The 68,735-nt window shown below is 39.6% G+C and overlaps 2 protein-coding genes and 1 long non-coding RNA gene across 4 annotated transcripts in view; 2 read left to right on the top strand and 1 right to left on the bottom strand.

Moving 5' to 3' along the window:
* Positions 1–10,244: 10,244 nt before the first annotated feature.
* On the bottom strand, positions 10,245–31,610 carry LOC120730958. The gene is made up of 3 exons (XR_005695249.1): positions 31,117–31,610; positions 13,431–13,437; positions 10,245–10,255 (listed from the first exon to the last, which is right to left on the bottom strand). It is a non-coding gene; the product is annotated as an uncharacterized LOC120730958 (long non-coding RNA).
* lrrc3 (leucine rich repeat containing 3) lies at positions 18,231–27,081 on the top strand. The gene is made up of 2 exons (XM_040027599.1): positions 18,231–19,330; positions 20,610–27,081. The coding sequence occupies exon 2, from the start codon at positions 20,967–20,969 to the stop codon at positions 21,765–21,767; it is 801 nt and encodes a 266-aa protein (XP_039883533.1). The 5' UTR covers positions 18,231–19,330; positions 20,610–20,966; the 3' UTR covers positions 21,768–27,081.
* Positions 31,611–68,191: 36,581 nt separating the features above from the next.
* Positions 68,192–68,735, top strand: part of LOC120730955 (protein FAM171B-like) — an 11,066-nt gene continuing 10,522 nt past the window's right edge. The window contains exon 1 of one of the 2 annotated variants that reach the window (XM_040027597.1): positions 68,192–68,504. In XM_040027597.1, the coding sequence (XP_039883531.1) occupies positions 68,324–68,504 (181 nt within the window). In that variant the 5' untranslated portion in view covers positions 68,192–68,323. The remainder of the gene's footprint in view (positions 68,505–68,735) is intronic. The other variant, XM_040027594.1, reaches the window with a different exon arrangement.

Below are 68,735 nucleotides of genomic sequence, written 5' to 3'. Positions count from 1 at the left end.
GCACTGAAATAACAGGAAACTATGTTCAGCTGATCAGTGCTCAGGATGGACAAAGAACATGCTGGGCAAAAGTTCACCACCACCAGGACTCACAATCCATAACTCAACAGCCACGCACTGAACAACTGAACCAAAGAACGCCACATGTAGTGCAAAATGTATGTTCAAGTTTGGTGGACGAGACTGTAATACAAAAAGCCTGGACCCTTGATTTAAAAACAAAAACAAAAACACAACAACTCTTGGACTTTCTTGGGTCATTCTGGTGTATTCTGACATAAAACACGCCCGCATCAGTGAATGCAGGAAATATTCACATTCACATTTGATTCCAGTTATGAGCAGATACATACTTGACTGCTGTAAAGACCTGCCTCACTGACAGGATATTAGGTTAAAACGTACTATTTTTAAGCAAACACGTTTTTCCATTTAAATTGTTGGGGGCTCGGTCGTATAGCTGAGATGAAGGACACCCTGGACGGGTGGCCAGTTGATTGAAACTAGCTTATGAGAATGAACTATAACTGTTAGATCCTTTAATGACATGTCGTGAAATGGTGTCATTTAGCCTAATGGGAACATTAGAGACGGTCACCTCTCTTTGCAAGATCATCAAAGTCTGGCGTCATGTCTGTCTCAGCCGTGAGCAGTAAGGAATCCATCAAGGAAAAGGTTTGTTTGGAATCGAGTTAAATCGCAGTGCAGACTTGTTGCAGTTATGTTAATGAATCTCAAGGTGAATAACATTTCAGATTCATTAACATTTCAGACCCTGCATTTCCAACAATCCAGGGTCTGACTTTTTAAAAAAAAGTTGATATTGATGGTTCATCCTGTGGACTAACAACTCTACATGTGACGACACAGCACTGGAAAATCAGTCTGAAGCCAAAATGTTCACTCTTTACTTTTTATGTTTCTTAGAATAAAAAAAACAACAAAAAAAACCCCTGATAGATTAACATGTGAAAAACAGATTTTAAATATTTTTCTTGTCTTACTTTATATGGATTTTTAACATCCATCAATTTTCTGGTACACCCTGGACAGGGTGTCAGTCTATCACAGGGTTAACAGAGAGACAGACAATTCATACTCACGTTCGCACATACGGCCAATTTAAAATCCAACTGTGGGGTTAAAAAATTTAATCCCACTAACTGCATGTCTTTGGCCTGTGTGGGGAAGTTGAAGCACCTGGAGAGAACCCACACATACATGAGAAGAACATGCAAACTCCACACAGGAAGGCCCTTCCAGATGGAGGATCTGAACACAAGAGCTTCTTGCCGTGAGGCAACAGTACTAACCACAAGGTCACTGTTGAATTTTTAAGTTAAAGATGTCAGAATGAGTCAATTCCTTACATGCTGTAGCTCGGGCGGTAGAGCAGGTCATCTACTGATCGGAAGGTTGGTGGTTCAATTCCTGGCTTCCCCTAGTCTGCATGTCAAGTATCCTTGGGCAAGATACTAAACCCCTCCAATGGATGCTCTCCGATGCATCCATCGGAGTGTGTGTGTGTGTGTGTGTGAATGTTACTTAGAAGGCACTTAGAAAAATGTGCTTGTGTGAATGGGTGAATGCACAAGTTGTGTAAGTGCTTTGAGTGCTCAGAAGAGTAGAAAAGCGCTATATGAGAACCAGTCTGTTTACCATTTACATTATTGTAGCTTACTATTGATATAAATTGATAAAATACTCACTTCTAGCATTGTAAGTGATTAAATTTCACTAGATGTACACAGGAAAAAGAAAAGCTCAAGGAGTACCGAGGACTGAGCAAAGAGCTTGAGAAGATGTGGAGGGTGAAGGAAGCAGTGGTCCCAGTGCACTGGCCAGGTTGCTAAATGGCTTCCACTTGTTGCTGACATGTTTGCATGAGAAGGATTTGGGCAAACAGTGCACCATTTATTTGTGTTTTTTGCATCAGAATGTGCAGACTGCATTTCCAGACAGACTTTTGAGAGATATTCTAGACAGTTATAAATAACCACTGTAAATATCAGAAAGTCTGGTTGTTATTGGTGGCATCATTGCTCGGCTTTTTTTGTGTGCACTCAGGAATTTTAGTTTGAGTGTAGTTTGGGCCATAAAACCAGAACAGGAGAATTTTAAGATTTTTTTTTTCATCTCATTCAATGTTTCTTAAAGCAAGAAACACCGTCTGCACTCGTCATATGACTTCGCTGTGATTATTTGAACATGGCGCTGATTTTCATTCAAGTGTGGGCTTCTTTTTTATCTGTTTATAATTAAAAACCACACTAGAATCAATGTCCCTCCCTGCTATATTTAAGGATCTTAAACTGGCAACTCTGCTGGCACAGTTCTTAGTGCCAGGTGCCGATGCAGCAACAGGCCAGAGATAAGAAGAGATTAGCTCATCTTCTGAGAGGATGCTGAGCGTGTGAGTTATTATTATATTTTTTGCAATGCAAACTACAAAGAAGGGAAGCTCTGGTGCCGTAAATCTATCATGGTTCATTAAGAGAGTGAAAGCAGTTAGCAGCTGATATTAAGAAAATATCAGGGTCAAACTGTGACATGACTCTACAGAGAATTTCTTTTATCCTCTTTTTTTTTTCCTCTGGCATTTTCCTTCTGTCTCTTAAAAGACACTCGGCTCTCCCAGTCTCAGAACAAATTGCAAGGCATGCTGGGAAGGAAATGAATCCACCCTTGGGTTTAGATTAGTTCTTTGCAGAAGTTTTGGGATTTGTGTTTCATAAAACTGTGAGAATGGAAACCAATTAGGTAATTTACCTCATGAATCATTCATGGTCTTAAAATTAGCTGTAGGGTCACAAACATCTGTTTAAAGAGATTTTCTGCAGTGCAAAGGTGACGACACTGAGCCCTCAAACTAATTATCTTTATTTTAACCACAACAACCTATATTCTCACAGCAGTGTTAAAATCCTGTGAAGTAATTAGTAAAAATGTCAAATATTTATTAGATATAGGATTCTGAACAAATTCAAATAATGGCTTGTAAAGTAAAAGGTTAAATGAGGCCAGACTTTCATGTCATATCTGTGTGGCAGAAAGGTAACAAGTGACGCTCACCCACGGTGTTCAGTCTCAGTGAGGTAGTTTATTTGGCACAAGTGATTTGCAGTCATGAAACTTCTATTCTATGTTCAAAGACACTGAAATAACCTTGACATCCATGTGGGAGCCACTTTGAATGGCGACACTGTCATCCCACGCAAGTGGAGCGACTGACAGACCGGGCATCTTGGTGCCTGCGTCAGTCCGAGCGTCTGTTACTCAGTTATTATTTATTATATATGTATTTTTTTTAAATATATTTTTAGCGAGACTGCTATCTGACGACATGGAACTGTATGGAACTGTAACTTTCCTAAGAAATAAACAGAAATGTCTATAATCACGAGCAGTCTTTGTACCTTCAAAAGCAAAAGATTTGACTCTGATGGGTATTTTTTTAAAGGCTTTAAAAGAAAACTCTTTCACTGGCACAAAAACAGTTATTTGCGGATTTTTTTTTAAAAATTTGCTTGGATTCCTGCAGCTTCTGCCACAGTAGTTTGTAGTCTTTCTGCACAATTTTGAAACACATTGGAATTGGAGCATGGACAGATACATAAAAATATATATTTTTTAAACAAAAACCAAAAAAAAACCAACAACCCCAAGGTAACTAGAGATTTTTGTCACTTGCAACAAAGTAACAGGAGATGCTTAACAATGTACTTACATTCCCGTGTTTAAAAAGTTGTTTAAATTCCTCTGAACAGAATTTGAAAACACACCTGTTACGACTTCATGTCCAAAACAGGGCAAAGTAGGGCAAGAAAGAAACATCAGACATTAAAAGAACTGCCGCAAAGAAGTGAAAATACTCAGCGACCGTGGCAATTAAATGATGCTTGGTTGTATGCAAAAAGTCAAAATCTTACCAAGTATATTTGTCTTATTTCTAGTCAAAATGATCTCGTTACAATTAAAATAATACAAAATCAGCTACAAAGCAACATTCCAGTAAGATATAAGAACTTGTTTCGAGACAGTGAAACTTGAAACTAGAGAAAAACTAGAGAATTTTCTCTTGTTTCATTGGCAGATTTTTTCACTTATTTGAAAAAAAATCTGCCAATGAAACAAGTGAAAATTCTCTAGTAAGCTGCAGCTTCAGTTTCCTGTTCTTGCACAAGTGACAACCAGTGTGGTGTTCTGCAGCTGTAGACAGTCTGTGTCAAGGCTCAATGTGTTGTGCATTAAGAGATGCTCTTCTGGATGCCTTGGTTGTTATGAATTTTTACAGAGTTACTGTTGTCTATCTACCAGACTGGAGTACCCTGACCATTCTCCTCTGACATCAAAGCATTTTAACGCAGAGAACGTGCTGCTCACTCTGTAAGAGTGGAGATGGCTTCAGCAGATCATAGCTTGCTTTCAGAGTAAAAGTTGTAAATCAGTGCTGCGGTCAACGTGTTTCAAAGAGCACGGCTCTTACATTGGAGGCAATGCTTCTCCATTTCTGGTTTGTGTCGCACTTTCAGTTTGTGCTACTGCTCGGCTATTAGTTAGCAAGACAAAAAACTACAGGAAACTGTGGCAGAGTGTGGATAGGCTCAGCTGCAGGGGGAGGGATGGAGCAGTGGGTTTAGGGTGTGGTGTTGGGGGGGGGTTAGTTGGCACTGCTGGTAGTCATACTTCTCCTATTTCAGTAGGACGCCAGGACTGGGAGAGGATGGACAGAGACAGGAGCTGCACTACGCAGTACTGGATGTATGTGGAAGTGTGACAAGGACTGGTCAGGACTGACTGGAAAGCTGCACTGTAAATAAAAGCGCACAAAGCAAAATCTGAACTGCGTGTCTGTTGTACCGGCTCTGTAGACTCTGTGAGCGTTGCACAAACAAAACAATTACTTTTGTACAGCCTCTTCTTTACAACAGATTTCACCAGTAAGAGCCAGCAACCTCCAGGAATCACCACCAACCAGTCTGGAAATATACTTTTCCCTAGTAACCAGCGGTTATGTTACAGGTGTATAACAAGCTGAGTCCTTGTAAGGAACTGGTTCATGCAGAGTTTGCACCAATATGCTATTTGCTCTCATGTAAAGCATCTGCCATTTATATAACATGTGAGTTGTTTCCAGTTTGTTTTCTAAGTTTTGCAAAGTTAAATAATCCTGGTGCTTCTTTAGAAAATACGCTCAAGTTAAAATCTGCTGTAACACCAGTGAAGGACAAACCCAGAGAACTAAAAAAATTTAAAAGTCTAATTTGAAAGGTACAGTAAAGAGTCTGGACATGGAGTTTTGAGATACTTTGTCATACAGAAGCAAGATATCAGCCTCACGGCAATGCAAACAGTTCATAGGATAGCTGTTTTTTTTTTTTTTTAAGGGCAATGGTTAAATATTGCGAATTTTGGCAGCAGAGTTTATAAGGATGCCTTCACTTGTAACAAACCCAAAAGTATCAATTTGAGAAGGAGCATTTTTGCCACTTTGTCCCTTTTCCCACTGCTACTTGAATAAGCCACATCACTGGAAACTTTTTATGTATGCAAAGAAATTCACACAACCAATACAAACATACCAATAGTATCACAGATAGTCCTGGCAATGATGCCAATTTGATGGTGTGTTACATTTGATTTTTCTCTTTTATGCTGAATAAACACTGTTTTTCTTTTGCATATGTGTTTTGAAGCTCTGGACATTTCTCCCTCATCACACTAAGGATACAGTGCAATTACAATAGTTTCTTTACAGCAGTGGTGAATATGCAAGCCTACATGTTTAGTTCATATGAAACATGTTTTTAGAAATACATTTTTATTAACTAGGTTGAGTGACAATTGATCAAATCTGAACATAGCCAAGGCAAAATCTTGTTACCTGACTCTGTACTTACCCACTGCCCTCTGCTGTGGGGAACATTGTCAGATTCAACTCCTGCAGCTTCCTTCAGTGCTGCTACCATTACTGCAATCAAATTACACACTCTTCAGTGATTTTCTCGTACTCTCCATTTTGCAAATTACATCATATTCCTTCATATAATAATGATGATAAACACGCACAGGTAAAGGGAATCAGTGCTTTTAATTACTTAAACACCAGTTCCAGTTGCTTCCAACCAACTGGTACAGATCACATCCCAACCCCTTCTCTTAGTTCAATTCTGCGTCACACTGAAGCTAAAGTGCTGCATTAAAGCAGCAAATTAGTAATTCAGCATACTGGCATTCTAACAAGACTATGCCCCTTTCTTATTTTTTTATTTTAATGACGTCACAAATGCTCGCCCTCTCCTTAAATTGTAGACAGCTGTAAACAGTTTGTCCTTCATTAGACCCTCTGCTTATTTTCAACAGCATTCATCTCCGCTCAAGCTGAAAACTGCTGAAAAACAAGAGTTGAAACTGAGGTCATTTTCTCTGGTCAAAATGGTTTGGTTAAAACTGCAGAAACATTTAGTGAAAAAACAACCCCCCCCCAAAACAAAACAAAAGAAATTCACCATCATTAAAATTGCCCATCATCTCTAAAAGCACCTTGCTTATGTGGGTTTGCTTCAATGAAAAGCTGTATAAATTTCATAACTACCACATGAATATACTCAAAGAGCTGGAGCCAGAGACTTGCAGCAGTTTTAAGAGATTTATATACAGCAACTGGGAATTTAACAACACAAGGAGTGAAAACAAGAAGCAAAGCTGATAATATGGCAGTTTTTATTCCAAAGTTGACTGTATTTTTTTTTAAGGAAATGGTATTAATTGCTTTCTAAGTTAGGATACTGAGAAATTTGGGAATAACTTCAGCCATCCTTTCACTGGAGACAGATAAGAGAGCAAGGTTACACGGGACATGAAATAAGAACTAGTACTCAGCATGGAGTCAATTACAACCACAGCAGCAACAACAATCTGTTAGAGGCTGGAGGCACAAGCTGGTCTTTAAATACTACTTCACAGATGAGGAGATGAGAGAAAGGTGTGGCTGCTGAAGCCTGGGAAAACAGAGGATCCACCAGCAGGTGGGCTGGGAAGGTACGGCCAGCCATCAACTCTACTTGAGCGAAAGACAGCAAAGGGGGGAAAACAGACTGCCTGGCTCATGACAATGTTTCACAATAGTCTACGCAAGAAAAAAAAAAAAAGAAAACATAGCAAGGCTAAATGGGATCCATTCTAACATTTCTGATGTGTGAAAACTAGCAGGTTCATTGGATTGGATCCATTGGATCACCTCTAAAGTTTGGCAGACTATACATAATCCCATAAATGGAAAAGGATGAATTGCTGGCTAAACTTCATTAAATATAAATTTATTTAGCCCATCTGAATTTAGGAAACACGTGAAAAATATATCCAGATGCATGGAAACACATCATTACCTATGTTTCCTAGGTTCAGTGGAATCAGTGGGATCTTACACCTTTGCCTAGGCAACCTAGCGAGGGTTGATCAAGTCTCAATCTGCGTCCCAACAGCTTTTAGCGATAGATCATCTCTCTTGGTCCAAAGCAGCACCGGGAATCTCTCTGCTGCTGCTTTTGTTGCAGTCTTGATGGCTATACTTCTGAGAAGCCCCTCATGCCCAGCAGGATAGGGACTCTGTAGTATCCAGCAGAGCTTCTGCAGTCTACCTCAACAGGATTGATTCTGCTCACCAACCCTGCTAAGCTCATAGTTAGGGCTGGATCAGGTGACCCTGAACCCCCTCTTGCCTCAATAGGCTGCTGGGAGCAACTCAACTACGCATTGAGCATTTCTTCTTATCTCTTTTCACTCTCTGTGTGTACACCACTCTGCATTCATTCATTAGTTATTATCAAACTCCACAGCATGTCTTTTGTCCTGTCTTTGTCCCAACACCTCATGTCAGATGACTCTCCCTCCCTGAGCCTTGTTCTCTTGGAGGTTTCTTCCTGTTAAAAGGGAGTTTTTTCTTCCCATCATCACCAAGTGCTTGCTCACAGGGGGTTGTCTGATTGTTGGGATTTTCTTTGCATTATTGCAGGGGGCTTACCTTACAATATAAAGCACATTTGGCTTTATATAAATAAAACTGAATTGAATTGAATGTTTTCTGGCAATCCTCCAGGCGTCCCTGGTACTTCTTCTTACTTCTTCCGTTTAAAGGTCTCCTCCTCCTGCCAGGGTACAGTCAATTCAGGAAAAATTGTTTTAAGGCCTCTGACAGAATGACAACATCTGATTGATGAGTTGCTTGGTGAGATCGACCATTAGCTGCCAGTCATGTGAGCTGAAGAGCAGGCCTCTATTCTGCTCTATTCTGTTGTTTCAGCTGCTCTCCTGCCTCAGTGAACAAAAGATGCTTTGTGGTAGGGCTGATGTCTGCTTGTTATTAATGAGGTGCTCTCAGCCACCGCCTTTAGCATGGCACTACACCAATAGTGACTATCCCCTTGGGCCTTCGGGCAACTTGTTGACCATGCCCCTCCCAGGACAGAGAGGGCAGGAAGGCTCAACCAGATTTGCTTTTTTATTTTGTCCGATGGGCTGGATCTCTACGCCTGAACGTTTAAGGCATCCTGGTGTCCCTGGAGTCCCACCACTTTACAATGTCATTCTACTTGCACTTGAGCAAGAAGTCTGTCACATGACTTGACAAGATGGTAAAAAAAATCTTGCCTTTGACAGTGAGCAGTGATATAGTGCTAAACTACTCAGTGCTTGTTGAAATTTCCTCCACTGATTGGTAACAATCCCCCAGATTGTATGTAATTAGTTCAGGAGGAGTTGGTGTTATGAGCACCGATTGTACACACTGTAAGGTACTCCAGTTAGTTAACCCTTTAGAGCCGATCGGAGCGGACACGCTCCATTTTGCGTAACTATTTTTAAATCCCGGTAGCACTGCAACCACGTAAGCTAGCGCAAAAATTTTTTTTGCATATGAAACCGGAGGAGTTGTACTTACATCTTATGCCATCAGCTTGTCCTCGGTCACGGTTTCCTTCCACATAAAGCTTTGCAAAAAGTGCATAAAAAGCGCTTGCAGGAACAAAAACATAATATTCCAGAAACACGCTTTGCCGGTCCGATCAGCTGTTTGTAACATTTCCTACGTTGGAATAGATGTCAGCGCGAACTTTTGCATTTCCGCCATTACCTGCCCGAAACCGGAAGTGACGTCATTTTCGCGGAAATGTAGTCTTTTTTACCATCAGGGCCTCAGGGCCTATACTGGTCTTTTTAAAAGTTATCTTTGACTTTATGACTTTCTGTGTCGTTTCTGGGATGCTTAGGACTCATATTGCACTGCTGGAAATAGTTTATTTTGATGCATATGCTGCTTTTTTGCAAATTTGCACTATAATATTTATTTTCGTTTTTCCTGCAGTGTATAAAAATTGGTGTATTTCAAAAATAAAACTATGAAGACACTCAAAATAAATTTCCTGTGGTAGGAAACTATTTTGTGCAACTTTTTTGTATTTACAGTTTTGAGGGATAAGCCTCTTAAATTTCTCTAACTAGAAATATATGTTAAAAAAGCAAAAACGATTTTCAATTTCTTTGTAGTTTATTGCACTTTTTTGCAATTTATGTAATTACTATGCACTTAATGAATACATATTATTAAAATCTGGGCTATAATGGTTGTATTGATGTATAGCAACTTGAAATGCTCCCAAAAATGGCTCCACAGCATGTAAAAATATAATATAAGCTCTGGCGGACTTGGTTCTATGGTAGGTCTTAAAGGGTTAAGCCTGAGCTAGCTCTGGCTGCTTTTACCACCTCTTGCACTCTTTTTGAGTTTGGCACTCTCATGTCAAAGTTGACCTGGCTGGGAAGCTTGAGAAACTAACACATCGATGACACAGGGACAAAGACAAGAAAAGACAAAGACTAGAAAAACACAAACTAAAATAATAGATAGGAAATCCAAGGCTATGATACTAAGAAAGGATGGGACCTATACAGTATACAGTACTGTACATAAAGGGGGAGAAGTACAACAACAAGAGACTATGGCCATCTGTAAAACATGTTGGAGGCTCTGTCATGGTTTTGGGCTACATTTCAGCCAGTGGTGTTGGAGGCCTTGTCAGAATTGATGGAAATATGAGATCAGAAAAGTAGGTTCAGGATGTGATTCACTTTACAAAACCATCTGGGAAGCATCTGATTAGTTGTGGCTTCATTTTACAGCAATTTACGAAAAAGACACTGCCACTAGTGTAAAAGCACAGCTGCTTCTGGATTCAGTTATAGGTTAACCTGTCCATAACTGGGTCTCAATAGTATTAAGGCAGTGTGGGATCACCTTGACAGAGAAAGGAAGGGGGAAAATAGCCATCTTACAAAGAAGAGCTTTGAACGTCCTTCAAGAAGCCTGGAGAAATATTCCTGGAGAACTATTACTTAAAGAAATTACAAGAAAAACTTCAGGGAAAGAGTTCACTTTGTTGAAGAATAAAGGTGGTTATGCCAAATATTGACCTTCAAGTCCATTAGAATTGCACAAACCTTGCTTTTGCACCTATTTTCTTAGAATACGCAGAAATGAGGGGTAGCTGAAGACATTTGTGTAGACTGGAGATGTTGGGGAATTTGAACCAGATGATGTGAGAGTGGGAGTCAGCTGTCTCTAAAACAGAAGGCGAGTGTCATCGAAGGAAATACTGCTGATATGACAGGCGCCGTCAGCATTGTAAATATACACACACAGAGTCCTCTGGCCAAACAATCACCTTTTAAATAGTAATACAAAACCAAACTAACAGGGACAGAGGCTTTTCAGTCAGTGGTACCGAGGCTTTGGAATAATCTAGAACTCGTGCTATGTTTAGGTGATTCTGTGGACGTCGTTCAAAAGCAGGTGAAAACCTTTGTGTTTAAAAAGGCTTTCTATTGAGATTATATTATAACTTTTATAAGATAACCCAAGGATCTTAAATAGACCTTTCATTGTCAAAAACCCTCCTTTGTGGCTGAATTAAAAATAATTCTTCAAAGAATGCACCAATATACCTCCACAGCAATGTGAAAAACACAGTTATCACAAATGCTGATATTTAGAATATTGAATTTTGTTTTTCTATTTTTCTAAAATCTAAAACATTTAAGTGACAGATATGCAAAAGATCTGGCAAATTCCTTTTTTTTCAAAGCACTGTACTAGTTGGAGGCTAGTGAGTGGATTAAATGCCAGATTGCTCATTTTCTCAGTAAGGACATCACAGTCAATGTCTTACTGTTAAAGTTCAGAAACCAAAAACTATTCAAGAATTCAGTTTTGGTTAAAATACAGGCTGTCACAGGGAGAGAGTCGGATATATCCTGGACAGGTCTCTAATTCACTGCAGGGCTAGACTTGTATCTCTATAGTGAAATCCGGACACCTTGTACATACTTGTGCCCTGGGAATGTAAATGGGCTGGACAGTGACCAGGAGTGAAAAGGTTATACATACACAGCCACTGTGACAGCTCCTGCTCATGCTGGAGGTCAGTATGACTATTAAGAAAAATCGTTTTTAAATGTAACTTCAGTGAAATCTTCATAGGACAGAATCCATAGTCCTTATTCTGTGAAATACAATCTATTTTGGTGTTCTCCTGAAGTCAATATATGACTGCAACTGTTTGAGTTAATCAAAGTATGAGGGTATGATTCAAAATCAGCCTTTTTAATTAAATTAATATTTATTGACTGCAGTTTCAAAGGGAACCACTGCAGAAATGGAGCAGTGAATTTTCTAGTGAAAAGATTTTACTTTTGACTCAGACTATTAAAACTTAGGTGTGTAAAGGAAGAAATCTTTAATAGAATGATTATAAAGAGATCAAAATCAGTAAGGTTGGTCTTTATGACAGACGTATGTGAACACGTCTTTGATCTGTTGAATCAAATGTTATTTTAATCTGAGCAAATTGTGATTTCACATTCAGAAAGAGTCAGTTTAAACCCATTCCATGTTTGAGCCTTTCCTCCGTGAGATGTGTAAACTGAACCAAATAGCTTGTCTAAATAAAAGAAACACAATTAAGTAATGAAAGTGAGCGTGAGCCTATTATACTTAAAAGCCTTGCTCTCACACAGAGAGCGCTTTCTCCATACTCTCTATGAGATCTATGAGAGTGAACGATATGCTAGAGTGAACGAAGACACACAACTTTTACCATGAGCACAGATCCCCCCCTGCCCCCCTGTTCTGTCTACGAGGGGCACCCAATCAGAAGAAAGACAAGTCTCACACTCATGTTATCATTGAGAGTCTGCCACACCTCTAAACCTCAATTGTTCACTTTTGTTGCTCTTTTAACTTGAAGACTGTCTGTTCAGCAGGTTGGATGACTTCCATTGAAAGAGGTGATGACAACTTCCCAGTATGTGGGGGAGGACACGTTATAGGAATATACATGGTAGCAATAACATCTGAGAACAGCCCTTCATTGGACTTGAAAAAAGTTGCACCACGGACAAAACTATGAAAATAAGTCAACAAACGTCAATAAAATGCCATCCATCCATCCATTCATCCATTCGCTTCCGCTTATCCTTTTCAGGGTCGCGGGGGGCGCTGGAGCCTATCCCAGCTGTCATAGGGCGAGAGGCGGGGTACATCCTGGACAGGTCGCCAGTCTGTCGCAGGGCTAACACACAGGGACAGACAACCATTCACGCTCACATTCACTCCCGCATTCACACCTAGTGGCAATTTGGATTAACCAATTAACCCATCCCCACTAACTGCATGTCTTTGGACGGTGGAAGCTGGAGTACCTGGAGGGAACCCATGCAAACACGGGGAGAACATGCAAACTCTTATAAAATTATAAAATGCCATCTGATTTATTGAAGTGAGGTTGCACAGGGTAGCATGCATGCTATGATGATCACATGTGGTTATGTAATCCTTTAAGCTATATATCTTTTAAAAATGAGGTGGTAAAAAGGGTGGTGATAAATCATCCCGGTCATTTACTTCTTCCCTTCCATCTGTGCTATTACAAGTCATCATGTCACACACAAACAGCTGTAAATGTATTACAGCAGCTAATCAGACAGTCACACCCCACCTCTTCCTCTGTGGATGCTATTAGCTGCTAATGCTCTGCTCCCTTGGACACTTCAACGGCAAATAAATGTAATTGTGATGAATTGCTTCAAACTAAAGGTTTCACTCATCAGTATCTCGACCCTCCTCAAAAGAGATGAATTTACTTTGTCAAAAGAAATCCAGGGTGACACACTTGGGTAGGCAAGTAGGTGGCAGGAGGCTGAATTGACTGGAAGAAGGTGACGTGGGTAATTTGTTCATCCCGAAGGGCTGGAACATTCATTAAGGGAAAGCTGAACAGGAAGATGAGGGGAAAGGCCCGCTGGTGACAACTGAACCCATGGTTTACACCTGCAAGGTAAATGCTGCCGTACTAACACACACAGATACCAAAACAGACCTCAGCCCTTTATCGTTAGTGTCACAACCAACTGGTCATAGATCAGCAGGCCATCGCTCCTGGCAGAGTTGGATAAATGTGTTTTGTGTTTGGACCTGTTATTGGTTGTTCCAGGGGCAATTACAGGCAAGGACTAGTCAAATTTGTTCTAAGCAGGGTATAATTTAAATGGATGATGATCATTAGCAACACCAGGTTGACAATCATAGGGTAAATATGGATTTATCTCATCTTATTTACAGCATTCCTACCGACGAGCTTCACACACTTGAGCATTTAGGACAAAACATGTTTTGGCAGGAAAACAATCCTGACGTTAGGGGGATTTCTTCTGTTGCTTTAATAATGATGATATATCTATGCAGAGTGGGTGGTGGGGATGGTGGGGGTGTTCATCAAAATGAATAGCTGCCTCCTTGCATCCCCTCCAAACCCTCAGTTTCTCCATCCAAGCCTCTTAAATTGATTGAGGAAGGTTAGCACAAGTCGCTGACGTTGAAACCCCGCTCCTCTCTGCCAGCAAATGCGTGGTGTTTCTCCTGCTCCAGCTGTGCTCCGAATTCTTGACCTTGGCTTCTTTTTAATCTGCCTGCCACAGTCCCTCTATTTTCTGACTCAGTCAGTGTGTGTTTTGGCAGAATGAAACTACCAGTGATCCCTTTTATGACCTTTTATATACTCAGACAAAGCATAAAATCTGTGTGTGGAAGTGTCTGTGTGAGAACTGTCAAGCTCAGCAGATCTGCAGAGATAAAAATGCCCCCTCCAGCTGCTTGTGTTGTCTCCGAGCCATGTTTTTCTATTCACGTTAAGTATTGTTCTGCCTTTTTTCTTCTAATTTAGCATATTTAAAGCTGTTGGAGTGTTCCTTTGTTGGGACTAAATCAGTGATGTTCGTTAGCGGTTGTGTGTGGTGCATAAAGTAGGGGGCAGGTAACGATGATGCTCCGTGACAGTCAGTGGAAGTAAACTTTGAATGTAAGTGGAGCCACCATGCCTCCCAGCATGAGGACTCCAAATTTAGCTCTCCACCAGTGTGTGGGTGTTAAAGCAGTGCCTAGTTTTTAAGGGTTTTAGCCCCTTTAACCTCATGAACCTTTGGTTGTGATGCATCACTTGTTAAAATATAACGTGTGCTCAAAGTCCTGCTCTGCTGCCAGAGAGCTTCTACATTTTCCGTTTGTAAGGGAGCCAATTTAACATAGCTTGAACATCACATGAATCTGGAGAAACTTCATTATACAAGCAGGGAAATTCATTTTGCTCACTGCATGACAATCAGGACTTACCTCGGCTGTGTAGAGCAGATAGGTAAATTTAAAAAATGCACACCTCCTTATCTAAATGCTTGCATTCTCATTCTAACAACATGAGCACCACTACAAAATACAAAGAATGAGAAGAAGGAGATAGCATCTTCTATCAACTATCACCAGCTCAGTCAGCTGATACAGCCATAGCCTCAATCTGCACGATTGCTTGCTGGTTCATTTACATGATCCGTGTCTGATAATTGGGGAAAAGACAGAAATCTCAAATCTGGCTACAAGAGGAAATTTTTTTTTTTAATAGATCTCGTATCTTTACAGGGATCCATGAACCAAACATGCTTAGAAAAAAAAATATGCACATTTATGTATATTCAGTATTTGCATGTACCAGGTTGGTATATATTTAGGGAGTATTGCACATAACTATTCTTTGTCCTGTGTGTATCGTATTAATGGTGCCTGATTTTTTTTGTGGTTCTGTTTTTCTGTTACTTGCTCAGAGGTCAAGGATATTAATCAAATTGGTTATTAAAAGTTTAATTTTTCTAATTAAGAGATTTCTCACAGATGAATGAATTTACAGTGATTGCTAGGAACATTTGAAGGCCAGTACAAATGAACTATTGTAAAGGCAGGCAGATCCTTGTGATGATAAGCCCACAACTTTCAATCTATTATTATTTATTTATTTATTTATTTATTTATTTATTTGCTTTTCCTACCTCGTGGGGGAAAGCATCTGTTAAGAGGCGCTTTTTCTTTTGTGTTGCTCGTGCAATCTAAAGTTTGGCTACTTGGGGAGAGCTTCTGGAGGTTTCAAGGAAAAAGTGTTCAGGAGTCTTCTTTTACTTAAGTATGTACAAAAGTTAAAGGAAAGCTTTCTAAATTCTAAATTGGTTGTGTTGGCTGCAGAGCAGTTTATTTTATTTTTCTTCTTTCTGTAGCTAACACATCAACATTTGCATCATCAAAAAAAAAACCCCAAACCTTCCAACTGGCAAGACAAACACTGAAGTCAAAGTCTGGAGTTCCATAAAAGAGTCTTGTGGGTTGATTCCTGCGTGGGACCATTATTTTGAGACTTGAATTTTCTTTCATTTTAGACTCTTTGTTTTCAGTCAACAATCGGTGATGTTGAGACACTAAAACTATTTTTGATTTTTTAAAAAAATAAGATTTAGCAAAAGATCATATTTTGCGTAAAATAAACCATTGCATGGAAAATCAATGTGCTTAAAGCATGTCCTGCTTTTTCGTGGTTACTTGAGCAAAGATTTACTGATTAGAAATATATTTCACAGAAAAAAATAACCCTGCGAGAGGCAGGTCGTCTGTCGCTCTAACACATAGACACAGACAACCATTCACACTCACACCTATGGGCAGTTAACCTCTCCCCACTAACCGCACGTCTTTGGACTGTGGGAGGAAGCCGGAGTACCTGGAGAGAACCCACACAAACACGGGTCAACATGCAAACTCCACCACAGAATGACCCCGGCCTGATGGTGGAATTGAACTCTGAACCTTCTTTCTGTGCAACAGAGCTAAGCGCACACAAGAAAATACATTTCCTCCCCCAAGACACTGCAAATAAAGTTTAGGTGTAGAGGAATGCCATTTCAGGGGACAAGGCTGGATCTGCATGGACACTTGCTAGCTGTGAATTCTGTGGTAGATTATGTGCTCTATTCAGAGGTACTGCTTTCCACTAGGCAAGCCGGGCAACTGCTTGGGACGTCCGGCCAGTGGGGGTTCCCCAAGGTATCAAAATCAGCAGTGACACTGGAAGAAACCAAAACCCCACTAAAAGGCCACCGCCTGACGCCACCGTATGAATCTGTTTAAACAAACCGATGACACCAATGAAAAGCACTTGGTAAAAATGAAGAAGAGTTATCCTTATGGGAATGAAAAAAGAGAATGGGAAGGTGAAAAAAAGCAAAGCATTGTTAAGTGGAGCAGATAATGATGCTAAATAATTTTAAATATGGTGATGAATACTTTTTGGAGAAGCCCCCTGTGAAATTTTGCTTAGGACACCAGCACACTCTAGAACCGATACTACCTGTACTCACATCCAGGCTCAATTACACTGATTCTATGTTAACACTGATTTTATACCCAATGTCTGACTAATTCAGGGATTTTCCTTCTAACATGCAACTTTTCCAGTTAATTTCTCCAAAATCTCAGTACATATGCATAATGTCGTAATGATATCACTGTTTATCATCCATCCACTTATCAACTTATCCAGTTTAGAGTTTGTTGGGCCTGGAGCAAATTCACATTCACACATAGGGCCAATGTAGAACCACCAAGTAACCTAACAAGCTTGTTTTTGGACTGTGAGAGAAAGTTGGAGTACCCGGAGAGAACCCGCTGTCACTGCTGTCAGAGACACAATAAAAAAAGATCATTTTTTTAGCAAAAATAATCCACTAAAGCTTCACAAAGTGAAAAGAAAGAAAGCTCTCTACACATGCTGAGAGGAACTTCAGAAACTGTTGATAATTCTCTGTGAGCTTCTTACTGAGTTGACAGTTTTCACATTGCACATAATAACCTATTGCTAATACAGAAGTATGGATTAGTGCAGCTTCTACATGTTACTATTTAGTGTTGTTAATTGCCATGAATCTCTTGTAACTCACTGTGAGGTCTTAATGAGACAACCACAGAGGCAATTATCTTGTAAACTGAAAACTTAGAAATTCTCCAAGGAAATCCTGGACTTCTCCGTAGCATCCATATGGTCCCACGTGAGATTGGATTAGTTCAGTACATAAACTCCACATATAGCACAGTTCATTATACCAGCTGCCACAGCATGAGGTCTGAGACTGTGACGGGACTGGGCTCCATGAAAAACTTGCACTTCTTCGTAGCTCAAATGACACCTGGAACATTGGGACAGGCTGACCTACATTTGAATTACATGATGGGGAGTACAATTGGAATTGAAGCGCTTCGTTTGGCTGCCTCTCTGCACATATTTGCAGATTCTTCTCCTTCTTGCCAAGGTTATCTGGAAGATTTACATGGCACTTTGTTTTTTTATAACCTGCACTAAATTGTAACATTCGCACATTTCACGAGCAGCTGTCAAAGACAATTTAAAACTGCTGTGCTATGGAGAAAACACACACACACATATAACGCCCAAGCCTTCATTTTATGTCTGCACGTGTGTTCATCGATCTGTTAAGGTCACATGAGAGCTGATCTTATGACTGATATTGATGCTTGTTAGTTATACACATAAAATTACTAACAAATGCTGAATGTCACACATATGGAAAACAGCCATGATAAAACCGATAGCAAATGTTTAAATGTCTTGTATAAATTATGCTTTAATATAGTTAGGAAGTTGCCCCTTTATGCATTTTTCTCATGCAGCATAACTGTATGAAACAAATGTGAACCATAAGAAAAAAGAGAAACACATTCCACATACTGTAAAAGAGATGCACTGGTGGAAAATTCTTATTTCATTATTTATTTTCCATCTTTGTGTGGTCATAGAAACATTACTAAACGCATAGTTATGAGCTAATATAAGGCAAGTGTTCATATTTACTGTGTGCTGATGCAGAGATGCATGGTGCGTGAGTGAAACAGAAAGTGGGGTCGCATTAAATGCATGAAAAAAAGACAAAACCTGCACACTGTACTTTCTATGCAGTTTGTGAATGAGGAATAAGCCTCCGCCGCTTGAATAAAGCACTTACCAGCGGAGTGTGCAGACCTCAAAGCTGACATCTTGATCCACTGCTGTGCAGCCTAAAATCCCTTGGGGTGTTTGAAATAATCAATACAGCACCTCTCAGTGAGACATGAGCAATCGGCCTCGAGGTGGTGGCGGGGCGGGGGTTACGGGATCAATTTTATGTCTTTGACTAATTATGACTTTAAGAAAAAAAAATCACGGACTTCAACAAGACAAGCACGATTAAAGTGATTGTGATGGCTTAAGTTACCGCAGATAGTGCATCGCCAAAGAACGGTTACTATTGGTGCCATTTTCAGACGGACTGGTTCCTGTTTTTGTTGTGGCTAATTTGCTTAAAGGGGAGACGGGGGAGGCATAGCTGAGGGGAGGTGCAGGCGGGCAGGGAGACAAGGAGGAGGTGGGGGAGCTGGGGAGCGAGCGAGGAGAGCTGCCAACAGAACAGCAGTCCAATCCACGCGCAGCCGGGACTCCTTCTGGCGCCAGGCGCGCGCGGATCACTGAGATTCAGAGCGAGAGAGGGAGAGGCGCGTGACGAGTCGGAGCGGTGTGGCTCCTCGAGACCCTCGCTGGGACACCACCTCCTCCTTCTTCGCAGTGATAGTCAACAAGTGCGGCCGTCGCGTTGCGTTTAATTAGAAGAACCAACATCAGCCGCATCTGGATTCGGCTCGAGATTTGGGAAGTTCCACGCGCACCGCTGAGGAACTTTCTCGCGTTTCCAGCCCCTTCATATACGGACACACTGAAGTAGTACTTTTTAAAAATAATGGACTTTTTCTGTTTGTTTTCAAAGACCTTCTTTCTTTCTAAAGACCCGCACGCGAGTGTTTTGTTGGGTTGCCTTTCTGCCGAGGCTGGGTGGAAAAAAGTGGGTAAAAACCAATTTCCAGGTAAGTACCTTTATAAGTAGTAAACCTGCTATAAAAAAGAACTTATTAGCCTGTATGTCTTTGCTTTTCTGCTGCCCACAGAACCACATCACGATTAAAATCCGCAATATTACCAAACGCTCTCGTGCTGCCTTCCCATAAGCCTCATTAAATTTAAATCTCTCTTCCGTGTTTTCTTGCCGCTGTAGGCACCTAATAATATCCTCAGCTATTAAAGATACATAAATGTTAAATTCCTTTATTCTTGTGCCAGGCTGAAACGCCTTGTTATAAACCTAAATACTTTTACATAATTTTATTACATTCCTGCAAAAATACATTGAAAACCACAGCACAGTGTGTAAATCCTATGGTGTACTATTTTACTTACAAATGCAGGGGTGTCATAACACAGCTGCAGAATGCTTTAGGTGGACAAGACGCCTCATCTTGTCCACACCTCCTGCTGAGCGCAGGCTGATGAGGATATGAGGGGCCCTTTTTTTTTTGTCTTTTTTAGAAATGGTGTGTGTGGCCTTAAGCTATGAGGCGCCTGCCAAAGTGATGGGTGCACAAAAAATGACAAATGAGAAGAAGACACCGCAGCTCCATGGGGCGGATGACCTCGAACACAGCGAGGGGGGCTCATTGTGTGCTCAGTTCAGCCCACCAGAGGGTGCGCAGTCCTAAAGTGATGATCCTCCTGCAGGACAGATGGGAGCAATTTTAGAGCGCACAGCTATATCTACCGTGAGGCTGTGAATGAGTGGCAGCAGTCCTTGAGATGCAAGAGTTCTGCAGAAAAAATGCTTTTCCTGGGTTTTTTTTTTGGTAATATTGTTTGCTTTTCTTTGCTTAGATATTAAATGTAATGTAATTAAGATCGATCTGCACGGTGCTCTCAGAGCAGCGAGTGATTTCATGTAAGGAGATAATATAAGTGATAATGCCAGAGAAAGAAAAAATTGCACTCTTATAAATTGAATGAGAAAATACAGGCGATGACCCACGAGTGTACCTGCTGTTTTATGAGATTTGCTGAAGTGAAATGGAATTTTTTTCTGCTAATAATTGCATTACTCCTTTAGCAAACATTGTGGGCATATCATTTTCTCCGCTCATTTTGGCAAGACAAAGGCAGCTGGCTGTGCACTCAGAAAAGAACTTATTTAGCAGGAATTACTGGCTCTGTTAGTTCTTTGTGTATAAACTCTGTGCACACTTAACGGCTCCTTTTACATAGTAGTAATTCTTTTTTATTATTATGAAGAATAACTTGTTATTTCTTTGCTTTTTTCAGTGCACAACATGGTGAGAGGATTCCAGCGTTGCTTGGTTGGCTCCTAGCTCTCTGAAGCTTTTAACATCCTCACAATAAAACCTGAAAATACAGGTCTCTGCTGGAATATGTTCAGCAAACAGCTCAATTTTTGGATGAGCACCTTCGAAATATATTTCAAAAGGTTATATAAAACTCTTTCAAATCAATTTTAAAGGATTATCTGGAGATAAGCCCAGATGCTTCTGTGAATAAACTGATCATTTTGGTATTTTTTAAGCGCTAATGAAGCTGTGATTATCCTCATTAAATGCTGAGAAACAGGTGACACTATGTTTGCTTTTGCCTGACAGAACTTGCAGGAGGTCACTGCTGAATATGCAGGACTTAGCAGGGCCTGATATGCACAGGAAATCCCTGATCTTCAGCGGCTTTGCCCTCTTATGGGGCTTGCTGTTTGGAATATTTTTCACAAGTGTACCAGTGGTAGCTTGTCCCACAAGCTGTCACTGCGTGGAGAAGAATGGCTTAACCGTGGTCCAGTGTATGTCTCATAACCTGGAGAAGATCCCTGCGGATCTTCCAAGAGATACTGTTATCCTGCTTTTGGCGTCCAACCACATCACCCACATCCCCCATCATGCCTTCAAGGAACTACACTACCTTCAGGAGCTGGATCTGTCTAACAATGAAATAAAGACCGTGGACGCTGGAGCATTTCAGGGTGTTTTTGACAGCCTCCTTGTACTGGATTTATCAAACAATCGCATCAAAAGTGTCCCTAAAGAGGCATTTGCCCGCCTACGAGCAAAAATCAGCCTCTCGAATAACCCGTGGCACTGTGAGTGCACGCTGCAGGAGGTGCTGAGGGAGCTGCAGCTGGACCCGGAGACGGTGAACGAGGTGATGTGCCACACGGCCGTGAAGGAGGAATATGCCGGCAAACCACTAATCCAGGTGCTGGACTCAGGGATCAACTTCTGCAACTTTCACCACAAGACAACTGATGTAGCCATGTTTGTGACCATGTTCGGGTGGTTCACGATGGTGATCGCGTACGTCATCTATTACGTGAGGCACAATCAGGAGGATGCCAGGAGGCACCTGGAGTACCTCAAGTCACTGCCAAGCAGCTCACAGATCAGCAAGGACTTTGACACCATCAGCACGGTTCTCTAACAGGCCTGGTGACTCAGGAGGTGTAGTGTGTGTGTGTGTGTGTGTGTGTGTGTGTGTGTGTGTGTGTGTGTGTGTGTGTGTGTGAGTAAATGTTTGGTTATGTTCAGAATGACTAAAAAGCTGTTGCAACACATCATCATTTATGTTTTCAAGCACATCATAATCATTGGGTGTCTATAATAGAAAATACTGAGCTGCCCATAAATGATGTATTTTACATTATTCCCAAACATTTGCTTTGGTTTTATGTAATATACGTAAATTGTTAAAGCCCCCAACCAAACAAGGCAGCAATGAGAGCACAAAGTGAGCAAAATGCTGCTGAAAGTCACAAATACACAAGGAGTAATAGATCCAGAGTGGAGAGATGAATGATCCTTCCCTGGTGTCGATCCTCCATGTGATTGAATTTGGACTGAGACGAATGAAGAGGACTACAGTGTCTCCCAGTTACTTTGTATCGACTGATTTATGTTCTTTGTGTCACTCTGTCAAGGTGAAGGCTATTTTGTGAGACTCCTGCTAATATATGAACACGATCGAGATGTTAAAATTCAGTTTGTATTGCACACGCATAATGGTGTTCTGACAAACCATACTAATTTGGCAAAACGTCCATAAGTAGTTTATGCACATTTCTACTCTCACAGAGTAATTCCAGCACAAATTTAAGTAGGTATGACAGTTTGCCACTTAACTTTGCCCATCAGAGTATGCTTGTAGCTCATATTCATAAAGCCAGGAGGGTTAGCCACTTCATTTTACCCGTTAAAGTATGCTTGTAGGTCACATTCACAAAGGTAGCATGGTTTGGCACTTAATTTTACCCGTCAGAGTTTGTTATCTAGCGCATATTCACAAAGGTAGGATGGTTCGCCACTTAATTTTAGCTGTTAAAGTATGCTTGTAGGTCACATTCACAAAGGTAGCATGGTTTGGCACTTAATTTCGTGTTGTGCGCATGCACAGAAACAACAGGTAGGATGGTTTGTCAGGTAGGATGGATTCCCAGAACACCGGCCCTGCCTTCAAAAAACCTTTACACATCAAACTGTTGGCCCAGGAAATCTTTTTTTTTTTACTTCATGAAGCATCATGTCATGTTAAAGACTAGGAAAGCCTGCCATGCACTTACAGCTCTGATATGTTTTTTCTGTAGAAGACTTAATCCTTTCTGGTCTAGGTTTAATGTCAAAGAAGGTGAAAGGCTCTGATCCAAGTTCTTTATTATGTAAGGAAGTGAAATAAAAACAAAATTAGCACACTACAGAGCATCATACATCTCAAAATATGAACCTAGTTTCTCCGATCCCAATGACTTTTGGATTTTCACAGGTTGATAACACGTACCTTTTTATATTATAGGCAACATACAGAAAATGCAAAAAGATCTTTACGCACACTCTATGTTGCATCTGTTTGTATTTTAGCTGCCTGGTCTCAGCAGTCCATGATGCGACATAATGCGATTTATTTTGCAGTGTACATGGATACAAATTTTCAGTGGATCTTAATTGGAAGTATGTTTCATTTGTGCACCTCTTAAATTTCCCAGACTATGCTGTAATCAGACTGATCACTAAAGCAACACATAGAAAATTTCTTATTGATAAGCTAATCTCTATTGTATGACTTTCAGTCAGTTATACCTATTGCTATAACACTCCAGATGTCAAACCCATGGTTTCAAAATTGTAGTCCACCGATGTCACAGCAGCCACGTCCATCTTCTATTTACGACCCATGATTTTATCCCAAACGTTGATCTTTTTCAGCCAGTGAATTAAATTCAAAAATAAGAACAAATATACCCAGAACTCTAGTTCTTCACCCATTCAAAATGGACATAATTCAGTTCCTGTTCATTTACATAGTCTTCATAATTTACCTGCGGATTCATTTTACAAACTGCTGCCAGCCTTTTTTGCACATTTACACACAAAATAATTAAAGATTTGTGTACATTAATGTGGATTAATAAATTCAGTTCTTTCATTAACTGACATGAACTGTAATGCTGATGTAAAATGACCTTTCCTAACTTAGTGTTTTGCTCCAAAGGGTTTTATAAGAACAGTAAAGTGGAACTGAATCCTTAATCTGGAATTATTCTCATCTGAAAATACTATGTCATTGTCTTCAGGAAACTATGCAGATAAAGGTGTAACTTACAGAGACCCATTTAATATCTTCAGTTTGTGATTCTTTACAAGAATGTGTCCTTTTGTGCAATCAAGATCAGTGATGGATCACGGGGCAGATATTTGGTCAAATATTCTGATAGCAATGCTTTGCTGCCTTGTCCCTTAAGAATCTTGCCATGGGAACTTCTGTCACTTAAACGCATCTAAAACTAAATAACTGATGATTGGGTTTAGACACAGCGGCTACAGCTAATGAGTACAACATGTCCAGTTGTGTGAATGATAAGGTGATGCCTTATTTCCATTATTAAATTAAGTCTGAAGGATAAGTTTATCATGGATCGGGGACATCAGAGAATTCACTGAAAACTAAATTCCTTTTCTGTCAGTTTGTCATCCTCTTGTGTTGCTTTTATCAATCTTTTATTGAGAGTCTCATGAGTTTTGCTTTTATCTGCTGGCTTCACAGCCTCACGGTAAAGAGGCAGAAACAGCCTGAACAGCATCACCAGAGTATATTCTGTCTGCAGCCAACAAATCCCCCAAACTGCAAAACATTAGGCATGTTCTGAACATGCGATTAGAGCCGTTTTACCTGTTTGTAAAAAGACTTACTGTTTATTCGCACTTTGCAACTCAGAAATTAAATGGTCTGTAGATTATTATTTTTATTTCTTTAGTCCTTACTGGTGATTTAAAAATACTGTCTTCATTCATTTATTTTGCCTATTCATGGTGTTTATTTTTGGTTTTTGCAGAGTTTATTCCACATTTGATTTAATCTGTTTATTACTGTACCAGAAACATCTCCAAACAAATTGCTTCTATTGGGATTAATAAAACTGTTTATACCATATTGTGTTGTACAATACTGGTGGCCCAATGTGCGCAAATCTCAACAATGTGTCTCCTGGATCTGTGTCAGGCAGGTTGATTTGGTCCTGTCAGGTTTGAAATGGAGAACAATGCAAGTAGCGTTACCCTGCAGCCATATCTCCAGACTCTCTGTCCAGATTATAAAAACCCAATTACTGAGCTAAAACACCCACAGTCTAGTCAGAAATCTCCAGATGTTTGTCACTGTGAGGGAGCCTTTCTGCATTCCTGCATTACACAACCTTCCAATTCAAGGTTACACTATTTTGTGATAACCTGACACAGTAGCAGTGGCCTGTATAGAAGGCAGGAATTCACAGCTACAAGGTGTTAAGAATATTTCATGGGGGTTTGACAACACACTCTGACACAAATGTGGTAATGATGCTGAAAATGGCTTTTGCTTGCTAAAAAATATGCATCACTTCCAGTTCAATATTCAAATGTTACACAGGCGTGCTATAATATATGTGCGCAACATACAGAAACTAAGTTGAGCTAAGTATTTAATGACGTCTTAGGTCAGGCAATTAATCAGTGCAGGTAAAAGAAAAAAGCCATCACAAAGTAACTTTAATATACAAATAAATGAATACAGCTTTGAATCGCAATTTTACTGTCTAACTTCAAGGTTTGTATGAATATGTGTGTTGAGTGTTGCAGTTTGTTACTGTCAAGCATCACATATTATCAGTTACCTTACGCCTCAGTCATACAGGCCTTGAAACTGGGTGGTGACCCCCTGGCAACCACTGGCTACTAGGAAAAAATCAATCTGGTGAGATGTTGCTGACAGTTACTAGGTTAGAATGATTGTAAAGAGGAATGCAGTACTGCATCAAAAACCTGTAATCGCAGGAGATGGCCATCATCACACACAGTTGCCATGGGAGACGTTAACATGCCTCCAAACACTTGCCAACTACTCGCTGAGCGTTAGTGAAAATGTGAAAAGTCTGTTGCAACCCAGTGATGGAGACTGTCCTCGGAGTAAATCATGCACCCAGGAGACATGCTGACAAAAAGTATTTCACACAAAGCAACATAGCGATTAGAGATCATAGAAAGTCTTTTCAAAATGCTATGTCTGAAAAGAAGTGCTGGAAATGTGAAGCCGGTGGTGCCGAGATTAAGGATGCTGCTGTTCGAGATATGATTTGAGAGTAAATACAGTATAGTATTACCTAGGTAACCGGTGCCTCCAATTCTTCCAGTGTTGATGCAGCTTAAAACAACACTTTTAGGCTGAAGGCAAACGTTTTCTGTTTTGTGTTAAACTTCTTTGAGTTTAACTCTAGCCTGGTGAGTAGTTGGAGAGTGTTTGCAGACAAGTTGGTCCCTTTCACGCAAACTACGGACAACTTCTGCAATCTGAGTGACCAAAGCAATCACAACGAGGTGATTGGAGGAAGTTTTTGGTGCAGCACCCTCTTAGGAAACTGTTTCACCTAGTGAAAGCCAGCGAACTCCAGCAACCACTTGCCAACCAGTTGGGGAACACTCTACCACTAGTTGCCAGAGGATTGGTAACCAGTCTTGAAGCCAGTGTGGCTAAAGGTTTAATTAGCATGCCTTAGGCTTATGACCTTTTTTGATTGTAGCATACCTGTGTTTGGACACAAACTCAACAGAATTTTTTTTTCTGGTGGTTTACTTTGTTGGTCAGGAGTTGATTGTGTCCAAGTACCTACTCTCTGGGATTTCTACACCATAGCACTGTGCGTTAAGCCCTCTCGCTATCCATCCTCACCACTGCAGAAACAAAAACATCTTCTGTACTTTCCTCATGTAGTGACTCCCCACTCATGCTGTAGTTCAAACAGGTTAAAATAAACACAAAAACACAAGTACTCAACCTACTCCAGGTGAAGATTTGTGTTTAATTTTGCATATTGTCATTCAGTTTTTAAACTATTGTAAGTATCTTTGTTACAAACGTGTCTGTATGTGTAGTTTCGACCTGTCATATAACAATGTTTGTGCTGGCCAATGTGTATAAAACTTTTCTGAACAATTTTCTGAAGGAATGCACATGCCATCTGTGTTGTTATTTTGTAAAATACGTCTCTAGTTAAATCAAAGTGTCGAGGTATCCTTAGGAAATTGTACCTGTCAGTTTTCTTTTCTTCGTCAGTAGAAGAATAAGTCTATGAGCTGTGTATTTCTGTGATGGAAATGAAAGGGCTCCGATAATCATAGAGATTTGTTTCAGTAATTACTGTGTGTTTGTTTTGTTTCTCTAAATTAATGGACACCTTACCAGCATTTCAAAAATAAACATTTCTTTTCAAACATGCTTCAGTGGCCGATTTTTGCTGCTCCCCCAGCAGTGGTGATTTATAAGCTCTGTAGGTAGTTTCTCCCTACACCCTCAGCCTCTTGGCTAGTTCAGGAAGCTTGCAGCTTGCATACATCACAGCATGTCTCGCTACCATCTTGTAAACCTTTGCTGCTATCCTTCTGTCACAAATCCTCATCATCCTAGTGCCGATCCCAAACCTGGATAAATGGGGAAGGTTGCTTCAGGAATCATCCGTAAGTAAGTGTCATATTAGAACACGCACGTTTAATTGAGTATTTTAATTTAAGCTATAGTCTTTTCCTAAACATAATCTGTTTGGTTTTCTTTATATATTAACATATAAATATATATAAATGTTTATTTATATAGAGCCAGTTCACAGCATAACTTACCTCAAGGTGAAGACTACAATATTATTGGAAAAAACTCAACAACCCAATGAGGAAGCACTTGGCAATGGTGGAAGGATGAACTACCTTTTAACAGGAAGCCTGATCCAGCAGAATAAACTTCAGGAGGTGCAGCCACCTGCCTTGACCAGCTTGGGGGTGAAGGGAAAGAAAAGAGAATGAAAGGGAGACAATTTATTGACATGCAGTAGTGTTAGATAAATATGTTGAGTGAACTGAAGGGAGTGGAGAAGAGCAGCAAAACTAAGGAATGGTCACTTGGTGCAGCCCTGACTGTAAGCTTCACAAAAAGGAAAGCTTTAAAACTAATCCTAAAAGAGGTTGTCTGTCTCTGAAATCAACACTGGGAGCTGCTTCCTCAGGAGAGGAGTGTGATCACTGAAGCCTCAGCCTCAGCCTCCCATTCTACTTTTAGATTATAGATTTGGGAGCCTCTCCTAAATCCTATATGGAGACTTTCACTTCTTAAAAACAGACTACTCTTGACAGTTTCACGTCAGGACCCAGGATTGCACTTGCTGATGTGTGGAGGCATCAGTGCCAAAGGAAATCTTGTGTGCAACACCAGTTGTTTGGGAAAAATTAGTGGTATTTGATTTCATGGACTCAATGTGACTGCACCTGTCAACCTATCAATACCCACACTAGTGTTTCATAAGCTTTTTGTTTTGGGTGTGGTGCATGGTTGTCGTGCCAAGGTGGGTTATTAAAAGTTTGCTCTTGATGTTCTGGCAGCTTTCTCTGTAGTTTAGACAGCTCTGTAAATATAGTTGTACCCTTTTTCCTCAATGAGTTCCATATATAAACGAGCTGTATAAAAAAAATGACATTTTTGTCAAGTATCTTTAATTTTAGTCCTTGCTTATGTAAGGACTCACAAGAATTATTCTTGTTTGGACAAAGAGAAGCACACAAATGGAACAGAAAACAGAAAAATATGGAATTTAATTTGCTTTAGTGAGTCATCAGCTGTCAAGGATTTTGACTTACAAGTTTGTTTTGCAAGGATTGTGGTTTGGAGCACAGTGTAGTGATTGTTCAATGCAAAAAGAAAAAAAGAAAAACAACTGATTGTTAATCTTCTCCACAGCTGCTTCTCAAGGAGTGGCCTCTTGTGCTGTGAGTAGAGCAAGCTTTTGACTTGTCCCGCTGGCAGTTTGAGAGTGGAGATCGATAAAAGACACATTACAGAGAGAGACACGTCCCTGCAGTACCACTGTTAAAGGCCAGTCTCTAAAGCTCTGCGACATACTTTACTGTAGCATTTATTTTAATTAGTGCTTCCTGAACCTTCAGCGAGTGACTTTTTTTAAACTGTTGTGCTTTTTTTGGATGAGCACGGCAGCGATCTTTATGTCAAAACTTAATTTGTTAATTAGATGTCCGTGCGGAAGTTACGGAGCCAAAAGTGACCAGTGCAATCTTCCAGTGTTATTTAAACTAACCACAAGACTCCTGGGCCAATGTGCTTTGGACAGACGAGACCATGTTTGGCCGTAATGCAGAGCACGGCATTTGGTGAAAACCCAGTGCAACATATGAGTCTTCTCTCCCCACTATATATTAGTATTTTAGAGCCAAATGCAGAGGTAGGAATAAACAAAGTACAAATACTTTGTTACTATACTTAGATACAATTTTCAAGTATCAGTACTTGATATCGCTACTGTTTCATGACTGACTTATTACTTTAGGTTTAATGAATATGATGCGCATATTTAGTTACTCTGCCTTTGAAGAGGCAAAGAAATTTAAGTCTCATATTGCATTGTATAAACCATGGACGTAGCTTCTTGGTCGGAAAAAATTAAGCCAGCGCATAAGTGTCTAAAAACCTGCATTTTATCTGAAGGCCACTAGATGGCGATAGGTGTTGCAAAAAGATATCTTGTCCTACAGAAATCTATGGAAACCTAGCTTTCTTAGATGACCTTTGTCAACATTTCCTTGCTGAATTCATACTGGGTCATACTGAACATAAAATAAGGGTATTTTGTATACTATCTTTCAAACAGAGAATTATCTGTGTGATGAAGCCTTATGTTTGCTGACCAACGAGCTAGCAATCATCAGTTGTTAGCCAGTGACTGTGAGGTTTCACAGACAGATCTTAACTTCCTTACGTTTTTTTTGCGACTAAGGTGGCAAAAGTGGAAAAGCTAATCGCAAGGCTTGTGAACAGGACTTTAGAAACCAAAGTGTGATGTCATGGTATAAGGTTGGGCGATATGTAAAATTTTTCCAACCGACATTCGTCAGTCCAATAACTGACAATAGGCAATATATTTGTGCAGGTGACTTTTTGATGGGCGGAACAATGTAGTCATGCACTGGACTGATTTGCGTGTTTAGAATTTATATGTTTTGTGTGGAGGGAATATTTTACTTTCTTTTCTTGTTTGTTTCAGTATTAATATACCTACATTTTGGATTATTCATTTATTTATTCATTTGAGATGGGCCAAATTGCACAAAAAACTTAACTTTAGGTCAGAGATTTTTTTTTTAATGTTCGCTGGAAGAGACATTTTGTTTTTAACTTACTTTTCGAGTGTGTAAATAAACACTGGAACGGCCTGTAAACATGGTTATAGTGGAAAAAAGAAGCCAGTTGTGTGTGTAAAAAAATATTTGTATGTGTAAAAAGAATTTGTGTGTACGTAAAAAAAAGATTTGTGTGTGGACTTAGCCAAAAAATACGTGTGAAACTCTGCACCCAAGTTTCAAGTTACAAGTACGAATTTTGACTTCCTTTCATCTGATTGGTCAATGTCATGTCAATCACAAATTTAACTATCCAATCAGAGAATAGATGGGTTTGACTGTCGGAGGGGACACACACACAAATTATTTTTACACACACAAATTCTTTTTACACTTACAAATCCTGATTTACAAGTACAAAATTTTTATGACCACAATTTGAGCCCATACATTTGTTCGCAGCTGGAAGAGGGCGCTGAAAAACAGCCCTATTGTTTTTTCTGTTGACTGCTTCTCTTAGTTTCAACCAACATTATTAGCAAACTTACTAATCGGAAAATAAATAAATTGTTCTTGTTAAAACTCAGCCTATTGTCGATAGTCGATATATTCATCCAGCTGCCCAACCTTATCATGGTACCTACGTCCATCTTTTATACTGTCTGGGGTTAAAGTGGGCCAGAATGGTCTGGAATTGACTTAAAGGAGCAGATGTCCATCAACTGGAATTTCAGTACTTCAGAATGTAGCTAGAGCTACTGAAGAGGAGTGAGGGCAAACAAAGTCTTTTAGCAGGTAATTTTAAATGCAATATCTCAAATACCAAACAAATATCAAACACACAAACTATTCCAGTGCAGTGTATCTGACACTGTGTCTGCTAAGTGAAGGTACAGTCGTAGGGAGAGAAAATAAAGGTTAATGTGCGATTTCACTCTCAGAGATGGACGAAGGTGCAAAAAAAAAAAAAAAAAAAAAAAAAAAAGCGGTGGGAATGGCGGAGTGGCTAATAATATTATTTTTGCCATTATATTAATACAACATGAGGTCAGTTGGCAGAAAACATCCTTCATCCACCAATGTTAGAATAGAATAGCCTCCTATTATCATTGTACATGTATAATTTGTATAACTGGTATTCAATACCTACTGCTCAATCCACTTTGTATTGTCTCTGTCCCGTCTTTGTTTATTGTACATAGATATAGTTAGTAATAGTACCTTTTATCTCTTAAGTTTACCCAAATTTAGCTAGTTACTATTTATTTGTAATTTCTAGTTTTATATCTCTTGGAGATATATTTTTTATGTTCTTTAAATGCACCATGGGGGGCTTGGGGTGAAACGGCATTTTGGCATGCTGTACACTGTGTATATTGTTGTATTGACAATAAAGACCTTGAATCTTGAATCTAATGAAATTATAAAACCTGTACTTCAGGTTTTAGCATGTATTTTTTAAGACAAGTAACTGTAGTTCTGCTTTAGTGACAAATACTTTTGTCACCTCTTGTTCAATGCAAGGCCGTCTGGAAGTCTAGAAATAATAATGTCTAGAAAAGAAAAAAATCAAGGCATTGCAATGGCCCAGTCAAAGTCCAGACCTCAATCTGACCGAAATGATGTAGTGGGACTTTAACAGAGTAGTGCAAATTCACACAAACCTTAATAAAATTAGGTAATGTTGTAAAGAAGCATGGGCCAAAATCCCTTCATATTGATGTGAGAGACTGAAATAGTCACACAGAAAACAAATGGTTGATTCAAGTCATTGCTGCTGAAGGTGTTTCTACAAGCTACTGAAACATAAGCTGTACTTAGTTTTTCACACACTGCTTCTGTGTTTTGGCTTAGCTTGTGTTAAATGATTACGTGGTGTAATATGTCAAATGTTGTTGTTGTTAGCCTAATGTTGTGTTTAAATATCTTGCTATGTAAAACTTCAGAATTGAAAGACGTAAACTTTCTTTTTAGCATGACTGCACGTCTGCCACTGTTCAATGAATATATTACCTGAAACTTAGCATTCATTTTAATTCTGAGGTGGTGGGAATTCACAGCAGTCAATATAAGCATGTAAGCGATTGTAAGGCCACCTTGTTGTCAGTATAATAGCCTCAAAGTTTACTTTTCGTTCTGTGTGAAAGCTATAATAAGTCACCGCTGATTCACATTATAATTCAATTCAGTTTCAGTTCAGTTTTATTTATGTACCTGCAACAGCTCTTGGGGCGCATTGTCCTTTTGACAAAGCACTTAGCAACAGTGGGACAAAAAAAAAAAAAAGTCCCCCAACAGGAAAAAAGCTCTAGCAGAACGATGCTCAGAGAGGATGACCAGTGGCCTTGAAGGAGGAGAGAGGAGAAAACAAAGAGAAAAATTCAAAGTGGTGAGAAACAGCAAACAATAACCCAGGGAATATACCACACCTGCCTGTGATGTTGCACCTCCAACATGGTATTGTTTAACCTTTCACGTGGTTTTAAATGGCTTTAAAACTTTTAACAAGGAGGGCAATTGATCCACATAGGGCCTTTTAATTTGAAAACTGTGTCTTTCCTGTGTGGCCATCTCATCTGCTACATGCAGTTTCATACAGTTTCAATTCAATTCAGTTTTATTTATCTAGCGCCAAATCACAACAACAGTTTCCTATTGAAAGGTAAAGTCCCTATAATATTACAGATAGTACCCTACAATCATACTGGAGTCTTTTAATTTTAAATTTGTCAAAAATATCAATAGCACATATTTTAGCAACACAGACAGCTGCTTGAGGGACATTTGTGAAACATGCTGTGTTGCATCTGTTGGAATTACAAGCATTAACTTGGGTTGGCGTGATAAATTTCGGAGGCCACATCACAGCCAGAACATTACACAGCTATCCTCGGTGGGAATGAGGTATCAGTGTTCAAGTGGAGAACTGTGAAGCAGCCAGGGCATTTCTCAGTGTGGTTATTTATCGAAAAGGTGAAGAAAATGGTCACTTCTGACAACAGATCAAGATTTAATATTATTTATTGTTTATATTTAATATTGAGTAATGAAAAAATACATTACAGGGAGCAAGTAAATAATGAGATCAAGACAACAGCTTGCATGCCTGGGATGCTCTGCTGATATGTACAGAACCACCTGCATCATGTTCATTAGCCTATGAAAAAAAAAAGATTACAGTGTGAACATATTGATTGAAGTTGTTTAGGTGCCTGGAAACTGAAACACACTAGGGGCTCATTGGCTGTTTCTAAAAAACAAAGCTGCTTACTGTCTCAGTGTCTGCCAACAAAGTTCCAGTACTGCAGTCTTACAACTTTAAAGTTAAGGAACTCAAACATGTTTAGTCTGAGTTAAGCAAAAGCTCCTGTTTTTGTGGATTAGTTGTTTTGGATGCAGTGCATATCCACCTACTTCTCCCACACTCCATTACCTGAATTAGCACATTGGCCTCAGATTTGGAAGTTTTGATCCTCATCCCAAACCATTCAATTCCTGGGACAAAAATATCAAGTCCTTGGCTGCATTTTATTACTGACATTCAGCTTTTCCCGTGCAGTCTGGGTCTTAAATCCTCTCACTGACAGTTTTCCTGGCTAAATCAGTTTTTGTTTCCTCCATGAACAGCATAATGATTTGTAATCTTCTGATGATTAACATGTAGAACAACACACTTGGTTGGAATGTGACCCAATCGTTTGCCTCCTTGTGTTTGTTCACTCTGGCTGTTTGCCCTTTGCGCCATCTGTTCATTGAAATATCATTAACATTTTAATTAAAGACCCTGACTCTTCTTATGAGCAATACTACTGTTAACGGATGTCAGTCCTCCTTGTTGGGAAGCCCTTGGGTTTAGCTGTCATCTTTATCTAATCCAGGTCTTAAGGCAGCAAAAAGAACTAATTTCCAATTTATAGTTCATTTAAAAACATTTACTGCTCCTGTGCAAGCATATAACAGGTCTTGTTTGGTGTCAAATACTGAGTTAATAAAAACTGGTAGAATGTTTTTTTCTGGAGATCACCTTATGTCACAAATTCAGTTATACTGTAAATGTTATACTATAACCCATAAGAAAACGTGAAAATAAGAAAAAATCCTGACCCATTCAAGTTGATCGGCTGACATTGCTAACTGCGCTTTATCATTTTATCTCAATGCTCTAAAGTGGTGTGAGTGGTGATGTGGCTTGTTGTCGAAGCATCAAGACTGTTTTCACTAGTGTGACTGTAGTAATTGATGTGTTTGTCCATCCTACCTAAGCAGCTGACGTTCTTTCCAACGATCTTGCATCTTGGGTTAAATGTGAATCAGCTCAGGAAGAAGATATTTTGATTGGAATGAAAACGTCTTGCTAATCTTAAGGATCTCATATCCAATATCGATGATATGGACAATCAGTGAGCAATAGTAGACTTTTCTTATTTTGGAGTTACTTAAGCAGACACTACATGTTCACGGGTTTAAAAATTACAGATTGTATGCATAACACTGAACTACAAGTTAAATAAAAAAAACCCCATGATAATAATGAAGACTTGAAATATGCTCAGCGGTATATACCACCAGAAAAAACTGTGACTGTGCAAAGCGGCCGAGAGAATGGCTACAGTTCCAACAGAACATATCAGTGTCAATACTAATGAATTGCTGACTACTTGTGGTTTATTTTCATAATGCGCTTTGATGGTGCATGTGGTCCAATCATACCGCTTCTACTAGCACAATCCTGACACTGCAGAAGTGGTGGAACAAGAAATTGCTGAATGCCTTAAGATGACGGTGAGTCAAGAGAAATAAAATCTTAACAATTTCTGACAAAGCCATATATTTATATGCACCATGCTCTAACTTCTGTTTTGATTAAAAATGTAACTAGGCAGCTGTAGCTGATAGTTATCTGCTGCACCTCGCGTGAGCTAATTCCAGTCACGGGACTGGACGTTTCTATCATGTTCATGCTGTTAATACCTGTTGCAACATTATTAATGGAATTGTCTGACAAATATGATGGCCAGCCCCTCCAAAAACAGCCCATGCACCAGTTTTAATGAGTGAAGTTCTCCAATTTTATTAGTGCATTACTATAATAATCAGTTATCTCTTTTATAAGTACATACCATTACAGTTTTGGATGCAGCTTGCTAACAAAGCTTGTAAGAATTAGCAGCTAACTAGCTAAAACCAAACGTGGTGTTCACCAGAAGGTTAATATTCAGAAATCACACTCTGCTAACTGCTAGGCAAAGGACATTTTGGTCTATATGGACACATAAAGTCTATATGTTGTATATAGACTAAATTTAAATTAATATTAGTCTTCTGTGCAAAATAGCAATAGAACTTCTAAACTAAAAAGTGTAGCTCATAGTTTAAATGGCAAGTTCGTCTAATAAAAAGAAACAAAAAAGAAAAAGAAACACATCGCAACAGCAGACCACCTTCTCTTTATTCCTGGCTCCTCCATGGTTATTATCGCCTCAGTTAGCAGCAACTAAGTGTCTCCATCTTTTCAATGTGAGTGTATGAGAGAGAGAGAGTGCAATTATTGTAATTAACCTTGTAAAGCCTGCACATTGAAATAATTGCCAGGAAATTCTAATTTTTGAAATTCATGTGTATATTGAACCTTCTGACAAAAATAAACCAAGCAAATTAATTATAAATGTGTATATATGAGTTTTAATTTGTATCATTTTAGCGTGTCAGGGTTAAGTTGACCATTTAGAGGCAGTATGAGCTCATTATTCATACTCAGATTGAAAGAGCCTCACTCTATCTTTGACAGTCCCACAAACGAGAATACATTGATGTGACTGACACTCAGAGCAGTGAAAGGGTTCAAATGTCTCAATAACTCAGTTTAAGAAGGACAATTTAAAAGTAAGGACTACAAAGAAGTGCACATTTGGGACAGCCAATCTAAGCCATGACATGTAGTACAAGAAACATTAAAAGAAATCATCGACAGGGGATAAAATAGGCCTCAAAAGCTGTCTACGTGTATTTAGAATCTCAATGGACTTTAAATTATACCTCAGATGTTAAGACAGGGTTTTCTGCCGTATGTCATTTATGTAAGCACGGCATTCAAAATGTTCAACAGCGGTGCTATTACAAGCAATTTTATCTATTTGAAAACTGCTTTTGAACCAGTAGGGTAAAATAATTCACCGGTCTTGCAAAAACAGAGGACTGGAAGGAGGAGACAGTCACAGGTTGCAGCACAGCATGTGGCAATATATTTAATTCAGCACTCCACTCACCCAAACTAAACAATCACACTAAAAAACAAATCTACAAAGTCAGATGCCGGCGCAAACCACACGGTGCCCACCGGCTGCTGACAGGAAGCCCTGGAGGAATACATAAGGACCAATGGCAAAAATTTCAGAAGCAAATGAAAGCATCCAGATTATCACCAACTTTTTCAACCACTGACAATTTGTTTCACAGCACACGCATGCAGTATCTAGGGGGCTATTTTAAGCCAGCCTCTGTAGTTCAACAAAGGGTACTTTTCATTAGGCTAACAAACGCTTCGTGACCTCCTCTCTTTTCCTATGACTCAGAAATCATTCATTCTCATTATAGAGGATTTTCTGGGTCCTCGGGGGATAGAATGATGCATTTTACTGTCAACATACACATATTTTTTTTTGCAGCTGTGTGATATTTTTTTAAATTGTGTAAATAAACATATAAAATACAAGATATGCAAAATCCTAATCAAGGTTTAAAAATATTGTATGACAACTATATCAGTAACACTACAACTAATAATTGGCTATGTTAATCAATTTACTGAGCTAAATATGCTCATGTTACATATTACTCCATACTCCTTGCATCATATAGGCCTAAACGAGAAGTTCACTTAGAGTTATGGAAGAAAAGATTTTACTATATGCAGGTTTCAACTTCTGAATTTCTGAGTATCAGATCTCTCGCTCTCTCACATCCTCGCTGAGAGAAGTTGGGACCAGAGGAAGAGATGCGAGCAAATGAAGAGAGTATGCCTTTTTTGCCTAAGCACCTCTTGCTAATACATTATTTGTATCTTCTTCTTTGGTCCCTGTGGGGATTTTATCAGTAGCATTTTAAACATTCTTGTATTTCAATGTCCAGTGAGCTTTTACATATATTTTATTTTCATGTACATATATGTTTGTTGGGAGGTGTGGACAATAATATGTCCTTAACTGTGTCAGATTGTTCACCATACAACCTATCTTGGTTGAGTTAATCTGCAAGTTGTGCCTGAATTTAAATCAAATTAACCTGACGCCATTGTGGCTTTATAGTTTTCTATCCAGCTAAGAAAGTCTGTCCAACCAAGTTTATTTTTAATTTGTTTTTAATGCAATGCAAATAGGAACATTGATGATAATGAAATAAAAAAAGTATGCCATCAACTATTTCATTATAAAATGATTAGTTTCAATATGTCACAATTCAAAAAGCATTTTTCTCTTCTGACAGTATCCACTTTGTTTTCACTTAACCTAAATTGGCCTAATTGTGTTTTGTAAGAGCTCATTTTTTAGCATATATTGTTTTGAGAATTGAAATGGCTTACTAGATGAATGAAAACCTTAATTGGATGTGCACTTTAAATTTGGAGATGATGACACAATAGAGTCAAGGCTGATAAACCCACATTCCAACAACTACGAGAAAGAAAGGCTGCAAATACAAGATCTATACACAGGTTGCTGATGCTGAAAAATCTTTAGGCATGAATTTTCAGCACATCTGTATTTGTATGTGTTTCAAAGCTAAAAAAACACTCCAATGCTCCTCCGTGAGTTCCCCTATTACCAAAAAAATACTGACTGACTGCAGGTTTAATGAAATGGTCCCTTTTTTCCTTTTCCAATGTCTCTTTTGTTTTACCTTTGAGAAACTTCTGTCTTTGCTCTGTGTAGGACGTAACTTTACACTGGCCTTAAATGACAACACCATTTATGGTGTATGACAGTTGGGGTTGTTCCTGGATCGTTATGTTCTCTAACCCCATGTACAGTTCACTAACCCAAAAGTCTCAGGTCTCATAGATTTGGACAGTTCGGACCATTTGGAAAGCGCGGGGAGCAGGTGGCAGAGGGACTCCCAAGGAAGGTCACAGTTTGATTCGCTGAAACTGTGAATGTGCTTAGCTGAATCAAAGTGTCCTTGAACGAGACGATAACCAGCCTCATGTCAAAATCTGTATAATTTCATGGATACTGATATGCTCAATCTTTTCAGACATTTCTGCTGCTGCCCTTTAGTCATCTGTGCTAAAACAATGAATTATTCCAGCTAGGAAAAACTGGGAAACTTGGTTTAAAAACCAAGAGAAATGTGGCATTTGTGCCAGTGGTGGCCCTTAATGCATAACACTAATATTCTCTGTTGAAATACTGACAAGAAAAGGTTTAGCCTTGTGAAGAAATAGTTTTTCCCTCCTATGTCTTGTTTTTATTCAACAAGGGGTCAGATTGTTCAAGGCCTCTAAAAAGCTAGGACTCAGATCAGATTGACTATTACGTAATTTCATCTTTATTTTGTTCTGTTTTACTGCCCGTTGGCAACCCATTTAATTAGAGCAGGTATTTGTACTGACTTCTAGTGGAAGATAATGTAATTGTTCTGCCCGTTACTCACGCCGATCGCTTAGAGTACTAATCAGTGGAACCAGATAATCTTCACATAGTGGTTGGGAAACACTGATATAAGGGACACTCTGGCATGCCAGGAGCACAATGCAGCCAGCAGTGGAAATATGCACTGTATGTTAATATTCTAATAATAAAAATGCAGTAAAATGTTAGTATACAGTATAATAAATGCACCATCAAAAACAATAAAGAAAAACACAGTAAATAATAACAGAAATCACATGGATATTTCCTTTGGGAAAATAAGCGAAAAATAAAAAAAGTTCAAATAAAATACTGTAAACAGGGCCTTCAATTATCCAGTTTATTATGCTATGCAGCCTTATTTTTTTATTCACCCATTACTCCTCACATCTGGCGAAAGTGACAGGACGTCACTGAGGTCTGTAACTGGACACGAGCACTCATCTGATACAATTGTGGTCAAATTAGATTTGGTATTTGTAAGAGGGCCATCTGTTGGTCAGAATGTGGCATTGCAGGTGACGGTGACTATACGGGACCTTTAAGGTACAATAAAGGACAAACCAATTTTGCTAATTTCACAGGATGTCCTGGCTAAAACAGGACAGTCGGCAACCCTTTTGGTAAGGTCCATCTACTACAGTGTCTCTGTTTGATGTTTTAAGGTCTTCCAGGAATAGTAAGCGCTTACCAAATAGGTGTTTCAATGCCAAAATGTATCCACCATAATGACAATAAGTGGGTGTTGTGTGTAGTTTGTTAAAAATATTAATGCAGGACACAGAATTTTGCTGAATAAAGAACTGGTTAGTTCTGAATTCAAAGAGTAGTTATCTCCTCTTTTAGTCAGCTTTCTGAGCCACGCCTCTCAGCAGGTGTTTTGTAAGTAAGCCGTGAACTATGGGTTCCTGCATTGTTCTCATTAATCTCACTGAGACGTGAAGGCACTTTGCTTTCCCACAGGATGAGGAGCAGTTCATCATTACACCCTTTCTGAAAACTATAATCACCATCTCAGCTCCACAGGTACAGCAAGGAGAAAGGCTTCTATTAACCTCCTGCTGTATTTCTCCAGCAATTGCTGGCTCATTAGCTACTGCTTCATTGGTTTAAACTCAGACTGTCACTCTCACTCACCATCATTTCATTCTGTGGCTGGATATTTAAGAGTACGAGGTGTACCTCTGAGAATTCATATTTGTAAATTGTGATGAGTTTTGAGTGGTCTGTTTGTGCTTCGACTTGCATGGAATACTGAATAGGCTCAGAGTGGCTTGTATTTTGGACATGCCCAGCGATCAAAGAAATGAAAATTGCAGTTTCAACAAAGTATTTTGTATCGTGCAGTTTCTCATCGCACCGCCCACCCCTCCCACCTTCAAGCAGGAACTCTCCCTTCAGAGATTAATAGGAGCCTGTTAAGTGCAAGTGTAAATGCTATCTATACATGAGTCTAGATTTTGGAGGGTAGTGGACTTAAATCAATACCTAAGATTCAATAACACAATGACAGAAAGTGGCATGCATCGGTGTAGTAAATCACATTTTCAGATGTACTACGCTTCAGATAGCCAATAAACGAGGTGACCTGCTTTAGGTCGGTGTTTACCTAATAGCTTTCTAAAACAGGGACATACATATCTGTGTCACAGGCCAGGCCAGTAGATGCGTGAGTGGTGTAATCAAAGTACAGGGTGTAATGACTAACAAGGCATCAATCACTGCACCACAGGAACCCTATGTGAATTAAACTTACTTTCAGATGTTTTCCAGTGCTGCAAGTGTGACATTCCTCCTTATTCCTCCTCAGAGATTGCACAGAAGAGGCTGAGCTCAAACCTCGGGCATGTTTTTTGGTATTTACCCTGATTGTTCTGGTATGTCCGGTTTTGGAGACATCAGTTGTAGTAACGTCTGACTACTCCTGATTATAATAGAACAAAATGGTAGTACTTTTGTGGTTCTCATACTGACAAAAAATCAGCAGAAATCTTCAGCAGGTTACTTTAAAAACAGTTTGGGAACTTTTATGGGAACCATACTTACTTTCTTCTGAGTTATACACCTTTCCAAGGTAAGACTTCACAAAAGTGTCCCACTACCTGTGCGAAGAGACGTGACAGCATGATGTGTGTGAGCACTCTGAGCATTACAACCTTGACTATAAAAAGAGTGATTTAAAGGATTTCTAGAACCCCCAAATCTGCATTTAAGCTGTTTAATGTCTGCTTGTTTTTTGTCTTTAACTTGTGTTTTTTATCAGCTGTAAGAAAAAAAAAAGTCTTTTCTGGGATACAGAAAAGAAAATCTATATTATCCTAATATTTATATAAATGAGCCTGAATGAGTGTTCCTAATTTATTTCATTCATTTTTTTACACTGAAAAAAAAGGAAAATGTCCTGGTAATTTTATGTCAGTACATTTTTCAACAGAGGTTTCTGTAAATAGATACAGAAATTTTAAAACAATACACTGTATCTTTTTTTAATGGATCTTTTATTAATTTTTTCTACAGTGTGCCATTTATGATTTCATATGTCAGCGCTGCATTTTCATTCCAGTAATATCATATTTGTTCTGAATTCATGCAATTGTAGAACTATAATAACTAAAACTGTTCATTACATTTTTGTTACCAGGAAAATGAAACCACATTGAAGCTGAACGATGAAAACATCTCTTGCTCTTGACGAAGGCAGTCGCACTTTTCTCCTCTCACTTAGCTTCCCTGCTTAGCCTCTTATGTCCTTGTCTAGTCTTGTGTTTTTTGTATTACTTTTCCCTGGAACACTCTCTCACAGTCTGTTCTCTAAAACCTAAAAGAGGAATTATGGATTTGATCAACTGGTCCCTAAATGCAACTGACACCCTTTTCTCAATGAGAAGTTTGGGCTCGGGTGAGCCTGAGTGCTGAAGATATCTACCTATTCGGAGCCATGGTAACGGGGTTCTTGCTGATCGGAGCTGGCTTGGCCCTGACTTATCGAAGAATTAAGAAAGTGGAACCGGCTGTTCAAACCCCCACAAGGCTGCCCGCTGGGATTGAAATGATGGGACGAGGCGTGAGTTTCTCAAAATGGGCTCATTGAGTGCAGCATGGATAAGATCTTGGAGAAGCTTACGGCTGCCGTGAATACTCAGAATAAGACCTCTGAGTGCAAACTGGATTACATCTTGGAGGGGCTCGCTCGGAATAACACCTCTGAGCGCAAATTGGATCACATCTTGGAGAAGCTCACTGTGGTTGTGAGTTCTCGGAATCGGCTCTTTGAGCACAAGAATGACAACATCACGGAGCGCAAGTTTGATAACATCATGGAGAAGCTCACGGCTCTCCAACGGGAGATTGAGAGACCAGTGTTGGACTGTTAGAACAGCTTTGAAATTCATATGAGCTGTTTGCACTAAAGTAAAAAGCACCATCACTTCATGCAGATACCCTTTCGGCGCCAGCTGCGGTCTCAAGGCTGGAGCCGAACAAAATCACCCTGATAACGACTGTGTTTAGACTCATCCCCCCTCCCTTTCCAAACGCCTTCGATGCTTGTTCCCTCCTGGGAACACGGCGGGTCTGAGCCGGCGCTGGAATAGTAGCGCTGGGCAGGATGGCTGCTGTGTTTGCTCCGGATTACTCCTCACCCCCCACCCAACCCTGTGGCTTGTCACGTGCTCCATAATGTTGTGCTGTGGACATTTATGTGCTTTTTTGTGCAGAGGAGTTTTTTTGTTTCCTGTTCTCATGCTGTCCTCCCAGGACCCCAGCATGAGTAGAGGTCTCCTTTTTTCCTCTTGTACTTTCCCATTGTAGTGTATAGTGTTTTTTTCTGTAATGCTACCGATCTCCGACCTGTATCCCCATGTGATGTCTGTGTTGTGTGTGTAAGGTCGAGGGGGGAATCAATCAATCAATCAATCAATCAATCAATTGATTGATTGATCTGTCAGCACCAGTAGGTCGGCTTTGAAACAGGGAAGCTTTAAAGTTCCAAAGAGCACTTTGAGTCGTACCTGTGCACATTTAAAGGAGTGAAAATACATGCAACATAATCAGTCTAATAGCTTTTAAAATGGGAATGTTTCAACTCCACTAGAACATCAACTATACCAAATCTTTTGTGATTTATTTATTTATTTATTATTGGTTTTGTAATCCTTGGAACTCAGAAGTATCTGCTGGCCACAATTTTGTTATAAATGTTTTTTGTCAAAGCCACAGGGAGACACTGGAGGTGGGTAAAGACAGGTAATAAAAACCACTTGCCTAAGGTTTAAGAGAGATGGATGTTTTTGTTAAAACAGAGACCTTAATAGCACTAAATCTGCTTGGTAAATGACACATGCAGCTTACAAATTAAGTAAAAAAATTAGAACCAAATGTTCTTTGATCACATGTAAGATCTATTTTCCTTCTATAACTCCCAACTGTACCACTGTCCAGAATTCAAATGGAGTTTTTGTGTTTAAAAAAACACATATTAGTCTAGATCAGGGGTCAGCAACCATTCACACCCAAAGAGCCATTTGGACCCGGTTTCCACGCAAACGAGAACACTGGGAGCCGCAAATACTTGATATCTAAAATGAAGAAAACACTGTATATATTGTTTTTTACCTTTATGCTTTGTGTGAACAACTAAAGTGTGTTGCTTATGAAATCCATGAAATGCTACAGAAAAAATTACATTTTATTTATGTAATGTACCACCCTTATATCGCCTTTGGGCTTTTGGAGCCTTGACCTGACTTTTAAAAAATAATTGGAAAAAAAAAAGCAAAAAAAAAAAAAAGATATTTGCAATATTCTGCCTAAATATGTATTTTACCTGGTTAATGTGTGTGGCAAGGCGTGGTCTGCAGCACCGCTGAGCGGCACCCGCAATCACGCCTCGCCACCTTCACGTCTGTGCTATCTATGCTGTTGTGTTGGTGTGTGTCAGGCTGTGAGCTGAAAAGCTACAGCCGGCTGTATGCGTACAGCAACCGTGTGTGAAAAGTGGTCAATAAAGAGATGGTGAAAAGCATGTTCATGCAAACATCGTCGGGTCTGCCGTGGTATGTTTACAATGGGACTTCTGCTCCTGAACCTCTGCGCACGGCGTCTGCAACTCGGGGCTGTACGAAGTCACTTTCATCTTTACGCAGGACTGTAAGCTGTCATCTGTGAGGCGTGAGCGGTGTTTGTTTTTAACATAGTTCACGGTGGAGAATAGTTGCTGATATAATGTGGATCCGAAGATCCATAATTGACCTACCTGGGGTTGAAAGTCTCGATAAATGCACGGCGTTTCGGCGGGTACACCGGCTTCCGCGAGTGTGACGCTTATTTTGAGCGATGAAAAAATGATAAAATATAATTGTATTTTTATATTTCAATATCACAATCTTCCAATTTAGAACTACAAGTTTAAAAAGAACTAACATAAATAAAATACACTTCAGCTAAATACTTCTAATTTATTTTCCCAAACCACGCGGAGCCGCAGTATAAGGACTAAAGAGGCGCATGTGGCTCCGGAGCCGCAGGTTGCCGACCCCTGGTCTAGATGGTTAAACAGTACATTTGATTAAGTATGAACTCTCTTCAGTTCTGATTAATTGGTAAAACATAATTAAACAAAATAAATACTCAACACTTCACTCTCTCCAAAGTCTAAACGTACTCTTTCTAGGGAGAAAAGCTTCTTTTTCTATAGAGCAAACAGGATAAAAATATTTTCTTTTACTGCCAAATTAATTTATTTGCAGCTGCATTTGTAGTTCTGTAAATTATTTCAGTGATTTTAGTTCATAGTTTGATTGCCTGGTATTCAATATGTTAGCTTAAAATGTTTGTAAAAAATAATTCAGAGCTTCACAGACGAGATTTAGGCTGACGGATAACATTGCACCTCACCCAGATTCAGGGTTGCTCAAGGCACGCTGTTATTATTCTTGGGATGACATTGCACCATCTCATCCAGCAATGTGCCACATCTTTCTCCTCAATTATGTATTTGTGTTCATACACCTGAGGGCCATTTGAAGCTAGCATTAGCTTCCAGTCCCCGTGTGTCTCTGACATATGTCTCTATCTCAAGAATGTAGGATATTAACTTTATTGCCCTAGTCCTTTCAGTAGAAGAGCACCTTTACTGTAGCAATAAACATGCACTGCAATAAGGCAAATTCACAGAGGATCGATTTAGGACTTCTAGTAGTGCCGCATTTTCACCTTAGTCTGGACGATACCTCCTTTAAGGAGAGATAAAGTTTATAATGTTCTCTTCATATCTTTCCTTCATTTTTGTTGTTATAATCAGGATACAGCACCAACTTTGAAGCAAGTTGCCCAAGTGTGCTTAGGAAACTTTTACAAGCTCTTGTCTTTCCATGACCTTATCGTCTCGTTTTGTTGACTTGTCTATTGTTAGTCCACTGTGCTGGACTAACTTTTAATATCTTACTTGCACAGGCTCTGTGAGTGCCCTTCAATTTTATAGAGCTGCACAGTGAACACTTTGAAGTCAGTAAAATCCCCTGTTTTTGTCTTCTTCTGAGATTGTAATGAAAAACAATAAATTGTATTGTCATGTTAAAATTGCTCGGAGTTGTCTTCTGCCTATAAATGAGCTGAATGTAATAGAGAAGCCATGCATCTCAAACCTTGTGTAATTCAAGATAGTCTGTTTAGCACAGCGTCAGCCACTGGCTTGTAACTCCAGCCTCTCTACAAAAAATACTAGAATTAAAAACTGAATTAATACATTTTTAATAAATTAAAATTGAAGGGCAATATTGACGATACTGATACTTTTAATCTATAAAGGGAACTTATGTAGGGGAGAGCAGTGTGTTATGATTTATGAGCTGAACCATTGTACATTTAACAAATTCTGTACCCATTTTAATGAACACCAAACACCAGTGACGTGATTTTTACCCTTCACAATAATTAGTTAACACAGTAAAAAAATACCTGTCATCTTTTCTTATATATTGTTACTGTGTTTTTTTTAGAGACCATTAATATAAATGTGCCTGCCTTTAAAGGACTTTGGGTCAGCTTCTGTTGTTTAAGTGTGCAATAGGCTATAAAGAACTGATGTGACAGTCAACAGAAAAAGGTTCAGGCATTTTTCATAGTGCATGTTTGAGGTATGGTTTTCATTTTAAAAAAATGATACTAATGCATTTAACACAGTTCAGTGGGATTCATACTGAAAATTTAGGATGAAAAAATGTATCGATGTGATACTGTGATACCATTGCTGGTATCTATATTAGTATTTGGGTCAATTTCCTTGGGAAATGATATATAGAGACCAAAACAAGTTTTACTCCCGCGTCATTGGACATTTTATACTGTGAGTCTTTGTGAACTGAAACCAGCCTCAAATGGCCATTTGAAAACCTGCATGCAAAATGATTGTACGAGTCAATATTGTCATCTTATTATTTACAATTTTTCAAACTCCAAACCATGTAACGTCAAAGGATTAATTAATTTTACCAGTCCTACATATCTATAGTCCTAAACACCCTGTTTTAAAGACTGCGACCTATATTTGCTCAACTTTGTCATATTAGGTAAAACGGGCAAGAAAAGAAAGAGAAATTCAACTGAGGTAGAATATCTGTGTGAGCTATTTCAAGTCTGTTCCATCTTACGTTAAGATGACTGACCACTATGAATAAGACTCAATGCTGGAGACTTGAGACTGAGCCAAGACATTTCTGTCTCTCTCTCTTCTTTACAGTGTAATGATTGAGAGCATTGTCTGTCCTCAACAGTAAAGGTACAACTTTTTTCTACTAACTGTACACGCTGTGTCATTCTCCCCATCTTTGCTATGCAGGACAAAAAATGCGGTTACTAATACCCAAGCAAATCAGCATACATCATAATGTCCTCCTCTGTTATTGCAAATTAGGACGCAGTTGATTTGATTGAGTAAAGCAAGGTCACAAGATTAATCTCCAGCGTTCATCTCTGCAGAAGTCTCCTTCCACGCAGAGCTCCAGCGTGACCTTGCTGTGCTGGGAAAGCCTTTGAGTAAATCACAGTGGAGCAAAGATTTCCTACACAGGCTCTGAGATAAAAACCACTTCGAGCTTTGCTTTTTTTCACCCTCATACTTCAACTGCTACAGTCGCTCTGAACACGTCAGCAAAGTTAACATATATGAAACATATATCCATGCATCTTGAAGATTTGAACTACTTGTGATTCACTGAACCTTCTTTTAAGTGCTCCTGTCATGACCGTTTAAAAGTGCCACATTACTGGTGCGTGCTTCAGTGGAGCCCCTATGTATCCACGATGACAAAGCTCCATTTATTAAGCAATGATTCACTTGCCGATCTAAGTAAAGAGGCACAATATAAATTGCAAGTACAACACAACAAAGTGAAGCACTGCACGGCAACTTGCGCATCCCATGGCCAAAAAAAAACGCCTCACCTGTGGATGCTTAATTGGAAAAACACAACGACCAGAAATGTCTTCACAGAACAGGTGCGTCTCAGGCTGGAAACAAGAGTTGAGTCATTCATTTGATCATCTTTAATTATATTTGTTGCACCTGCCTTTTATCAGTGTGCCATTAAAAACATCACGAGTCCCGTCCAAAACGACACTTTCTGCGTAACTGGGATATATAATTTTCCTCTGGCTTAATTTGAGCGAACTGTCCCTTTGGAAGCATCCGTTTTATCAATGTGTTGCCAGCGCATCATAGGTAATTTGAACACATGTTTTCACACTCACACTGGTTACGTGTCTATGCTTGGCCAAAAAAAATGTTCTGTTGTATAATCAAGTTACCAGACCGCAATATATCCAAACAGCTGGTGGCCTGTTTCAGGTGGTGCTGGGGCTTCAAAGGCACTGCATCTGTTTTGGATCACGCCAGTGTTCATCAAATTAGGTGAGCTCACATTCCGGTCTCGACTCACTCTGGCCGTGGTAGATCGCACTCAGGGCTATGCCTGGAAATTTCATTACAAGGAAAGGCGAGGTCAGCTGCTATCTGTGCGGTCCATTTTCTGTCAAGCAAATTTTATTACCACGGCCAAACAAAGACGCTCTCTCTGAGCAAGAATTGATTAAAGGTTTTGCTTCAGTGCGCTTTGATACATTTTATGACTTTAAAGATGCCATTTCAGCATTAAGTTGTGTTTATGTAAGCAAATTGGTAAATGGAAGTGTTGAAAGGAAAAGCATTAAATACGTTAAGGTTTGAAGTGGGATGATGGTTATTAAAGCTCTAAGGATGATGATGTCTTTTAAGAGAAAAAACAGCTGGACTTTAATTACTTCAGCTTGTAAGGATACCTTTTTATAAAGCTGTCTTTTTATTTTCATCACATTCACAGTGTGGTTGGAAAGTTCATTTGTAAAAATTACCTGACTGAAACATCCTAAAATTTTGGATGGACTTTAAAACTGTGAACAAGTGGGAACCTCGAATGTGAAGTGAAGCCAACATGGAAGTGCCTACTGAGGCTGACTCCAAAAAAAAGTTCCCATGAAAAAGCATAAAAATGGTTCTATGCTATCTTTGCATAGACCCCATCTTTATAACAGCTTTAAGGTGGGGGCCTTCCATTTTCTTACTGTTCTCTCAAAGCAGACAAATTCACATTTTATTTAAACATAAAGTTTGACTTAAAGGGGATGTTTCTGCTTAGATTAAAATACAGACAGGCAAAGTATTTATTTATGTGAACCTATACATTTATGGAGTTTATCCATGAAGAAAAGCAAATGTGGCATGATGGACTTATCCTTAGAAGTTTGGCCCTTTTTTTTTTAAAGAAATATCTTTTAGGTTTTGAAGTTGAAGGGTGGTGGACCAAAATACAGACATGAGGCAATAAAGCAGAAGTAAAATGTGAGGCTGTAGCGAAGGTGGAACTGCTGGACCCAGCGCAGATAGAAAGGTGTGACGGGTCAGATCAGACGGGCAGATGTGTTTTGGTGCAACACGAGGAGAAGAGAGTTAAATTCTAGATCCTAAGATGTGACTGAACTGTGCAGTGAGGAGTGAGCAAAAGGGCAGGGGTTTATATACTGCAGCTTGATCAACTGTTCATTAAGAGCGCGTGTGCTGGTCTATTAAGGTGCTGAAACTAGAAGAGTGTACTCTAAAGTAAATTCAACATAGGCAGGCTTTAATTGGAATAACTGGCTTAACAAAACCTGTCCCAACCCCAGACTTTCTCCAACAGGCTCTGTGAACACTTGCATAAACAGGGATGTCTGATGTGTCATTTGCCTCTTCTTCTGCACAAAATCCATCAGCTGAGAGTCGACCACTCCAGCCAGAGACGTTATCAGAGGAGCAGGTGATAAATATGTACAAGGAACATGACAAATAGAACAGTAAAATATAACATGGTTGTCACAAATAAGGCATCAGAGTAATGCTGCAGTAAATTGGTAACACTGAATTCATGATCATTACGAGCTCACCAAGCAAAAAATATCTATTTTCCCTGCACTCAGTGCTGTGCATATTAAATATGACAGCTGCACTAATATTAGATACTTACAGGTTAATCAGTGTGTTCAGGTGTTTCACTCTCCCATAGCCTTAAAAAGGAGACACAGAATCACTTGCTGCTGTAACGTTACAGCAGGGCTTCGTTCGGCTCGATTACAGCTCAACGGGTTGCATTTATGAAAAGACAAATCCATATAACACTCAAAACTTGCTGCTATTAAAACAATCAGTGACTCAAACTCTAAATGTATCTGAATATAACCGGCTGTGGATCAGGTTAAGTGTTCAGCAGTGCTCGCTGGGTAAAGAGACAGCCTTCTCTGTAACATGCAAACTCTGACTTTATCCTCAACATAGCTTCCTACACTTTACTCTCACTTCCTGGTGAGTCCTACATCAGAGGGCACAGCCAAGTCAAAGCAAACACGATACATAACAAGAGAGAGTGCAAACTCTGGAGGCATGACAGTCGCAATCTTTAGCAGACATTACCAGGCTTATTGGTTTCATTTCTCACATAACTGCACATGAATCCATCTGTAAATATGGTTTCTTCTCAAAATTGCAATAATTGGTTTTGTGGATGATTGTGAGAAGCTGCAGTGACAAGAACCCCCACTAACACACAAAACCAACTGTTGTCATCACAGAGAATAATGCTCCGACACACCACAGACTAACCATCTTCCTTTTCTCTTTCTGTCTAGACAAAAGTCTCCACTGCAACGTCTTTTTGTTTGTTTGTTTCCCATTATCTGTTAAATAAATCAAAACTATGGGAGTGCCACACATGTCCGCTTCTATTCTTCATGTTATTGAACTAGCAGGTTGGAGAAGAGGATGACAATCCCCAGCGAAAAATGATAATGATTTGTTCTTCCTGCTGCTCGGTGACTGCGGTGATTATTCCTAAGTGTTTCTGTGACAATGGTATTGATTCACCCTGATATTCACAATCCAATCACCTTTGTACTCTGTGAGCTGGACCAGCATATTTTTCTTTAAAAATCACTATAGACCCTCCTGTCATGAAACGTGCTCATATAAATCTGCTCATAACAAATTGCATGATTTTATTTTAAAGAAAAAGGAAATGAGGAACAGCAGAAACTACAGGCAAACATACAGTGCTACAAATGAATGCAGTTTTAGTAAATACAAGCATGGATATGAACTCTTCTTTTTCCTGTTTTCCCTTTTTTTTATTCCCAAAGAATACCTTCAGCGCAGCCACAGGCAATAGAAAATACAATACTGTGGCGAACAGTTCAAGGTAAATTATATATAATGTTGGTCATATGACGTCCTGCGATTGCATCTCATACATCCAAACAGCTGCCACTGAGACCGAAAGACACAGTGTGACTGTGAATTTTCAAAACTTCAAAACTGTGTACTTCAGATGGACTCATCCCTGTCCTGATTCTCAGCTCTGGAGTCGATGACGCTCACCAAATGCTTGAAAGCCCATTACCTGGAATAGGTGCTCTTGAAGTACGATTCAATTTGAAAGGCTTCTTTCCTGCAATGTCTGTTTTGATATCTTGCCTTCTGGGAGTTCTTTGGTGTGTTCAGAGGGGAAAAAGATATTAGAGTGGTGCCGTTTCCCAAGACTGTTACAACGAAAAGTATATATCTGCTGTTAGGAGAACATAACGACTGCAGTGCAGACTATGCTTCATGCAAGAATTACAAGTTAAGTAAGTTGGGTTTTTCTGTACTAGTTGTTGAACTCTTAGTAATGTTAATAATAACACTGGTGAAGAGGAAAAATAGCATGGCAGAGTTATCAGCTGTTAACTTTTGAAACAATGCTGATATTCACCAATATCAGTATCAATTACAACCGTGCCTACGATGGTGTAGTGGTTAGCCGATTGCAAAAAGTCACTGGTTCAGTTCCAGCTGGAGACTCATATCCTGCTGAGAACCAGCCTATTCATTATGTCCTCTGTAATGGACATTACTGAACTATATGCTTTGTACCCTGCCTCTCGCCCCAAGACAGCTGGGATATGTTCCAGAGACCCTGAAAAGGATAAGTGGCAGAGAATGAATGGAGGAGGATATCCCTGTGAAAGGATAGTGAAAACATGCAGACCTGCCTGCTGCGGTGGCCCCTTCTGGCAGATTAGCAGTTTTCTGATGACTGTACTAATAAATAAGATCTTATTTATTTAATCATTACTAAGCTCACTTTTCACTGGACGGCTCTTCTTTCTCGTTTGATAATAACAACTTTTAGTAAAGGACTAACTCCCTTTCCTGTTGCTGCTGCTTCTCTCACACACCAGTGCCCTGTACTATGAAGCAAAGTCAGCATACCTGGGATATCTTGGCGATGGCAGCATCTGACCAATCACAATAATGGATAAGTGTGCTGGCAGCAGAGCCTCTGTTTTTATAAACAAAGTAGAAATGATTCCATTAAAACTCCAAAAGTTGATTCCGTTCATCTGGACGTAGCGTTTTGTGGGAGAAACGTTTCATCACTCATCCGAGTGACTTCTTCAGTCTCAGCTGACTGCAGGTTTCCCCAATCTTATAAACAGTACATTTGCATAAGGACTGAAACCAGCCCACTGAAGGAACAATGGGCTGAGAGGTCAGTTCCTTAATCTTAATTATGCAAATTCTCATGACCATTGATCAACAACCACTGACCAAAGACCACTGATCAATGGCCATGAGTACCATTCACAGAGAGTTGGGGAATGGCTGCAATCACAGCATTGTAAGATGGTGAAAGATGAACCCTTAGGCCCTCTCCTCTATTCAGAGATGGTCTTTCCCTTTTCACGTAAATGGCCTCCTTGACTCCGCGCTCAAACCAGCGTTCCTCCCTGTCCAGGATGTTACATCCTCATCATTGAAAGAGTGTCCACTGGCCTGTAGGTGTAAATAGACTGCAGAGTGCTGGCCTGACGAGGTAGCTCTTCTGTGTTGCGCTATCCGCTTCGCCAGAGGTTGTTTGGTTTCCCTGATGTATAAATCCTGGCAATCCTCCTGGCACTTAACAGCGTACACTATGTTACTCTGTTTGTGTCGGGGGACACGATCCTTGGGGTGGACCAATTTTTGGCGCAGCGTGTTTTGGGGTTTAAAAGCCACAGAGACCTGGTGTTTAGAAAAAATGCGTCTCAACTGCTCCGATACTCCTGACACATATGGGATCACTACAGGTTTTCGCTTGGGCAGCGGTTGTCCTTCTCTCCTGGATCGGCTGGAGCTTTCTTTAGTTGCCTTTCCAGCTTTGACAAAGGTCCAGCTGGGATAACCACATTTACTCAGGGCCTTCTTGATGTGCTGTTCTTCTGCCTCCCTGGCTGCTGTGTCAGTGGGGATGGTGTTTGTTCTGTGTTGTAGCGTCCTAATGACCAGTGGATGTGGAACCATTACAGTTGGAATTCTCACAGTCTAAGAAGGCTAACCTGCCACTTTTCATATCCTCCCTGGTGAATTTGATGTGTCGGTCCACCGAGCTAATGTGATCCGTGAAATGTAGTACGTCCTGAGATTTGATTTTCACCCAGGTGTCATCCACATATCAAATCAAATCAAGTCAAATCAAATCACTTTTATTGTCACATCACATGTGCAGGCACACTGGCACAGCACATGCGAGTGAAATTCTTGTGTGCGAGCCCCACAAGCAACAGAGATGTGCAAACACAACAACACAAACGAGCAAAATACATATCTGAACCAATGGCTTGGTGGTGTTCCAGGGGAGGATAGCAAAGCCCTCTTTTCCACTTCTTCCATGTAGGATTGCCAGGATTTATACATCGGGGAAACCAAACAACCTCTGGTGAAGTGGATGGCACAACACAGAAGAGCTACCTCGTCAGGCCAGGACTCTGCAGTCTATTTACACCTACAGGCCAGTGGACACTCTTTCAAGGATGAGGATGTAACATCTTGGAGGCCTAAGGGTACATCTTTTGCCATCTTACAATGCTGTGATTGCAGCCATTCCCCAACTCTCTGTGAATGGTACTCATGGCCATTGATCAGTGGTCTTTGGTCAGTGGGTTTTGGTCAGTGGTTGTTGATCAATGGTCATGAGAATTTGCATAATTAAGATTAAGGAACTGACCTCCCAGCCCATTGTTCCTTCAGTGGGCTGGTTTCAGTCCTTATGCAAATGTACTGTTTATAAGATTGGGGAAACCTTCAGTCAGCTGAGACTGAAGAAGTCACTTGGATGAGTGACGAAATGTTTCTCCCACAAAACGCTACGTCCAGATGAACAGAATCAACTTTTGGAGATTTACTTTCCTGGATGATTGAGAATGCATCAAGACGATTCCAAGTACAAGTAGATTAAACACGTGATACAGTGTGAAACAGCACAGCTGCTCCAGATGTGAGACAAAAAAGCAGTTTAGTATTAAAACCACTGTATGAATGTGTGTGTTCTTTAAAACATTGTGGTTAGTAAGACTGAGATTGAGCTGATTTTTTAAATGAAATTTAGTCTATTTGAAGTCTGGAAAGAGAGCTGGCAAAAAATGGCGATCGTTTCAGTGAACAGATTTATCAACACTCCAACTGTGTCGCTAAGACCTGGGAGAATCTGATGGATTATAATTAAATGAATGTTTAAAAGACCATTTTAGTTTTTATTCTTTCAGCTTTTCTGGAGAACTGACAGGTAAGTATTCCCTAATTTCATACCCCTAACTCTAATCTGGAGCATAACCTGTTGCTTGTAGTGTGCGAAACAGAGCTGATCGTAAGTTAATATGGGCTAGTAATTCTAATACCATTACCGACACTTATTTAGAAAGTTTATGTATGGGAGAGTGGTGTGTCATGATTTGTGAGATGAATCCCCATTAAATCTGAACACAGTTTAATTACAGAGTGAGTTTTACTTTCCAGAATAATTAGCTAGCGCAATAAAACACCTTTCAGTCGTCTTTTATTTTGAAACTCGTTTTTTCGGAGACCTGGAATCTATACGTGTCTGTCTTTAAATCACTTTTGTTACTTAAGAGCTGCTGAGTCACATGACTGCAGGACAATTAAACACAACAGAGAAGGGAGGAGGGGGCGGAGCAAAGTTTGCAGTGTTGGCACAGTCATGTCTACTTTCTGATGAATGGGAGCAAAGTAGTGAAGCATTGATTCAATATCTATACCAGCATTGGTCTCTATGCTATCAAGATTTGAAATAATTCACCCACCCCTAACTGCTACGGTGCAGGCTGGGATTGTAGTATAAGTCTATCTCAGTAACAAGTTGAAATTACCTGAATAATAAAGACAGAAGAAAAGATTCCTGACCCACAACAAACCTGCTAAAAAGCAGTCAGCGCAGCTCCAAAAGCTGTAGTCCGTCCAGTGGCCACTTGTAGCTGGCTCCATTTTTAAAATGTCCAACTTTATGGCATTAAAAAGCAGGTTTACAGCCTGCTATGAAGTGCAAAATCAATCTGGATACTGGAGTTATAGATGTGGTCACTTTGAATGACACTGTGCTTGTGATGTAGATGGCTTTGTATCATCTTTTATGCACCTGTCTGACAAATAAGACTACTTGCTGTAGGGCACAGCTGATCCAAGAAGTGCATGCTCCAGTCTGGTGTGTGAAGTTTTACAAGCTGCTGAGATATCTGAATGAACCAGACAGGATAAGTGCTTATGAAAATGAACGGAAGGGAGTTTCTTTAACTTGACAGCCACATTTAACAGAAAGTCTTTCTCTCAGCGTATTTTCAATGACCTGAAAATTGAAAAACCAATTTTCACTTTACAGCCAAAAGCAAACCTTGTTTGGATGTCTGACAGCCGTCTTTTTTTAACATCCTTTCAATGCGTTTTTGCTGCTTTTATTATATGTATTTTATGTCACTGTTTTCTGGCCAGTAAGTTTAATGTTTTGATTTTGTTTTGCTGCTCTGAGCCACTCATCCATATTCAGGAACATCTTCAAATCAGATGTTGGGAGCCCGCAGTGTGTAAACCGTCTGTGTCGGAAAACCGGAACAAAAGGACCATTTGAAGCTCTGTTTGAGTTAATATGCCCCAATGTTAGCTGCATGAAAACACATATTTCACCGACAGCATGTTCACTCAATTTGCAGTCTAATTATAGCACATGATCCACAGCGAAGGACTCGCCAGTTTGGAACAGTTCCATCTTGAGCAGCACCTGCAGCTGACCTGTTTCTCTGCCCCATTTGGCTTATCGCCTATCCTTTTCAAAGACCGAAACCAAGATATTTGTGTCAGAGCAAAACTGCTGCGGTGTTTCCTGATATAAAGGAAGATCACTTTTACAATACACCTGGGTGGAATTTATTGTGCCAGCACCTCAACCTTGAAGAGATAAACAGAGGGACCAGCACTTACCCTGTGCCAAGTTCTAACATATACAAACCGAGACAAGAAAGAGAAGATATGTTTGCAATGCCCTGTTTTCCCCATGGAGAGATGAGCAGCCTGTGATACCTGCAAGTGTCCGCCGCTGGCCCTGTTGTGCCTGAGACGATCGGCAGCATTTGCCTCTGTTAAGTGGCAGAAGAAAAGAACGTTTGTTGCTTTCACTTATTCACTGAACAGTACCAAAACCTGACAGGATATTTCACCTTATTAAGTTTACGCTGTTGCCATGAGAGTATGTCTTTACATTATCCAGCTATAAAGTAAAATAAAAGAAGTACAAAAAAAGAAAACTGTGCTTTGGGATTACTCAACATTGTGCAATGCACTGTCTCATAAATCAGAAACTCAGAGAACTCACAAATCTATTTCTAATTAGGTGAACATATTACAGCAAATACTCTGCAATTTTATGCTTTTTTCATGAGGTACATTGCTTCACAATTCAATTTAAGAAGAAAAGCTGGGAAGCTTATTGTCCCTTTTCTATCTGCCCTGGAAAAATATACTCAGACGCTTGTCCTGGTTACTGAATTGTGGAGCTGATGCTATAAACAGTCCAGTCTCCAAGTGGAATTATTTATAGTGGCGGTGCCTTCTTCATGGCTTCCAGCCTCTCTCTGTTATCTGGTGGGACTGATCAAAGCAGGGACATGACGAAGAGCAATTGGCCTCATTTACTAACAGTGCGTACACGCTTGTAAGAATGTTTCCATTCACATGTTAGTCATTGTCTTCACTTCATTGAAATCCACTAGGCCACTTTATCTAACCCTAAACCCTTATAACAAAATAAAGGACGAACGCATTAAAACGCACACCCTGATGGAGAGATCCAGTTCAGTTTTGCAGAATTTTAGTGTATCACTGCCAGAATGACAAAGGTGGGAAGTCACCAAAAAGGACCAAAAGATGGAATTGTTCAAATAACTAAGTGTAACTTTCTACACTGTGCTCATTAAAATGATGATTTCCTGTTTGATTACAACGTTTGAATCTGAAATCTAAATTTGAGGCTAAAAAATCACATTATTAAGACTTTCTTCTGTCTCTCTTATTACAGGAACAACAAAAATGTTTCTTTTGTACAATTATTTACAAACCAAAGTGTGGACTAAAACTCTTCTAAATCTGACTTTATGAATATTTATACTTCAGCATGAGAATATTACAGGAACATGCCCCAGTGATGCCACCCACGTCCCACTTTTAAAGTCTCTAGATGACCATTTTGGTTTTTTGCAATCTTGTGGCTCTGATTGTGCAATGATGGGACAAAGTAAATTAATGTTAACTACTTCATTGATGTTTTTGGCTAACATGTTGAGTATAAACTGAAAAATCATGTTGTGTTAAATAAGAAATGAAACCACTACTTGAGACTTAAAAAGATTAATGTGTTCACTGAAGACTTTGATCTGACGAGATGAGTTGTTTTCCCTTAGACGCCTGTACAGTCTGACCTCTTTTTCAGACCAGGAGTTGCCTGTTGCTTCACTTTTCAGTGCAGGACATACGGCCTCAGTCACACAGGTCTAGAACCCAGTTAGCAACATTCTGTCAACCAGTGGTTGCTGGGAAAAATGTGTAGTTGCTGGAGTTGATTGCTAATAGCTGCTGTGAAATCAGTTGCTCATGTCCCAGTAACACAGAACAAGAGATCAGTCAGTGACCTCCTCGTAACTGCCAGTCGCTGCAGAAAAGTGTATATTCTGTAGGGTGCTAGCATTAACTTAATTAAAACGAGGTGCTGCACTAAAAAAGGGTCTTCTTTGAATGTTTGCGATGACAATGCTGCAAATTACAGGTGAATTAGTGACCTAAGTACTCTCAGAGTGGTAGTGAAACTGTGAAAAATGCAGAGAAATAGTGAGAAAGCAAACAGGTCCCGTTTCCCTGTTTACGTCACACTTTTTCAACTTTCACTATCTAGCTAAGAATGAAATGGTGAGTTCATTCTGCTAAGTCTTCGTCCTTCATGCAAACTATGGACCACCATGGCTATCAATTTAGCCACCGTGGCTAAATTCATAGCTAAATCAATAAAAAGAGGTTTTTGGTGTGACACCCTGTTTGTGAGCAATTTCATCTCGTTTTTTCCCAGACTTATACTGGGAGTCCTACAACATAATAATAATGCCATAGTGTCAAACTCGTGGCCACAATATTAACAACAGGACGACAAGACCAGGTGGTCCTCCTGTTGTTAATATTGTGTCAAACAGATTTCTACTAAAGGCCACAGTTGTGGCTCTAATACCCATCAGTCCATGTGTGTCCCGTCGCTGACTAATTCACTTTTTAAATCTCGTTTGACCTTTTTGTTCAGTAAGGACAAACGGCGGCAGTTCAAAGTAATTTCCATGTTTTTTTATATTCCGTAATTTGATTTTTGAATAATTTAATAAATAAGCAGTCACAGCTAATTTTTAAAATTCCAACTTGACTTTGCCCGAGCCCATTCCCTGCAGGAGCCCTGTTAAACAAAGCTTTTATCGTGAACGCACATATACCTGTGTTATCAAGTTTACAGAATCATAAATTTTTGACAATAAAGGAAATTGATGAAATCTGACTTCCCCGTAGTTTGGATAGAACTTCATCTGTTATGCAGCTCGGCTTAGACATGGAGTGGAATTGAAAAGCAGAACACACATTATCAGTGATGTCGGCACAACCCACTGAGTAAGAGAATGTCAGTTTTAAAGCAATTATTGTAATACCACAGCAAAATCAATACTTGAAAAATTCCCTTTAGACAACATTAGTTTCATAACAATCATCTGTAAGGCCTCCTTCAAAGCTTATATCAAATTATTATTTTAAAAATGTGCTGTTTCCATACTTTTATTTTAATAAAACATCATCAGATTATCTCTGGTCTTCAGCTTTCATCCCCCATCGACTCACGAGAAACAAATATTGTTCCGCAGATGAAATCACACAAATAAATCGATGGATTTTTGCCTTAGATCTTCAACAACCACGTATGCTAGTGTATGCCTTTATCTGCACTCTCAGAATCCACATGCTGATCTATCTGTGTGCACAGGGTAAAGGATCATCAGCTGGTTTTAATATACAGTACCTCTAAGTGCTTGGGAATGCAGAGTGGGGTACTATTTTGGAGGAGAGGCTAAGAAAAGATAGACTTTAAAAGAAATGCCAAATACTGCATCCATCCATTCTCTGAACCACTTATCCAGCTCAGGGTCACAAGGGCCTGGAGCCTACCAATCATCTTATAGTTAGGGCTAACACACATAGTCAGACCAATGTGTTCACACTCACACCAAAAAGGAAATTAGAGGTGCTAATTTTCCCAAAGTTTAAATGTTTGGACTAAAGGTTTTAGAGGGTCTAATCGGTTCTCTAATAACAAAGACCTGACCTGTGACCGCAGCTGGTTTGGGTCAGGCAGCTGTTTACTAATGCATAAGCATTTGCAGCATTTGCAGCATGTGCACAGATCTTAGGCACTAAAAGAACAGTGAGAGGATGCTTTTATGTATCAGTGAAGTTGCTGTTAACAACAATTTCACAAACTATACTTCTGTGAGCACCTTTTGCTCTTTCTCACTTTTCTTGGGTACAAGTGAACTTTTTCAAGGTACCTTGACAGGAAGTTTTCTCAGGTGTCTTGAAGGACTTGCTTCAATTCTTGTGTGGATTCAGAGTGTGTTACTTGCTCCCATCTTTTCATATAATATCAAGGCTCTGTGGGAGCCATACCATCTGTTGCATTATGTTCTATTCATTATGTTTGATATTGTTGAATAATAATAATATATATATATTTAATAATAATAATAGTGTTGGATTTATATAGCACTTTTCAAAGCACCCAAAGCGCTTTACAATGCCACTATTCATTCACTCTCACATTCACACACTGGTGGAGGCAAGCTACGGTTGTAGCCACAGCTGCCCTGGGGCAGACTGACAGAAGCTGGTCTTGATGAGGTCCAGGTATTTCCAATACAGGGAGGCGTGGGCCCAGGGCGTGAACCCACCATGAGTTCCGCCCCGGCAAAACAGGAGAGAGAGAGAGAAACAAAGAGAGAGAAAGAGAGCAAGAGATAGGAGCATAATGATCACTGCCTCGCTGATCCCCCAGGCTGTGACAATTTACCTTCTACCCCACCCAGAAGGATGTTTTCATTTAACATTAAACCCAGATCTAAAGTACTCCAAACTACAGCAGGTGTCTCCAGGACCACACTTTGAAGTACTCACACATTCACTCACAGGGTGAAAACATTAAAAGGCTGGTAATTAACCCTGGAATTGCAATGCTCAGCTTAGGGTGCAGAAAGAGGAACTAGGCTTGTTGTTACACTGTCAGTGTGAATAACACTAATATAATGTGCAGTGTGGTGGCTCAGTATTAATTAAACACGGGGGCTCCTATGACAACAAAAACACGTGTCTTTGAGATATTTTAAATAATTATTCTTCAAAACTCTTCAGCAGGTAACAGCAAACGGGTGGCGGTACAAGAAGTCGCACAGATGTTGAGGAAATGAATCAAACTAGAACACTTTTTATCACAAACATGATCTTATTTTGAGGATTCTTGAGGATGCTTTGGATTGGCCTTTCTTATACTTTTTGAATCCATGAGTCCACTAGGGTCTCCTTGGATCCGAGTGACTTGACGTTCCGGCTGGACATCTGTATCCCTGCCTGCTTTTTGTGACCGCGTGAATTTCTCTCGTGAGAATTTACATTTTAATCTACCAGTTATACAGTTAGGGATAACAGGAATGACTACTCTGCCTCGTGTCTCCAGCTGTCCGTGTCCTTGCCACAACAGAATATCATCAAGGTTTTAATCTTTGGATTCAGGTGGTTTCAGTCCTATTGCCACAGGTGAGTAAAACCAAGCCCCTGTCAATGCAGTCTACCTTTACAAACTTTGAGTGTGGTGAGAATATTTGAGAATTTGATGTGGATCTGTGAGAGGATGACACTTTTGCAGTCAGTGTTTTAATTTTTGTCCTCCCTCCTGGATATTTTGCGATCAGCTGTAAAGCCTTGATATGTTCTGGATGAGGTTACACGTGTAATTGGTGCATTGTAATGTAAACTTTCTGAGGATGAGTCTGCACGATCACAAAAAACAGGCAGGCACACGGACCTCTGCACTGACCCTTTGTGCTCACCTTCTGATGATGAATTTAAGCTCTGTTAGAAATACGTCTCTTCACTGAGCTGAGTGGGGTGAGATCTACCGATTTACTGTGATACTCCTTGGTAATGCTAAAAAATATTGCCTCAGCCTTGAACTTTGCAAGTAAGCTAAGCCTGCTTGCTAGAGATGTGTCAGATCCCCACGTGTCTTGACGATGTTAGGGTACAGTTAAGCCCAGCCTGATAACAAAACAGTATCGTGGATTTGCTGAACTTGTTTCAGAGACCAGTCAAGTTCAATTAGTTTTACCTGTGGAGATCCAAGAGTGTTTTGTTCACAGCTGTAAACATGTAGCCAGGCTCTAGTGGCCAATGCAGGAACTGCAATGTTTGGCAAACCTGCTGTTGTCATCAAGTGAATATTCAACACCTGCTTTTTATTATTGTGATTTAAAGCACCTATTGGAATTTGTAAAAAGAGACCTTGACTTGTGTCGCTGCTCATCCAACATTCCTGACCAGAAATACAAACATGCAAAAAAAACAAATAAAAAATGCACAAAAAAAGACGTATGTGAAGATAAACCTTGGCAGAGGTAAGAGATATTTGAACACCCAGGTCTTGGTTGGTTAAAGATTAAATCCAGCATGCTGGAAAACAGACCTTGAATTCTTCTTGAAGGCTTTATGGAAATGAGGCAGCTGTCCTTGACGATGCAATTGGATGAGAGTCTACAAACTCCTCTCAGGAAGTCAGCTGCAGCAGCTTGCTGCAGCGTCACACCAGTCTGAAGCATCGCAGCTGATGCTCAACACGCCAGCTCTATAAATCATTCAGGACACATATCTACTCTAAACCCTGTTATTTCTGTTTTATATATGTCAGTATTCAGCGCTGATGTAAATGAGCTTTTTGTGCGAAAACATCAATTAATGTTCTGTTCTTGTCCTCATCTTTTCTCCTAATCTCCAAATCCACTTCATTTCAGAGACCAAACAATGAAAGGCTCAGCACCCACCCCTGCTGAGAAAAAAGTTGTTTAACAAGCAATCAACAAACATTTTAATCAACAAAAGCCTTAGGGGATGAGTTTCATGTCTCACGATGGATAAATCATAACACTTTGGATTGCACTGAAAGCCGATGTAAAGGGATGTTCGCACAGAGAATACCCAACGAGCTGCAGGGTCGATGTGTCCAGCTTGTGCTATGCTCCTTAAATGAGACTCATTCAATATACATTAACTCAGTTAACCTGGAATTTCTTGCAAAAAACATAGCATGCACAGTGTAACTTCATTTACCCCAAATATTTCAGTCTATCCTGCACTAGGCCCATAAAATATAAATCTACCCACAGATTAAGTAAGTAAAGAGACAGGCCTCCCTCCTCGTCTCACCTTTCGGCCCTGAAGCAGACGTACCTTTCTTAAATCTGCTGTTGGGGGGAGGGTTAAAAAGTCTTGTCACGTTCTCTTGTTACAGAGCAGGAGTTGCTGATGGTTACTGCTAAAGGAGCTCACTCTTCCATGTTCAGTAACACCACTTCCTTGGTGGTTTAATTGCAGTTTGAGGAAAATTTTCCTTTATGCACGTCCACAGTGTGAAATGGAGTTCAGGATGTCAAGTCAGAGAGGGCTAACAAACACTTCTGTGGGCCATCACCACGGGGCTAAATTTCACCACTGGCATGGTGAAATATTGCCTTGTGGGCAAGACTGAGTTCTGATATAGTGCTTATGTAATACAGAAGGGCATTTTAATGCCTTTATTAGTTCCAGAGAGATATCCAGAAATGAGGGTGAAAGACATTGATCAGACATATCCCGGGCATGTTGAAGGTCAGAGTTAGTTGTAAGCCACAGCGATGCCATTTCCCAGAAATGGGAGGAAAATGGCTTTAAGGAAAAACAAAAAGGTACTTGATCATTTTCACAGGCCAGTGCTAAGGCAATCTTTTCATAGTTGTACTGAAGTGTGACAATGCCAGATGTGGTTTGTCACTATCAGCTGGTATTTCACCGCAAGATCACAAAATGGTTTTAGTGATATTTAAGTAACCTAAGAAATATGCTTACGAGCTCATATATGAGGGTGCCCATGCTGTGTCAGCCACAGGTTTGTGAAATCCCATTTTGAAGCCTCGACTTTAGCTCTGTGCTCATCACCATCGTAATTTTTGAGTCTAGCAATCGTCATATTTGAATGGGAGGATGGAGTGCTATTTCGGAAATGCCAACAAGGATGGGACAATAAAATACTTGAGTTTCATTCCTCAAAACGGGACCAAGATCTAGGACTGGCTGTGCCACAGAGAGAATAAAACCAAGTTTTCACAGCAATCTATACAGTCCTGTTAAAGCTTTATATAACTCCCATTTTTCTTTATATAGTAAAACGGGGGCATGGCAGAGTACAAATGATATGTAGATTGTATGTATACTGAAGAAGCCCTGTGGTTCAGAATCGGATTTACTAATATATGCATGGTGGTAAAAACTAAAACACAGGGGAAAAAACACTCCATCGCATCATCTTTGGGATAGTGCCGAGAAATTAGACTACTTCATTATTACTGCTGAAGGTTTGTCATGGGGTGTAGTTCATTTTTCACATGACTGCATAGAGTCCTGTCAAAACTTTTTTCATATGACTGTATTTGTCATAAAAAATGTATTAAAATGCATTTTAAAAATGTGTCAAAAGATACCAGCATCATAAGCATGGATTAAATAAGCATGGATGGAAACGCTGCAAGCCACAGCTGCCTGTGTTAGCATCACCAGCCAAACACTGCAGGACTTGATTCAGATGAAAGACAATATTAAGAGATATACAAAGGATACAGAGAAACAATGACCATTACCTGTAGGCTAGAACAGATTAGCCCACGGGTATCTGGGCATTGGTTCTCCAGGTCCAACTCTGTTGTCAGAAGGAAACACTCTTTACGGACCAATGGTATTACTTCAATATGTGTTTTGATGTTGGTGGTAAAAAGCCCCTTCTACACTTTAGTTATCAAACCATTCAGTGGCCTCATGTGCTTGTATCGGCATCATCACCCTGGCAGTTGACAGTGTTGATGAAACGCTTCATCAGTTGTCTCTGTATGACAGTTTTTAACATCGAGCCCACTCTCATTAATATTCACATGTCAACATGTATTTCTTTTTGGCACGCAAGTAAAGATTAGAAATCAGAGAAACTTCTAATGTTCTCAAAATGTATCCCTGTAATTGACATGAAATTGTCCAAACTCAATCTTAGGCTTCTTACTTTTTGACTTAAATTAAATAAAAATCCAGTTAGTTTTACAAAAGCAGATGTGGAGTTTGGAAAGCTCTGAAAACTCCCGTGAAGACCTAGAAAGTCTGTTTCGACAGAGCCCCGATGTAACGTCCTGCAATGTCTCCTCTGGAGTAGCGCGATCAGCGTTCTTCTTTGCCATTGTTTTAAAACTTCCTTTTAAGTCTTTATTATCTTGCAATAATATTCCACGGCATGTCAGCAGACCCCAAAAGCCATGCTGATGTTGTCAGTATTAATGGCAAGTCATGCACCTCCAGGCAAGGGCTTATTCACTGCGTGACACGCTGTCTATCACTTTGTCATTTTTCCTGTCTTACACACTCACGTCAGTGTGTTGCCTCTGGTCCAGCCTCGGTATTTTGAAAGAGAGCACAGCTGCAAAGCCCTACATTTAATCCGCTCCACCCGCTGGTGTCGCCACCCAGCACGCTTTTTTTTTTTTTTCTTCAAAATGACAGCGAACAATTAACGGGAAATTAGTCACCAAAGCTCAAAGTACTTAAAGATCCACCACTTGTGATATTGGTAAAACTACATATATATATATATATATATATATATATATATATATATATATATACTCTTCAGCCCACCAGACCTGTTAATTGTTACTGGCAAGAAATTGAAATTGTAGCTTCACATCAGTGTAAGAAGATAAATATATAATTTTTGCAAAATATTGCAAGTACACTTGACTACAGATACATCTCAGGTGAAAATACTGACCGCAAACCACCAAAAACAAAAGAATAATTACACATCCTTTTGATTTATGCCAGAATTGTTTCATAATTTAACCCCACAAATCCAAAGGGACCTTAATTAAATCCCCTTTTTTCAGTTTTTCTTTGACAGTAAAAGCTTGTTGTATAAAGCAAAGTTTTTATTTAAGCTAGAATCCGAGTCTGTTCCCCGAGTGCTACAATACCTCATACAGCACACAATGTCAAATGTTGCTGCAGCTCGAGGAGGTGGTGGTGTGGATAACACCTGCTTTTGTGCTGAGGCGTTTAAAGACCACATGAGTTTAAACTCGAGTGCTTTTAAAGTATTGTAGTGGTTCTTTTATTTATGTTATTTATTTAGATTCTTCTTTTTTTGGATATATGAGGTAAATGGTCTGGTACATGTATAGCCACAGCTTTTTCATTCATTCAATCACACACACATTCATACAGCATACACCCAAGCACTTTTTCTAACATTCACACACACTCTGATAAATGCATCGGGGGCAACTCAGGGTTCAGACATGCAGACTGGAGGAGATCGATCCACTGACCTTCCCACTGGTAGATGACCCACTCTACTGCCTGATCCAAAGCCTCCACCTGCACCCTCGATGCTTTTCAGTGTTTCTGTGGAGAACAGTTAGAAGGTTTATTTGGCAATGACACACCATGACCAAGACTCCTGTGGTGATTAATCAAATCCAGCCAGTGTTCACCTTCAGGGTGTTTCTCTTTTTTCCGACTTCACTGTCGTGTCCTAGAATTTTGGAAATTCAAAATGATGAGAAACTGAGCCAAGTGCACCTGGGAGAGGATCTGCAAAGTGAGAAGCTGTCCTTCAGTTGAATTCAATTCAGTTTCATTTACATAGTGCCAACAAAAATAGTCACCTGAAGGAGTAATAAATATATTTGTATTATGATATATATAGACATTTACTGTAATAAGCTGTTTATGGTGATTACAGTACATTTGGAACAAAACAGCTGGAACTCTTACACTTCAGTATTTACATTTCATGCACAACAACACTGTTTTTACAGTAAGAAACTTATTGTAGATTACAGTAAAGACACTGTCAAACCTACAAATCTAGCTACATTACTGTAATTGCCTTCAGTCAACACTGATTAAGGCTGATATTGTACATTATTAATATTAGTGTTATAAAATATTAGTTTATTTCTCAGGCAATGAGTAGTTAAGCTTAGTTTGATAAAAACAAATTTAAACAGACGTGTTTCTTCCTTTATCAAAAGAAACTAATAAACTGCAGCATTGTGTGCAGAAAGACAAAAGAGAGAAGCTATCTGAGCTCCGATAAGATTAATAGAAGAAAGCAGTCAGGGATGGAGCAGAGCGCTGGCACAGATTTCCAGGGTGAAAGCTAGCAGATTTCCAAAACAGTCCCCGTAGATGCAGCTATTTATGTGGAGAAATGAACCATTACTGTATCTAATTTGTGGCAAATTGATCCTGGAGACTAGGGCTGTCATCCATCCTCGTGCTTGTGTGTTTAGACGCCGATTTATACTTTGTCAGAGGGGAATAGAGCTGGGAGGACAAATGTGTCAGCTCACTGCCTCGCTCAGGCTCCTGTCACAGAAGAGCTATGATGGTGAAGAAAGCAGCTGGGGAAGGATTCACTCATATTTTGGCAACAGGAAGCTCCGCAGGCAGACATAAGTGAGGAAACCAACCTTCAGGTGACATAATGAAGTGAAGCAGGGCATGACTTGTACCTTATTTAATCTCTCGATATTGTTAGCGAGTACAAGAAAGGAAAAAACAACAAAAAAAAAGCGAATAAAAACGTAATTATGGTCTGGAATAAAACGACTGCCAGGGTGAAGTGAATAACACCGATCATCCGATTACAATGCAGCGTTCTGCTGGGAAACCTTGACAAGCCAAGCACACCCCGACAGCAGTGGTCTCCCCCCAGCTGCACATGAACTCAGAACATAAAGATTTGGACAATTCAGTGAGGAAGCTGAAGTCCACACTGAAAGTAAAGAAAAATAACAAAACTTGTAAATGTGCAGAAAACAAATGGAAAATCAACCACAGTTTACCTAATTAGAAACCTGCGGAGCCTATACTACCACAGTGTTGTCATGCTGACCTTTCCAGCCCCATAATTTCACATTTCAAACTTTAAAACACATAGAAAAAAGACTGAAAACTTTATCTTTTACCCCCTTCACGCACAGTGGCCTTTGGCCCACAGCTTTGCCTCTGTACTCGGGAACAAATACAGATGAAGAGTGCAGCGTGGTCGAATTTTGAATCACTGATTAAAATATTGCTGTAAAAGTAGAAAGAGAAAATTTTAAAAGAGGCCGGAGGCAGAATTAATGTTTAATGAAGGCTTTTAATAGACATGCAAATTTCCACAAATGTATAAATAACCATTAAATAAAGACATCTAGAACTACAACTGAGATTTGAATCATTGCTGCTGCTATCAGCACTGCTCACACTGCAGCTACAACTTCATTTAGAAGTAACCGCCTTCAGGGTCAGAGGTTAAACTGCTGTTGTCAAGATAGTCTTTTGAACTGGCAACTCAAACGGAAACGTGAAGTGTCACTTCGTTAATTGACATTGCATTATCCCCATCTAGTGGTAAAAACCACATGATGCAAGTGTTTGCACATCAAATTAAAACACCATCCAGCACACGATCAAACACGTGATGACCCTGCTGCTGAGGACTAACTTTGACTCTAATGTAAAGCTACAATAGAAGGAAGGTTGCAAAACTTAAGTATGATGTGATGAAACTCAAATATGGTTCTCTCCATCTCTCAAACATCAATATAGTCCTCATTTTTTTTTAACATAAATCATTTGCTTCTAAAACATAATCAAATATCTTTTTTATAACATCATTTAGACATTGGTCTGTGCTAATTAAGCTCATCTGTCAGTGCAAATCAACGCATTTTGTCCATTTCATGTTTTTAGTTTTTATGTCTTGTTGAAATTTTTTACATAAGGTTAAAAAATAGTACTTGCACTAACAGCAATAATGCTAGCAATATTAGTAATGATGACATCACATGCATAAAAGAAAAGTTTGAAAAGTGCATCAGAATAAAAAGAAATATAAATAAATAAATAAATGAATAAATAAAAGAGATAAAAAAACATTTTGCAGTGCTTATAGAATTAATACAGTCAGCGTAAAAGTTAAATAAAACAAATAAAAACTATTTTATTTATTTTATTAAACTCTTACTATTATTGTTAATTCAAAAAACAATATGCTTTGTTTTATAATATTTAGAAATATCTAGGGTTAATAATGTGCTTTATATTAAATAAATAAATAAATAAATAAATAAATAAATAAATAAATAATGATAAAAATAATAATTTTCAAAAACCCTTGGAAAAAAATAATGTCAGTCAAAGTTTATAAGAACTGATTTGCAAAAAAATAAAAATGTAATAAAAAAACTGAATTAAACCCATTAAATTAGATGGATGGATGGAGCGGCTCTCGGTGGAAGGGGGCGGAGTTTCCTGCGCTGTTTGAAGGGTGGCTCACAGAAAAGTAGTTGTGATGGCAGCGGAGTGAGCATCTTTGTTCTTGTGTACTTTGTAGATGAAACCTGGACTTGTGGTGAGTAAAAACGAGGCTCTTTGAAAGTCATGCGCCTGCTGTTTTGCGTGTCTCTGCTGTGCTCGCTGGTTTTATGCGGCCGTGGAAGGGCTGAGTTCACTCCGGCTGCGGGACACCCTCTGCATGCCGATGATGGGAACTTTTCAAACCACGATCCCAGGAAACAAGAGCCCTTTCAACTCCAACAGCAAGCGCTGGAGCCCAGGCCAGGTCGGTGTAACGTCGATTTAAAGTTTACACTCTGTCCTCTGTTAAATGTTTGAGGAGCAAATGAATTGCATTACATCCTGAGACCATAATCGGCGTTTTTAACAGTTCTTTTTATATATTTATGCTCCATCTTTCTTCCCCAAAAGGCTGCAAGTACCATATTATAGACTAAGAAAGCTTTATTGAGCCGGCTTAGACCATCTGTATGAGGATTTTCTCACAAATCTGCAG

This window comes from Simochromis diagramma, unplaced genomic scaffold (genome assembly GCF_900408965.1).
Source record: "Simochromis diagramma unplaced genomic scaffold, fSimDia1.1 OVJJ01000343.1, whole genome shotgun sequence".
NCBI lineage: Eukaryota > Metazoa > Chordata > Actinopteri > Cichliformes > Cichlidae > Simochromis > Simochromis diagramma.
This window is presented reverse-complemented; position numbering and strand designations above follow the sequence as displayed.

Coding starts and splice junctions, on each gene's coding strand:
- lrrc3 (XM_040027599.1), top strand. CDS start 20,967: ATGCAGGACTTAGCAGGGCCTGATATGCACAGGAAATCCCTGATCTTC.